Consider the following 71,679-nt stretch of genomic DNA (forward strand, 5'->3'; position numbering starts at 1 on the left):
AACCTCCCACCTTTTTATTATAAAAAAGAGATGGGAATGTAATGGTCTGTCCTGAGCCTTTAAGAGACAAGCCCCACTCACTCACTCCTCCATCCGCTGAGGCAGGCAGATCTTCCTTTCTGCTTGCAGGCTGAGTCTTTCCTTTTCCATCTCTCTCTCAAAGAGGTAGCTTCTGTCTCGCTTCCTTCTCCCCATTTCTCCCCTTCGCCCCCTCTCTGGTTCTCTCTCTCTCTCTCTCTCTCTCTCTCTCTCTCTCTCTGTGTGTGTGTCTACCTCTCTCTCTCTTCTCTTCCCACTTCTCCCTCTTCCCTTCCCTTTTATAACACACTAAATAAATATCCAACCTCACTCTGCATGACATGCCTGTCCATGTCTCTGTCTCTCACATGCTATGTGGCTCCCTGCCTTGAACCTGGCTGCCTTCGTGGCCTGCCATGGTCTTGGGACCTGCTGCCTGCTACCACTCGGGGGCATACAATGTGGCCTCATGGCCTATTGCCCATAGCCGCCAGTCAGGGACCTGCAGCGTTTCTGCCACTGCTCTACTCAGTGAACCTGCATCATTTTATATAAACTATAACTATAAGCACATGCTACCACATCGAGTTTTTTTCTCATGTGTCCTAGGATTCAAACCTAGTGGTCCTCATGCTTGCATGGTAAGTGCTTAACCAACTAAAGAAACTCCCTAGCTTCTCTCAGGCATTTGAAGTGTAGAGTAGTACAAGCCATCTCCAGAAATACTATGATCATGTACCCACGAAACATTGTCCCCTGCCCCCAACCTCTGACATCAACCACCCTACTTCCTGTGTCTCTAGCCACCTCTGATGAGTGGACTCAGACAGGATCTGTCTTTCTGTGATTTTCTGTTTTAGGTAGACTTTCTCTGCCCTGCCAGCCACCTTCCAAATAATCATACAGAGACTTATTAATTACAAATGCTCAACCAATAGCTTAGGCTTATAACTAACTAGCTCTTTTTATTGTTTTTATTGAGCTCTAAATTTTTCTCTGCTCCCCTCCCTTGATCTCCCCTCCCCTTCAATCCTCTCCCATGGTCACCATGCTCCCAATTTACTCAGGAGATCTTGTCTTTTTCTATTTCCCATGTAGATTAGATCCATGTATGTCTCTCTTAGGGTCCTCATTGTTGTCTAGGTTTCTGGGATTGTGATTCGTAGGCTAGTTTTCTTTGCTTTATGTTTAAAAACCACTTACGAGTGAGTATATATGGTAATTGTTTTTCTGGGTCTGGGTTACCTCACTCAAAATGATGCTTTCTAGCTCCATCCATTTGCCTGCAAATTTCAAGATGTCATTATTTTTTCCAGTGGAGTAGTCCATTGTGTAAATGTATCACATCTTCTTTACCCATTATTTGATAGAGGGACATTTAGATTGTTTCCAGGTTCTGGCTATGACAAATAATGCTGCTATGAATGTGGTTGAGCACATGTCCTTGTGGTATGATTGAGCATCCTTTGGGTATATACCCAAAACTGGTATTTCTCGGTCTTGAGTTAGGTTGTTTCCTAATTTTCTGAGAAATCGCCACACTGACATCCAAACCGACTAAACAAGTTTACACTCCCATCAGCAATGGAGGAATGTTCCCCTTACCCCACATCCTCTCCAGCCTAAGCTGTCATCAGTGTTTTTGATCTTGGCCAGTCTTATACTAACTAGCTCTTACAATTTAAATTAACCCACATTTTTTTTTAAATCAATGTTTAACCACATGACTTGGTACCCTTTTTCAGCAGGGCATGCTTGTGTCCTGCTTCCTCTGAGTCTGGTTGGTGACTTTGCCCTTCCTCCCAGCATTCTCTCAGTCTGCTCTCCTGTCTAGCCTCTTCCAGCCTAGCTATTGGCCAGTTGGCTCTTTATTAAACCAATGAGAAGAACACATCTTCACAGTGTACAGGACTGTTCCACAGCATTGTTTCTCGTGGCATAGTGTTGTCGAGGCTCACTCATGTTGTACTACTTTTCAGAATCCCACTGTCAAAGTTGGACGATGTTCTGCTGCCACGAGCCACCTTTCGTTTGTCCTTTCACCCATCGTGGGACAGTTGGATCGCTTTCAAGTTTTAGTGTTTGCAAATGCAAATAATGATGCTTTGAGTACAAATCTGTAGATATCTCTTCAACACCCTGCATTTAACTATTTTGAATATATGCAGTAACTAAAGTTTAATTGCTAGATTATGTGGTAATTATTTATTTTTAATTTTGGGGGGACCATTTTCATAGTGACTATAACATTTCACACTTTCACTAGGAGTTCACAAGAGTTCTAGCTTCTCCACGTCCTTGCCAACACTTGTCATTTTCTGGTCTGTTTAAGTGGGTGTGAGTGGTATCTTATGGTTGTGATTTTCATTTCCCATATAATTTATGGCACTGAGAATTGTATCATGTGTTCAGTAGTCATTTATATAATCTTTTGCTTGTTCAAGTTCTTGGCCTGTTTTTAACTGGGTTGTTTGTTCTGTTGAGTTCATGCTAAGTCTTTTGTGAAAGAAGTTAAAGAAAAGGTACTATGGGTAAAAAATGTTATATACTTTTATTATTATTGCAACTTTATAAAAATGTATTTGCTTGTTTTTTTCTGTGTATGTATGTTTGACTGCATGAGTTAATGTGCAGCAAGAGCCCTTGTAGGTCAGACAAGGGAGTTGGATTCCTGGAATTGGAATTACAGGAGGTCGTGAGCTGCCATGTGAGTACTGGGAACTAAACCTCTGGAAGAGCCTGGGTTATCTCTCCAGCCCACTCTCCAACCTAATAACTATGAAGCCCATGTGCATTCTCTGGGTCATTCCAGGAAATATTTCACTCATTAAATTCCGATGATCTGTCTGTAATTTTCCACATTAACACCCTATAACAGGAGTGTGCACACTCACGCACACACTGGTTGTGTTTTCTCTGTACTCTTCTGTTGTCATCCACATGTCTGCTCTCGCCTTCTACCTGCTGCTTAAAATAAACAAGGACCAATTTTAGTCAGTTTAAATGTTAAATGCTAAAAAGTGAATAATTTATGGAATGTTCGCTTGATGGTTATTAAAAATGTTTAAAAGTAAGTCATGACAGGGGAATGCCTTTAATTAAGAAAAAAAAGTCAAGTGGTCACATATGAACAAGGAACCCCTGAAGACAGAAGGCTTTTTTGCTTGTTTGTTTGTTTGTTTTTATTTTTTGTGTTTTGGTTTTTTGAGACAGGGTTTCTCTGTAGCTTTGAAGTCTGTCCTGGAACTCACTCTGTAGACCAGGCTGGTCTCAAAATTCACAGAGATTCTTTTGGTCTCTGTCTCTCAAGTGCTGAGATTAAAGGTATACACCATCACCCAGTCTGAAGATAGCAGTGTTAAATACTTTTTACAATAATGCAAGATATTGGCCAATTTGATTCCCAGAACCCACACAAAGATGAAAAGAGAAATGACACACAACATTGTCCTCTGACCTCTACATAGGTCCTATGGCAAGGGCACCCATACTCAGATCATGTTCATAAGTACAATATTAATAAATACAATTTTTAAATTATGTAAAGAAAGCGAATCTTGATTCTGATAGAACTTTAAAGAGCAATAAAGTTACACCATGGATATGTATCTCAATCCTGGGAAATATAAATTTAAAATAATAAGAACTTGCAAAAGAGAATTAGAACATGAAAGGAGCTCTTTATGGAGTGGGAGAGAGGTAAATACAGAAGAAGGTTGGAGGACGGTGTCTTAGTTAGGGTTTTATCGCTGTGAAGAAACACCATGACAAGAGCAACTTTTATAAAGGAAAACATTTCATCAAGGCTGACTTTCTGTTTCAAAGGTTTAGTCTATTATCATCACAGTGGGAAGCATGGAAGCACACAGGCAGACATAGTGCTGGAGAGGTAGCTAAGAGTTCTACATATGGATCAGAAAACAGCAGGAAGAGAGAGCAAGACTGGACCTGGCTTGAGCATCTGAAACCTTAGAGACCACCCCCAGTGACATATTTCCTCTATAGGACACACATACTCCAATGAGACCACACATCCTAATCCTTTCAAATAATGCCATTTCTTATGAGTCTATGGGGATCATTTTCATTCAGACCACCACAGAGGGTATCTTAGTTTGAGATTCTGTTGCTATTGAAGAGAAACCATGAGCATGGTAACTCTTATAAAGGAAAACATTTAAATGGGTGGCTTACAGTTCAGAGGCTCAGTTTATTATTGTTATGCTGGGATACAGTTGGACTTTCTTTGGACCACCATGGTGTAGGAGTTCCTTCTGTTTGTGTGTTGCTTTCATTGGTTAATGAATAAAGAAACTGTCTTGGCCTGATTGATAGGGTGGAACTTAGGTAGCCTGAGAAAATAGAACTGAATGCTGGGAGGAAGAAGGGCAGAGTCAGAGAAGCCATGGATTCTTCGCCGGAGATGGACGCTGGTTAGAATCTCTGGCAAGGCACTGCCACGTGGTGATATACAGATTAATGGAGATGGGTTAAATTAATATGTAAGAGTTAGCCAATGTGAAGTTAGAGCTAATGGCCAAGCAGTGTTTTAATTAATACAGTTTCTGTGTGGTTATTTCAGGTGTAAGCTAGTCCGGCAGCCAGGACAAACAAGGGGCCTGCTCCTTACAACACCACCAGCTTCCAAATAATGACTCAGAGACTTGTTAATTATGAAAGTTTGGTCTTAGTTTAAGCTTGTTCCCAATTCTTAACTTAAATTAGCCCATTTATATTAATCTGTGTTGTATCACATGGCTCATTACCTCTCCTCCATACTGTACATCTGACTTGCTCTGCATCTCATTGATGAATCTCACATGCCTCAGATTCTTCCCAGAGTTTCTCTCTCTCTCCCTGAAGTCTTGCCTACCCTCTTTTGCCTAGCTATTAGCCATTCAGCTCTTTATTAAACCAATCAGAATGTACCTTGACAGAGACACATCTTCACAGTGTACAAAGAGATTATCCCACAATAGTGGGACATAGTGGTCTGCAGGCAAATATGGTGCTGGAGAGTTAGCTAAGAGTTCTGCATCTTGTACAGACAACAGGAAGTGAACTGAGATACGGGGTGAGGCTTAAGCATATATGAGAACTCAGAGCCCGCCTCCACAGTGACATACTCCAATAAGGCCACACCTCCGAATAGTGTCACTTCCTTTGAGGAGCATTTTTTTAAAATCACCACAGAGGATAAAGGAAAATATTAGGATATAAGTGATCTGATTGAGGAAATGGGAAAAGGGGGGTTCTTTAAGGAAAGGGAGGGAGGAAACACTAAAGGAGGGAGGGAGAGAAAATAACAATAAGGATGTCTGAAAAGTCTTCACCCCTTATCAAGAAAACTTCTCTTCACTCTTTTTTTGTTTTTGTCTTGTTTTGTTTAGTTTTTTTTAGACAGTTTTTTTTTTTGTAGCTTTGGTTATACTGGAACTCACTTTGTAGGCCAGGCAGGTCTCAGACTCAGAGATCTACCTACCTCTTTTTCCTGAGCACTGGGATTAAAGGCATGTGCCACCACAGCTCACCTGAAAACTTATCTTTGCAATAGATGGAGACCATTACAGAAAACCACAACCAACAAAAATGTAGAATTATGGAGTCCAGTCCCAACAGATACATCTATAAAACACCCCACACCCAGTGCTCAGAGAATATTGAAGAAAAGGGGCAAAAAGATTGTAAGAGTCAGATTATTAGGGAGTTGACTACGATATTGTGTCTCTTAGTAATATTAGAAGCTATACTCATAGAGGCACATCAACATGACTGCCTGTCTTCTTTACTGTTCTATCGCTGTGAAAAGACACCACAACCAAGGCAATTCATAAAAGGAAACACTTAATTGGGAGCTTGTTTAGAATTTCAGAAGGTTAATCCATTATCATCATGACAAAAAGCAGCCAGGCATAATGCTGGAGCAGTAGCTGAGAGCTTTGTATCCTGATTCACAGGCAGCAGCAGAGAGAGTAACACTGGACTTGGCATGAACTTTTGAAAGGTCAAAATCCACCCCCAGTGACACTCCTCCTCCAACAAGGCCATGTCACTTAATCCTTCTAATCTTTCTCAAACAACTCACCATCTGGGGACTGAGTAAGTAAATAGATGAGCCTGTGCAGTCATTATCATTCAAACTACTACATTCCATTCTTTGGCCCACATAAACTTGTAGCTATACAGAATGCAAAATGTATTTAGTTCAGCTTCAAAAGTTCCCATAGTCATTCACAATCTCAACACTATTTAAAAGCCCAAAGTCTCTTTTGAGACTTAAGGTAATCTCTTAATTGTAACACCAAAATAAAAAAGATAGACCAAAGACTGGACAATGGTGGCACACATCTTTAATCCCAACACTCAGGAGGCAGAGGCAAATAGATCTCTGAGTTCAAGGCCAGACTGATCTATGGAGTGAATTTCAGGACAGCCAGAGCTACACAGTGTTATTCCATTGGGACACTTTAAGAACTAACCACGCCCATCCCAGCCACTTTTGACCCCTCCTCCCGCCGCCATCTTCTCTCTCTCTCTCTCTCTCTCTCTCTCTCTCTCTCGTGTGTGTGGGTGCGTGCGCACGCGTGTGTGTATGTGTGTGTGTGTGTCTTTGTTTTATGTTTGTCTATATCTCCCTTTTTAAAGTAATAAATGTCTAGCTTTATGTATAGCCTTATGTCCATTTACTCTGCTGTTCACCGCATCCAGCCGCTTGACTCTGCTGCTCGCCCAGGGACCCTGACTCCCCCCCCCCCCCCCCCCCCCCCCCCGCATGGCACTTCCACTTGCTCCGCAAGCTGCCCGGGACATTCTATCATCATTATCTTTTTAAAAGAACAATACACAGAGTATCTTGAGTTAAAAAAAAAAAGTAGACCATATATTTTCAACATACAATGGCACATAATATACATTACCATTCCAAAAGACAGGAAGGGGAATGTAGTGAAGAAACACTAGACCAAAGCAGAAACAAAACCCAAGAGGACAAACTCCAAACTCTGCATCTCCAGTTCCAATGTCAAAGCTCTCTCCAGAACTCTGTCTCCTTCCAGCAGTTTTGTTTTCTGCAATACCATAATCTCTCTGTCTCTTTCTCTTTTTCTGCTTTGTCTCTCTATTTCTCTCTCTGCTTCCCTTCGGAATCTAGCTTCAGCTGCTTTTCTTAACCATGGGGGATTAGTCTATAACTTCTTTCCTGTATCTTTCTTGATAAAACCAGAACCACCTGGTTGAAGCAGCCAAATTCTTCTGCTTGCTGGGGCTGGAACCTGGTCTCCTCCCTGACTTTCATTTGCATAAGCTTTCTATTGTCGCTGATTTCCTTTGCTGCTTAAGCTTCCCTTTAATTCATTTTCACAAGTTGGAAGCTCAGTTGGGTGGGGTCTTGCCCTGAGGCTACCACTCCCTTTGTTCTGTTTAGCATTAGACTTTTCTTTAAATCTTGTGTTTCCTAGTGCACAGAATTTGGCTCCAACACTTCCCAGGTGCTCTTTGTTGATTTTTTTTGACAGGGTCTCACTAGGTAGAACTCACTGTGTAGACCAGGCTGGCCTTGAACTCACAGAGATCTGCTGGGAATAAAGGCTTCATGCCAGAACTGTTTGGTTTTTGTCCTTTTTGAGGCAGGATCTTACTATTCCTGGTGCTCCTTTTTCCCTCAAACTGTACATTTTGTATTCTTTTACCCCTGATTGTTCTTTTTCATTGTAGCTCTGCATAAGAGTGACCATTAATACTGCATGACACAGTCAATACTAAGCTATCTTGAAATCTTCTCTGCCAAAGCCATTAATCCAAAACTCTTCCATTTTGCCTCAGGCAGATTTTTAGGACTAGGGCAAAAAAAAAAAAGCAACCACATTCTTTGCCCAAATCTCTCAAGAACGATCTTTAGGCCAGCCATATTCTTCCTTCCTCTCTGAAATCTCTTGAGCTGACCCCTCACATTCTACATTGCTCTCAGCAACACTGTCTACCATGATCTTATTAGGATGTCCCATTAGGTCACACTTAAAGCACCCAACCACTTTTCTAGCCCAAAGTCCCAAAATCTTCTGTGTTCCTCCAAATCACACTGTGATCAGGCCTGTCACATCAATACCCTACTCCTGCTACTACTTCTGTTTGGGTTACTGTTCTATGGCTGTGAAGAGACACCCTGACCAAGGCAACTCTTATAAAAAGAAGCACTTAATTGGGGGCTTGCTTACAGTTTCAGAAGGTGAGTCCATTATCATCATTGTGGGAAGCAGACAGGCAAGACACTGGATCAGTAGCTGAGCACTTTACATCCTGATCCACAGGCAGCAGCAGAAAGAGTGACAAAAAGAGTCCCCCACACATAGACCTACATGCATATCCACAGCCAAATCATCAAAGAAACATACACTAAAATATACCTGGTGTAATATCTGTTCTGTCTCTTTAAGAGACAAGCCATGCCCACTCCCTCCCCCATCTGCTGAGGCAGGGTGATCTTCAGCTTCCAGCCTGAGTCTCTCTTTTTTCCATCTCCCTCTCAAAGAGGCAGCTTCTGCCTCTCCCCACTTTCCCCCTTCACTGCTTCTGTCTCTCTCTCTCTTCTCTCTTCTCTCTCTCTCTCTCTCTCTCTCTTTCTGCCTCTCTGTTCTTCTCCCCTTCTCCCTTCCCTTCCATAACCATTAAATAAATATTCAACCTCACTCTGCATGGCCTTCCTATCCATCTGTCTCTCGTCTGCCACCACATGGCTTGCTGCCGGGGACCAGCCACCTTGGGAGACCTGCCACATGGTCTCATGTGCTGTCCCTGCCTGGGACTGGCTGCTCTCAGAGCCTGTGGCCGGCTGCCACTCGGGGACCTGCAGCGTTTCTGCCACTGCAGCTACTCGGGGATCTGCAGAATTTTTAATAATCCATTACACCAGGAAAGGTATTCTCTGCTGGGTGATCCTTCCTGCCTTTTACTAATTTACAGTTAGAATAAAATGATTTCAATCTACCCATTCTTTTCATGCTTCCTTTTTAAGAGTACAGTATGTATTTTGGGGGACAAGCTATTAAGAGAAAAAAAATCCAAAGGAACAAATACACTGGCATGGAACTTGAGCACCACTGAGCAATAATTAGAGGTCTCTGGGAGGGGCACATGGGTACCTATATTTTCTAGATGGATAACCAAGGGAGGAAAAAAAGGAGGAAGTAAAGGAAGAAAAAGATACAAACACCCTAGGAGTAGTCTTAAAATAATTTCATTTGACCTTCTGTGGAGAAATGAAGACATAGCTATTGTTAAGAAAAAAATCTTAAAATGAGCCACTCCACCGGTGCAAAGAAATCCAATCAGACCAGATTAGCCAAATTAAAATGTTCATGTTTAATAAACGTTGCACTCTTGGGTAGCCAGGAGAGCACAACAGGAGAGCACAGCAAGGGAGAGAGAGACAGAGTGGAGGATCCATGCAAACCCAAAAACCACATGTTCTTTTCAGTGTAAGCCTAAATAACCTGGGGGAATGGTCCTGACCCTCCCCGGGGAGGGGTCACTGCTTGGCAGGCTGGAAGTTGAAGTCCAAGCCAGGGCAGCTGCCAGGCCATTGACTTCCAATCATCCCAGACTTTTTGGATATAGGTGCTAGAGGGCTGGGGTGATGCCCCCAGCTTAATAGCTATGATGTGGGATTCCCCTCTGTATGCTGTGAATACGATTGGTTAATTAATAAAGAAAATTGCTTTGGCCTGTTGATAGGGCAGAACTTAGCGAGGCAGGGAAAATTAAACTGAATGCTGGGAGAAAGAAGGGCAGAGTCAGAGAGAAGCCATGTAGCCCTGCCAGAACTTTAGCCAATAAGCCACAGCCACATAGTGATACACAAACTAATAGAAATGGGTTAAATTAATATGTAAGAGTTAGCCAAGGGCTGGAGAGATAGCTCAGTGGTTAAGAGCACTGACTGCTTTTCTGAGTTCCTGAGTTCAATTCCTAGCAACCACATGGTGGCTCACAACCATCTGTAATGAGATCTGGTTCCCTCTTCTGGCATGCAGACATAATGTAGGCAGAACACTGTATACATAGCAATAAAATAAATCTTTAAAAACAAGCAAACAACAACAACAACAAAAAAGACTTAGCCAATGAAAAGCTAAAGCTAATGGGTCAAACAATAATTTGAATAATATAGTTTCTGCGTGATTATTTCGGGGCTGAGCAGCCGGAAACAAACCAATGACCTCCTTACAACATAACTAAAAGTGTCCTATTTTATTAAAAAGCAAAAATTATGTGACTAAGCCAGACAGTGCTGGCATACACCTTTGATCCCAGCACTCAGGAGGCAAACTAACAGGTGGATCTCTGTTAGTTTGAGGCCAGCCTGGTCTACAGAGCAAGTTCCAGGGCAGCAAGGGCTACACAGAGCAACGCTATCTTGAAAAATAAAAACAAAACAAACAAAGAAAAAATTAGGTTGCTGAAAACAGTATAAATTTTCTCTCTCTTAATTCAGGAGGCTGAAGTTCAGAGGATAGGTCTTATGGGCTAAAGAAAATCAAATATTGATGTATGCATTCTCTCTCGAGGTTCTGGGGTAACATGTGTGCCTGCTCATTCCAGGTCTAGGGACCACGGGCACTCCCTCACTTGGTCCCCCTTCAGCAATGCACTGCTGTCACCTCTGCTTCTGCTGTCACTGTGCCTTCTCAGATTCTGACTCTTTGCCTCCTTGTCATAAGAACCCCCGTGACCCCGCTTTCCATGGGAGAGTGCCCCCCCCCACTCCTCTGCACTCCTTGCCAAGGGTGCTATGGGCCTAGGAGAGCTGGCTCTGCCCCTCGTCCTAGGGGGTGGCCCCAATAGCCCCAACCGACCAGCTCAGCTACCACTCAGACCCACATCTTGGGCCTTGGGTTGGCCCACTCTAACGTTTGCCCCATCTATGACCTACAGGAGTGCATGAAGGGACTGGTCCTGAGGAACAATAACCATAGGCTTGGATTACAGCAGGATATTCGAGAGGAATTTTGGTGAGGGTCCAGTGGTGATGGTGTGCCAAAGGACTTGAACCAGACCAATGACTCATTGCGATGAATCTTTCTCAGGTGGGGCTGACTGGACAAAAGGGTATACTGCGTGACACACTGAAGCTCTTGATGCTAGGATGAATAAGGAAGTGTTGGAAAGATGGAGGAGCAAGGCGATTATTTTTTTGATTGTTTTTCTGTTTTTAATTAATTTTGGGGGGGGCCATGCTGCAGGGATGAGGGGCAGATATGAAGGAACTGAGAAGTGAGTGGCATTGGGGTGCATAATATGAAATTCCCCAAGAATCAATAAAAAAATCACGCTAAAAGCAACAACAACAAAACTCGTGATTAGACTGTGTCTACTAGATAACCCAGGTTCATCTCTCCTGCTTGCTGTCTTTAATTCAGTTGCATCCACAAGACTTCCTTTGGTGGGAAAAGGAAGACAGCTAAAAAAGTCCTATTTTTTAAAAAGCAAAAATTAGGTGACTAAGCCAGGAAGTGGTGGTGCACACCTTTTGCCGCATAATGAGCTGCTATACGCACAGCTATGGGGCTAGGTCATCACTCAACTCATCACTGTAAAAAAACAGGATGTTTAATTCTACTCCCCTCATGCGCATGATAAACAGAACCTCACCGAGTTTTTCAACAGTCCTGTGGAAGACACGCCAGATTCCTTCTGAAGTGGAAGATGCCCAGCCTTGGTGTAATTTGAGGTTCTGCCCCATGTGAGAGAGCTGGGATCAAACCCAGGTCCACAGCCTGGACCCGAGCCAAAGCCTGCCTGCTCACTGCCTTGCCTCCATTCTTCTTGCTATTCTGTCGCACTTCCTTTTTCCTGTCTAGCTCTGTTGCCCTGAACAACTTCAGCTGCTGTCTCCTAACCTGCCACGTGCTTCTGACGACAACGTGACTACAGCTTGGTCAGGAGATCGCTGTTTTCCTGCTTCAGCTTGCATGTTTGGGGCCTATTGTTCCAGGTGAAAAAGTAGAGGAAAGACAGATGTAAGTAAAAATTACAGGGTGATCTAAACGATACAAGCTGTTTGAGACAGGTGAATGGGGAAGTCAGACGGAGCAGGGAGTTCTAAATCCTAGAAACCAGGTGTCATTTTCTTTGTCCCTTGGTTTAAAAAAAATCGAAACTCCAAGAAAGAACCAAAGGCAATAAATCTGAGTTATTAATTTTTGCTTCCTTATGCCTTACAAGTACTTGTGCAACAGTTGGGGACTGGATAGAAAGGAGCTGATGGATTGGGGCAAGCAGTGTCTGCAACCAACAAGGGGTTAAGTTCTATTGCTTTCATTTTGTAGGTCTCTATCCTACCTAGCAACTGATGATACCAGATACCTTTCCCAGTTCTTATTGGAGAAGGCCTTTCAAATTGCTAATAACCAAATTTCCCCATGAACAGGTAGAGTACAGGTTCTCAAAAGATTCACCAGGGTCCTGTCACCGCTTGAGGTAAAAGAATCTGGAAAGAAAAGGACGTAAGTTGGGGTTAACGATGCTACTCTTCCCTCTTCTTACAGTACTCTGGGTGCAGCATAGCCATATCCATAAGTATCCCAAGCGCTCTTTACTACCAAATCCCGAGCTGACGCACAATGGCTAATTCCTAAACTTGTGCAAACTACAGAAAGGCCAGGGGCAAATCTGCAGGCCTACTACACCCAAGACTTGAAGGGAGATGGACCAGCTGACCTGTCGCCCAGTGTGTGTGTGTGTTAGTGTGTATATATATGTGAGTGTGTGTGTGTAATGTGTGTGTGTGTTTGTGTGTGTGCAAGCCTTTCTAGAAAATTCTGTAACTTCCTCACTTTCCCTCTGGGAGCTGTCTCCTTACTTTTCTGCTATACCCTTGCTTTTCCCTTCCTGTTTTCTAACAGTGAATCTCGTAGGTCTGTGGGTGGAAGTTCCAGAGATGTTAAACAATCCAATGGGTCCATTATCCAGGTCAATAGATGGTTTTCCTTCTCCACTCCAAGGGTTACCTATAAGAGAAGATCTAAGAAAAACAAAGCAAATTCTGAGCTTGTTTACTGGGTGTAGAAAATACTCATTGATAGAAAGGAAGGAAGGAAGAAAGGAAGGAAGGAAGGAAGAAAGGAAGGGAGGAAGGAAGGAAGGAAGGGGAAGGGAAGGAAGGAAGGAAGAGGAAGGGAAGGAAAGGAAGGAAAGAAAGAAAAAAGAAAGAAGGGAGGAAGGGGGAGAGAGCGAGATTGGTAGTACTCACACAGCAGTCAGAGCACAGATCTCTCGTCTTCAGTCCAGGCCTTTGCTGTGATACCACTAGATTTATGAGTAGTTGGATAATCTGTGGGAAAATACAGGGGGGGGGGTCGCTGTGTGCTTCACTGTTGCCTTTTGGCTGACTCCTTAGATGCCTTGCTGCTCTGTTGCTTACAGCGCCTGTCGTCTTTTTGCAGATTATTCTGGATTGGTTCTCCTGGTAGGAGGCACCACAGAAGAGAGACCAGCGCACAGGAAAAGAGAGATGGGGTGTGCCTAGCTGGCCCCTTCCCGTCTTTCTGAGTCTCTGGTTGTAGTTATAGCTCTCTACAATGTCCATTGTTTTGTTTTCCTTTTTCTGAAAACTCCTCTTCTTTACAGATTTCTGGGTTTCAGTAACGCTTATTTGCTGTTCATTTCCCTTCGATCTTAGGGGTGAAAGTGTTTTTTTTTGTTGTTGTTGTTTTTTATAGTTGCTTCATTACTGTCTCTCCATGGTACCTATCTGGTGAAGGCTGTTTCCTGCTGGTGACGCTCGCTAAATGAGCTTTGAGGACAATGACAGGGAAGGGATTTCGGGTTTATGGAAAATGGCTTAAGGTCTACTTAATATTTGCGCCCAGTGTTACCCATAAACAGATACTTTTACACCGTAGATGGATGGAGGATATGGGGAAGAGAAACCCGAATGCTCAAGACATAACTCCCGGAAGTGTTAAGATAATTCCCATATTACTCCCAGCATGTCGCTTCTTAAGCTGCGTAGCCCACCAGTGACTGCCCCTGCTCCTTCCTTTCATAGCTCCTGTTCACCATTCTCTAACTCTCTTTCCCCAGAATCTTCCCCGAACTGCTCCCCTGAAAGGCAGGAAGAGGCAGCTCCATTTTCCCTTTGTTTCTGTGACTCTATCTATTCCCAGCAGGCACTGAAACGCTTCCTGAAAGGCCTCATGTTTCAAAGTAACGTTCCTAAAGCACTGAACCCACCTGCTGGAGTTACAGTGAGCTTGGATAGTGGTAATGAGTTTGAAACTGATCTACCATAGTCGCAGAATTTATGTAAAAATGGGTGTTTTGTGCTTTTCCAGGTTTTCTTGCCCTTCATTTCAGCGGGTGTGAATCTGAGCTGATGAGGTGTGCCACTGTAATCACACTGGGGGCATCAGGCATGAGAAGGCCGCTGCCTAACCATATGTAGTATGTGTGTTTCATCTTGATATAATCACAGTTAGTCTCTTTTTGTTGTTGTTGTTGGTGGTGGTGGTGTTTTTAGTTTTTCGAGACAGGGTTTCTCTGTGTGTCTCTGGCTGTCCTGGAACTCACTCTGTAGACCAGGCTGGCCTCAGACTCACAAAGATTCGTCTGACTCTGCCTCCTGAGTGCTGGGATTAAATGTGTGTGCCACCACCAGCCGGCACAGTTAGTCTCTTGATGTTATTAATAATTTAATAGGTGTGTTAGCTCATTCCATCAATCTACTTTATGAGCAATGCTTCAGAGACTGGGACGGATCACAGACAACAGTAGTGCTACGGTTAGAAGACAACATTTATAGACTATCTGTTCAGAAATCTTGAGTTCAAAGAAGTAACATGAGAAAATATGGACATTTGCTAAAAACTTCATTAGACTTCAGACTGCTTCCATGGAGCTCTTGCCCAGGTCCACGCAGAAGAAATTTCTCCAAGGTAGTATTTCACTTCCTTAAGGTTCTCTTCTTCATGGGTGACACTGAATATATCTAAATCTGAAAAACTCAACTGATTTATAGATTTTTATTTTAACTAGGCAGAACAACTGTCTATTCTTGCTTGACCACAACCCTCTCGCCCGAGAGGATTGCTGAAGATTGGAGGGAAAAGGTCTAGATTAAAGATCAAATATATATAAATCTTTAAATGCTTTGATTTTATGAAGTTTAATTTGAGACAGATGACAAAAGGTGTTATTTCTAACATCTAAGTTTATATTAGAGAAAAATATTTTTTAAAGACAATACTTTTTTTAAGAGTATATGTATGAAATCACATTTTATTACAACTTCAATGAATCATTTTAAAGAATAAGATTTGCCAGGTGCATGCCTTTAATCCCAGTACTCAGGAGGCAGATCTCTGTGAGTTCAAGGCCAGCCTGGTTTCCAGAGCAAGTTCCAGGACAGCCAGGGCTATACAGAGAGGCCCTGTCTCAAAAAAACATTAATAACCCAGGCAGTAGTGGCATAGGTTTTTAATTCCAATAATTCTGAGACAGAGGCAGGCGGATCTCTGGTTCAAGGCCACCCTGATTTACAGAGTTCCAGGACAGTCAAGGCTATACAGAAAAATCAAATAAATAAATAGTAAAAGGAAAAACCAATAATAATGATATTGAGATTCTTCTGGGAAATACAAGACGTGTGGTCATTATTGTACCAGGGTGTATGAAAGGGGAGAAAAAGCCTTTCAGTTCACTCATTCATTCATTCTGCGAAGCATGACAGTGGTCTCTGCAGTGCGATTCTAATTGATCTTAATAATAAATACCCAGAGTCAGATATCGGGGGTGAAAGCTGAAAGATCAGAGAAGCCGAACAGCCTGCCAGTTCTTTTTTTTTAAAGTTATAAAATGATTGGCTCATTAGCTCAGGCTTCTTATTAACTCTTATAACTTATATTAACCCATTATTCTTATCTATGTTAGCCACATGGCTCAGTACCTTTTTCAGCAGGACAGGTCACATCTTCCTTCTCCTGTGTCTGGGCAGGACTGGAGGAAGAGCTTCCTTCTTCCCAGAATTCTCCTGTTCTCATTGCCCCACCTCTACTTCCTCTCTGGTTGTCTTGCTTATACTTCCTTCCTGCCTGCCAGTTCTTAACTCTATGAAATCCTCAGATCGAATGGGTTATCCTGTCTCTACAAGTCCTCAGATTGAGCGCCTTCTCTATAAAACCTCAGATTGAATTCTGAGCTCCTGTCTCCTCCTACTTTATATTCCTCTCTCTACCCGATCATAACACTTCCTGACTCTACCTCCTTGGGACTAAAGGTGTGAACTACCAGGGCTTGGCTCTGTTTTTCTTTTAGACTGATTCAATTTCATGTAGCCCAGGGGTAACCCTGAATTCACAGAGATCTATCTGCCTCTGTATCCCGAGCACTGGGATTAAAGGTATGTGCTATCACTGCCTGGCCTCTATGTCTAACTACTGTGGCTAGCTCCGCACTCTGATCTTCAGGCAAGCTTTATATGTTAAAGCACAAACAAAATACCACCACATTGCTGTTCCTCCAATATGTAAAGCATGCACCCTCAAGGATTTGGGCTTAGCTGTCTGGAAAGGCCTTTGCCAATGGACTCCTCCTTCACTAAATGCTTAACTCTGGTCAATATTATCTGATCATAGAAGCCTTTTCTGATCCCTTTAACATATTGGCCCTCTCCACACCATCTCCTTTCTCTACTTTAGTTCTCTTTATACAATTTATTACCACTTGGCCTCATATTATATATTTGTTGATTGGGAATATTCCTTCCAGTAATTATCTCAGAGGACTGGGACTTTGATATATTCATTATTGTACCCCTAGGACCTAGGACTATGTTTATCAGAAATTCAGAAAAGAATAATACATGAAACAAGATCTTGGTAACCTTTGAAGGAGTAGTGTACTGGCTGGTTTTGTGTATCAACTTGACACAAGCTGGAGTCATCAGAGAGGAAGGGGCCTCAGCAGAGGAAGTGCCTTGATGAGATCCAGCTGTGGTGGGTGGCACCATTGCAGGGCAGGTGGTCCTGGGTTCTATTAGAAGGTGAACTGAGCAAGCCGTGGAGAGCAAGCCAGGAAGCAGCACTCCTCCATGGCCTCTGCATTAGCTGCCTCCTGAGCTCCTATCCTGCCTTCCTTCAGTGTGAGCAGCAGTGCTGACATGTAAGTCAAATAAACTCTTTCCTCCCCAATTTGCTTTTAGGTCATGGTATTTCATTGAAGCAGTAAAAAACCCTACCTACAGAGTAGCTGTTATGGTTTCCATGGGTGTTCCTCACAGGCTTGTGTGTTTGAACACTTGCTTTCAAGATGGCGGCGCTGTTAGGATATTGTGGGGCTATAGGATATGTGACTTAGTTTGCAGGCTTAAGGCTATGGGGGCAAAGGTTGAGTTATTGGTTGGCCCTGCTTCTATCCTAAGCCCAATATTTCCTGACTGTGTAATGTGAGGATCGTGTTCTGCAAGGTCCTCCCTCCCTAACCAAGTTAAACCCAGCTTCCATGCCTCCTCCATTTAATGTACTCTGTCCCCTTTACCCGTTATACAAATAAATCCTTCCTGCTATAGGCTGTCTCTGTCAAATCAAGTATCATGTCACAGCAACGAGAAAAGTAATGCACACAGAATATGGGCTCCAGAGGTGGAGTCATTGTAATGGGAAACCTGGCTGTGCAGTTTGCAGGACTTTGGAAGTGATGTGGAAGAGCAATACGAAAAGGTTTGGAGCTGTAGGCAAGCACAGACTTAGAATGCTGTAAAGAGAGCCTCGTGGGACATTCTGGCAGGAGTGTGGAAGACCAGATGTTGAGATGAAGGAATATTCCCTCATCTGAGAGACAAAGAATATTTGCTCATGAGTTTCAAATGGCAGCAAGGATTTTTTTTTTCTTTCAGAAATTGAACTAGAGGATATTTGTGTTATATTCTGACAAAGAATCTATGTTCTTCCTGTGTCCTGCGAGTCAAAATGAGGCTGAATTAAAAAGTAATATACCAATTTGTTTGGTGAAGAAAATTGCTAGCCAGAGCAGCATGCAGACAATAGCAGTTACTGTCCCATGCTTTTAGCCACAGGACAGTGATAGACAGCAGAAACTAGGAAAGAAATGTTTCAAAAGTGTGTGGTTTGATAAGGAAAGGAACATGCGTTCAGTCGTTGTCAAAGCAACTGCAGAAAGAGCTGGGATAATTAATAAAGATATTAGTACAATTAAAGGAAAAGCTCGCATTCTGTATGAGGCCATTAGAAATGGTAAGATTTCTTGAAGGCAAGATCTCACTCATCAAAGACTCCACCTAACCTACCCAAATAGGACCACTTAGGAGAGTGTTTTCTCAGGGTCAGCTATGCAGGTGCTCAGAAGCCCCCAGAGCTATGTTGAAAGGCAGGCATCTCAAGCTGGCGGCAGAACTTGGCAGAGCAGCCACATGGTGCTGGCTTTGCAAGCATGCACAATACACTAGTTATCAGGTTAAAAAGGCTTGTATCGAGGTCTAGAAAACCACTGAGGTAAGGCGTTGTGTAGAAGGGTAGGATTCCTGCATGGAGTTCCCGAGTGGACTCTGCATGGACAGTGAAGGTGAAGCCTAGGATGCAATGAAGATCCCAAGATGTTGAAGGACTGCCCACAGTCCTACATCTGCTGAAGAACACTGTAAGCACTCTGGGCAAGGCAGCCTGCCGGGAGCAGAGCTGTAGAGGTTGGACTCCCCAAACCCACTGGAACACAAACGACATTGCCACATTCCTGAGGTACTAGACACGGAGCTGAAAACTACTTCTGTCCCTTCCCACAATGCCTGAAACCCCAAGGCTAGCTACCGGGAATCACAACCGTATTTGCCTTATAAGGCATTGGGTTGCTTGGACCACACAACAGATGACCTTTGTTGACTTGGCTAAATCTACTAGCTAGCCTTGCTTCGGTCCTATTTTCCCCGGCTATACTTTTGTTCCTCCCCTTCAGAAGGGCCATGTTTACTCTGTGCCAGTATATTTTGAAAGTATATTTGATTTTTGTTTTGCAGATGTTCACAGTTAAAAGACTGTCTGATCTTGGGAAAATCTTTTTGGACTTTGGATTTTTCTTAAAAGATGTTTTTATTTGCATTTCTGGATTTCTCTTAAAAGATGTATTTATTTGCATTCTATAAGTGAATGTTTGTCTTCATGTATGTATATGTATCAAATGTGTGCTGTGCTCATGTGAGGCCAGAAAGGGGCATCGAATCTCCTGGAACTACAATTACAGTTTTGAGCTGTCTGTGACACTGGGGACCAAACTTGGATCCTCAGGAAGAGCAGCAAGTGCTCTTAACCACTGAGCCATCTCTCCAGCCCCAAGATGTTGGACTTTTTGATCAATGTTGGAACTCTTAGGACTTCGGGGGCTTTCGCAGTAGTAAAATGCATCTTACATTATGAAATGCCATGAGCCTCTGGGGCCAAAGTGGAATGCTGTAGTTTGAATGTGAAATGTACTTCCAGACTTGTATATTTAAGAACTAGGTGCTCAGTTGATGGCATCTCTCAAGAGGCTGTGCAGCACTTTGGACACGGAGCCTAGATAACAGATGTAGGGCCTCATGGTTAGGACTTAAGGGCTATAGTCCACCACACTTCTAGCCTGAGCCCTCTGCTTCCAGACCCTTTCAGAGGTGAGGGAACTATACCATAAAATCTGGCAAATCCAGACCGGAGTGAGCCCAGCCACCTTGCCTTCCCGACTGTACCCCTTTATACCATGAGCCAAAATAAGTCCTTTTCCCCTTATGTTTCTATCACTTATTTTTCCAGAAGGACAAGACAAGTAATTAAGATTGTGGCTAAGAAGCCAGACTGTCATATTTATCATTTTTAGACTCATCATAAGATCCTGTCATGTGACAGTTGCTAGGACAGAGGACTATTGGTTCCCGCTAAATGTAGAGCCATCAACATTGCTACACGCTTTGAGAAGAGTCCAAAGGCTGTTTTAACTAAAAACACAACCATCTTCTTCTCTCCTCGCTCCCACAAAACCCGGAATCCTAAAGAGTAGTTATCAGGAATCATCTTTTCCTTACTAAGACATTAGGTTTCTTGAACAGGCAACAATAAAACAGTCTTTGTTGACTTGATTATCCCACCAGAGGAAGATGTGGCATGTGGGCCTTAGGGACTGGAAAAATCAGAGCCTGAAACATGTTTGACACAAGGGGGCAGGAGAGAGCACTGATACTCTAGGGTCTAGAAGGCTGTAACATCTTGTACTGGGGAAGTGCCTCTCTCTTAAGCAGAGTTGGGTAGTCATAGGTAGAGAAGCTCCCTATATGAGATCAGATTTTGATTCCTGGTTCTTTCATCATAGTTTCTAAGGCTGTCCTTACTTAGTTTAGGTAATTTTGAGCAATGTACTTGATCTCTTTGCACTTTTCATCTGTGAAATGGGAATTATGGGACCTACCTTGAAGGGTTTATTGGGAGGGCTGGATAGGTAGCCCCGTAGATAGATATCCCATAAATGCAACTCTCTGTGAATGAATGCCTGAAAACAAATGTTCAATTGCTTTGTAATCCTGTAACTTTCCTTAGAGATTTGTCAAAATGGCCCGACTACAACTCTACCAAGTTAAAGGGACAAAACTCAGGACGGTAAAGTAGCCAGCATGTTGGTGTGAGAGCTGCTTGCACATTTGGATGGGATCTCCAGAAATGCCTAGCAGAAGCAAGCAAGCAGCAAATGCCCCTTGAGAAACAGTTTGACTGGCCCAACTAGACAAGGGGCCAAATTCTAGATCATAGATTTCAGCTCAAGTGACTAATGGTGATGATTCATGGAAAGGGAAGAACCAAACCTGATTTCATAATTACTGGAGCAAAGAAGGGGTCAGAGCAAATGGTGCGGAATTGACATTTGTGCAGAACAACGTTAGTCTTTCCAAATGACTCGACCTTAATAGTATATCTTTGATCATCTGAGCGACATATTCTGGTAAGATGGAAATTGTCACAGACCTGACATGCTATGAAGGAGAGCATAACATGGACTTTTCCTCATTTTCCCTGTTCTGAATTACTAATTTCACATCTGGTGCGGGAGAATTATCTGTATTCTGTCAATCATGTATTTTAATAAAACGCTGATTGGCCAGGCAGGAAGTATAGGCGGGTCAATCAGACAGGAAGTAGAGGCGGGGCAATGAGAATAGGATAAGGCTAGGGAGGAGAAAGCTCCCTCAGTCACTCCTGTGCAGACCACCGAAGAGACAGCATGTAACTTGCCCAGCTGAGAAACGTACGGAGCCATGGGCTAACGTAGATAAGGATAATGGGGTAACAAAAGTTGTAAGAACTAATAAGTAGCCTGACCTAGTGGGCCAATCAGTTTATAACCTTATGGAGTCCTGTGATTGATTTTCGTTGGGAGTTGCCAGTTGTGGGGTACCGGGCAGGACAGAAACCCCGACAGGCCGGCCCCCTCATGCTCCACACATCTGTCAGCCGACATTCCTATATAGTGAAGTATCATTTTAGAAGTCCAGCTAGGGGCCAGGCATGACTTGTATCTGTAGAGGTACCAGCGGGATCCCAGGGAGAATGAGAAGATGGTTGTGGCGTCCTTGGCCAGCATGCATGCTCTGCCAACTCCCACTACCCTCTCTCCCCCTGGCCTATTGTTAACCTCTTGTTAACCCTGAAATCTCTTCCAAGATGTCGCTTTCCCTGTCAAAACGTCCCCGAGAGCCCACATTGACATGATAGCCCCTATGGTGTTACTTTGAAACCATCTTGCTTGTCTCCACCATGCCCTGAACTTCTTGGACAACCTGAGGTGTTCAGGGTGGGTGGGGAGGATTGTTTCATTTTGATTTACTTTTAATTCTTAGTGATAATCACAATTTTCATATTGGTATTTAAACAGAAGAAAAAGTTGAAAAATAATAAGAAAGGCGATAAGAGGAGTGGTTCAGTAAGGCAAGAAAAAGCGCTGGGCTTTCTAAAGTGTTTTCCCCAGGAGGCCTGACTCCTAAGAGCTGTTCCAGCTCTGTCTAATCCGGGAGGAGGGGTGCACATCCCTGTGTGTGCAGAGATAAGGGAGTAGGTTGAGAGTCCTCAGTTATCAACCCAGAGGCTTTATTGGTAGTGCAAGTGAGTTGGGTTGCCAGAGTCGTCTCTCCCTCAGAGGTTCTGAAGGTTTCTTCAGGCATTACCCACTTAGCCCCAGTCCAGCGAAAGGTCTTTGGTTCTTCACCCAAGACCAGAGCATCACACTGTATACACAACTTGCTGACAAGTTGAGATTACCTGTAAAATTTCATCCTTGGTCACAGGGCTGAAGTCTTTTCCAGGTCGTTATTCCTAGGGATTCAATAATGGTGTTGGATAATACAGTGGGATGGATGCATTGAGTATGGGGAGAGGATGCTGGTATGGGGTGTCAGTGGCATGTAGTTAATATATTCTGTTGTCTGTGACTCTCACACTTCTTTGCTTCCTCATCAGGGACTCATTCCCTGAGATATTTTCATCTGGCTGTTTCGCATCCTGGCCCTGGAGTCCCTGAATTTATCTCTGTTGGGTATGTGGACTCACACCCTATCACTACATACGACAGTGTCACCCGGCAGAAGGAGCCAAGGGCTCCATGGATGGCAGAGAACCTGGCACCTGATCACTGGGAGAGGTACACTCAGCTGCTGAGGAGCTGGCAGCAGACATTCAAGGAGGAGCTGAGGGGCCTACAGAGGCACTACAACCACTCAGGTATGATGGCAACAGACAAGCACCCTCCCTCACTGACTGCTTCCCAGGAGAAAGGCCCCAGGCTGCCTCAGGTCAATGTGGCACACATTGCTCACACCCTCTGTAGTCTCTGGCAAAACCCAGAAAATCAGGTGGCTGGGTTTCAGTGGCCACCATCTCCCTGTGGCTCTTCCACACTATCCTTCTATGAAAATCCTTTAGCCCTTGTCCCCATATTCCTATCCCACAATTTTCTCTCTTATCGTTCTAAATTTTCCCATCTTGGGTCTTATTTTCTGATGGTTGGGCTTCCTGATTTGCTTATTTCTGCACAGAAACGTACTATATGAATTGTCCCAGAGATATTTCTGGCTCCTGCATATCTCTTGCTCCTACACTGCACTCAGAATAGCTGGGGAATTTATCAATGAATCATTCCAAAGATAGGCTAATTCCCCAAGGCAGGCGTCATCGTGACCCTTTGGCATGCAGTAAGTACCCCATTAATGTCTATTAGTATGTGGGTCTGCAAAACAGGAACATTCTGGAACCCAAATACACAGGCCTGTGTGGTGGCATCTTCCAGAGCAAAGAGTGCTTCCAATCATGCTCCAGTTGCACCATCTGAGCAGCCTCCCCCACCCCCATCTCTGCTTTCACCTGTGATTCCACAGCTTGTGTGTATTTCAGGACTTCACACTCACCAGAGAATGATTGGCTGTGAGTTGCTGAAAGATGGCAGCACCACAGGGTTTCTCCAGTATGCAGATGACGGACAAGATTTCATCGTCTTCAATAAAGACACCCTCTCCTGAGTGGCTGTAGGTAATGTAGCTCAAATCACCAAACGGTCATGGGAGGCCAGCCTGCATGAGTTGCAATACCAAAAGGACTGGCTGGAAAAGGAACGCATTCCCTGGCTCAAGAGGTTCTCGGAGTATGGAAAAGATACCCTAGAAAGGACAGGTAAAGAGAAGAGAGAACCTCGCTCTCACATCCCTAGAAAAACTGGCTTTGTGTCTAACTTCCTCTTCTGCAGGTGCTGTTCACCCTGTGCTGAAATCCATCTCTTGGCTGGACTGTTCTGACCTATAAACCCCTAAGAGAATTCTCATTAGTTGGTATTTTTAGCAGCGTCTTGACAAGCCTTAGCAGTTCCGCTTGTCTTGACAGAATGTAGTGCCTCCAAGGGCACCTCTACCAAAAAAAGTCCTCCGTCTCCTGCCAGGGAGAAGTTGGGAAAACTTTTGGGAGTGGGACAGTTGTTACAAATTATTTAAGAAGCAGGGTTCACTGGGGTGAGAATGAAAAGATGGCTTGTGAGGAAGGGCTTAGGAAGACTGGCTTTTTCTTACCAGGAGATTAACAGGACGATTCTTCTGGGTACACAGCTCGTCTCTTGCCATAAATACACGAGCCTTTTGGTCAACTTCAACAGAACGCAGAATGTTTCGTGTTCAATGGGATGATTCAAATGTTTCAGGAAATCCCTGAACACTGTTGACCTTGTCTAGCCGGAGGGACAAGCCCAGGGTGTAGAGGAGGGGTCTGGACCACAGTTGTAACCGTGTGCTGTGTGTCTAAACGCAGGCTTTGGAGACAAATGATTCGAGCCTCATGGTGGCTTTCCTCCCAACTTGTAGAATAACTATCCGAGCTATGCTCAATGGTTGCAGTTAACAAACCCACTTCTGACAGACTCGAGCAGATCCTATTAGAAAACAGGAATCAGAATAGCATGGAGACCTAAGAGACCAAAACCATATTTGAAAGTTTTTCTCCACAGGAGGGGTGGGAGCAGGGGCTGAAGGCACCAGCACAAATGTCACATCGTCATGGCTTCTCCATTCTGCAAGACAGACTACTGTCTCTGAGTACTTGTTACCTAAATAAATAAATCTCAAGAAAACTGTGACTGGCCTGAGTTGGATCATTTGTGACCTCTTTACCCAATCACTGTGACCATCAGAAAAAGCTTCAAAGATTTGCACTGGGCAACAAAGTTCTGGCAGTGACTAATGGCACAGTCAATATGGCCTAATTGAGGAGATTCAACCAGGGATCCTTCACAAGGGGTCTAGTGGGGATCCCAGCAAGGGGTGGTGAAGATTCTGGAGAGGTACAGTATGGGAACACCATTGCCCCAGTACGATCTGAAGGCAGAAAGAGGAGACATCGCTAGCAGAGCCCATCAGGAGTTGGTGTGTGGAAAGGGGATCCTTAAGGTCAGAGGTGTGGCCATGGGCAGGACTGCAGCAGGGTAAGATCAGTACTTCCTCAGCTGCTGCTCTCTGCCTGAGGCAGTCCTGCTGGAAACTAGGGGCAGAACAGTTCCAGAGAGAGTGTGAAGGCCTAGGCAGACCACAGAGGGTCAGAGGGGACATCCAGGGGCCGCAAAGAGACCTGGCTGGTGCACACTGAGTGATGGTTGAAGAGGAGGAATTAAGATGAACGTTTCGTCGGAGCCCATGTTATAGAGGGGTGCAGTTATGTCCCAAACCGTGCTGTTATTTGGCAGGAGGAGTCTCTCCTGTCAGGAACAAGTGAAGCTTCTAGAAGGTAGGCCAGCAAAGTCACAATTTTGAGTAAAATAGGGTAATAGTGCCCACTTTAAAGAAATTAGTGAGAATAATATGGATGAAAACACATGCTAAGCTTTTGAGCTCTGCTCACATATTAAATATCACTGTCGCCTAACTGAAAATGTCTCATAGCCTAGATCTGGTTCAAATCTATGGCCAGTCTTGGCCACCCTTAACCACTAAGATGTTTTAGGCTGAGTCCCTTCAGATAGGAAAAGGGGAAATAGTTTAGTTTCCGATGTGGGGGTGTCTGCGACATAGCTGCGTCAGTTTTTCCCGTCACTGGAACAGAATGCTTGGAACAAATAACTTAAAGGTAGGAAAGATTTTTTTAAAACTTTATTTAACTTTATTTCATGCGCATTGATATAATGATGTCAGATTCTCCAGAACTGGAGTTACAGACAGCTGTGAGCTGCCATATGGGTGCTGGGAATTGAACCTGAGTCCTCTGGAGGAGCAGTCTGTGCTCTTAACCACTGAGCCATCTCACCAGCCCCAGGAAAGATTTTTTTTTTAAAAAAAAAAAAAAGTAGGAAAGATTGTTCACAATTTCAGAGGTTTGAGTCCATCCTGATGGGAAGGGTGTGGCAAGGCAGCTTACGTCAGAGTGGACAGGAAGCAGAAGGAGGGAGAAGAGCCAAGGCAAGATAGAGCTGCAGTGCGAATTCTAAGTGGTCTTAATACTAAAAACCAGGAGTCAGATATGGGGGAATGAAAGCTGAACGATCAGAGAAGCAGAGCAACCAGCCAATCCTCAGACCGAATGGAGTATCTTATTTCCTCAGACTGAACGCTCAGAGCTCCTGTCTCCTCCCGCCTTATATTCCTCTCTCTGCCCAGACTCCTGTCTCCACCTCCCTAGTGCTGGGATCACCTTTGTGTGAGCTCTGTTTCTCTTTTAGACTGGTTCAATCTTGTATAGCCCAAATGGCCTTGAACTCACAGTGTCTTGCCTCCTGAGTGCTGCAATTAAAGGTGTGTGCCACCACTGCCTGGCCTCTATGGCTAACTAGTGTGGCTAGCCCCGCACTCTGATCTTCGGGCAAGCTTTATTTGTTCCAGCACAAAATATCACCACGTACAGCCTCAGGGATTCCCCCACAGGGACCTACTTCCTTTAGCTAGACCCCGCCTCTTAGTGTTTCCAGAATCTGGCAAGATAACACCAACATCTAGAAAGCATGGATTTAACACATGAGCCTGTGAGGGACATTTTATGTTCAAAGCACACCAGTAGCTTTTGTCCCAAGTTTCCTGGTCTGCTGCTTGTCCTTGCATCCCTGGGCAAAAAGAAGGAAAACAAAGAGTTGCTAAGAATTGAGGTTTAGAGGTCACTAGCTAATTTTGTTGGTTCTGCTTGGTTCAAAACCTCTGGATCAACTAAGAGGAACCTGGGTTGTGTGGGAAGAATGTGGAAAGTTTGACTTAAGTGTATGTGGTTCCCATGCCCTAACTCGAGTCACAGAGGTATCTCAGCCTTTGGTAAGAACCCAGTCTTGGGAGGTAGATTCATTTCTTGCAAGCATAGTAAAATAAATAAACAAGCAAATAAAATTAATTAATTAAATTCTCTTGGCAGTATTTTATTTTGTATGTTGGAAAGTCTTTTCCTACTACTAAACCCCATGCCTCAGGTAGGTCTGAGAGGAAGACTCAATGTCAGGTAATAAGGCGGAGAGGAGGAGGCAAGTCTCACAGACGGGCGGAAAGGTCCTCCGGACAGCGTGCTTGGTTTTGATATGGCTCCATGACCAGGTCGAGCTGGAAATGTTAAGATAACACCATATGGAAAATGAATGAATGAAGTCATGAGGAAGCAAGCTCACCAGTGGATAACCCTGGGCTGGTACACACCTGTAATCCTAACATTCGGAAAGTTGAGGTAGGAAGATTATGAGTTCAGTCATCTTTGGGCATAGAGTTGATGTCCCCTCCCTCTCTCCCTCTCTTGCCATCGTGAGAGCCCTTCTGTGATATTAATTTCTGTAGCTTCTCTGAGGGCACCTGAACTATGACATGTATCGAATTGAGCCTTTCAGAGTAACAATCTGATAGCACGGTGCAGTTCAGAGCCCCATGGACCTGTGTTAGCTGTGTGTTTTTATTGTCACCAAGCACAGAATTGGGATCTGTGAGGTTCTACTCTCCAATCTCTTGGTGAATCACTTATCAAGACAATCATTTACACATGTTGTGACTTACTTCTTGTTACACAGGGTATTTCAATGCTGCACAGTTGACAACTCCAATACTCTCTTCAAACACTTGGTGCTATGTGCCTTTCCTCCCCTCAGGGACAAAATGAGGTTCACCTCCATGTGTTCCCTAGCCTATTCCATAGAAGGAAGTCTACAAAATACACATTTGCTGTTGATGAATCTGGGTTCTGGTTCATTCTGTTTGAGATAGTTCTTGCTGCAAAGAAAATTAATGGGAGAACGTGGCTTTGTTTGAATACTGTATGTTCCATACTCTTATCCTCCCACCCCATCTCACTTTCCTGTGGCTGCTTCTCTCTAGAACCTCCAGTGGTAAGAACAAGTCGAAAGGAAATGTTTCCGGGGATTACAACTCTCTTCTGCAAAGCTCATGGCTTCTACCCACCAGAAATTTTCATGACGTGAATGAAAAATGGGGAAGAAATTGCCCAAGAAGTGGATCACGGAGGCGTGCTTCCCAGTGGGGATGGAACCTATCAAACGTGGGTGTCGGTTGATCTGGATCCTCAGAGCAAAGATGTTTATTCTTGTCATGTGGAGCACTGGGGCCGCCAAATGGTTTTTGAGGCTCCTCGGGGTAAGTATGGGGGCGATGGCTGTCTGGGGAGTGAGCCTGAGGAAAGAGATTGAAGCTGTAACGCATGCCAGGAAGGGAGAATGGGTCACCGCCTCACCAGGTGGGCGCAATAATCTCTCTCTCTTTCTCTCTCTCTCTCTCTCAGCAGAGGCAGGTGAGTCTCTGAGTTCGAGGCCAGGCTGGTCTATAGAGAGAGTTCCAGGGCAGTCAGGACTACACGTAGAAACCCTGACTTGGGACTAAATAAGTAAATAAATAGAAGATAGCATAGGCACATAGCCCGCTCATCACCAGATGATGAGGGAGAAGAGAAGATGGCGGAGCTTCCTGGTGATCACAGTGATGCAGTTAATGCGGATGGGAAAAGCAACTTGGAAGGTTTTCTCATTTGCTTACAGAACCAGAAAGCATTCTTCTAGTAGTGAGCACAGTCTCTGGGACCATAATCCTCACCATTGTCCTGGAGAAAAGGTCTCAAGGTGAGTGGCGTGAAGGGCTCTAGGGGGCTGCATGCGGTCCCCTTGCTGCAGCTTCCAAGATTTTGTCTACTGTGTCTGCCACATCGGTTCCATTTAGAAACTGGTCGACCCTCACGTTGGGATCACCGGAGGGCCTGGGACAATTTCCCCCTCTATGGAGAAAATATCTGTTAATTGTCCCACTTTTCACAACCATTCTTCTATCTGAATGATAAGAAAGTCCTTCTCCTTCAAAATTCACTTCTCAGACGTGAAATGTTTACAAGTAGATGCCTTTGGAAAATAGGGCTTGAGATAAGGAACGGGGAAAGAGAAGCAGGAGACAAGCTTTTGATGGTACAGACGACAAACCCATTCCTTACATGCGCACTAAATGTCTGGTGTGCTTTAAGCTCCAATCTGTCTGGTGGGGGAAAAGCAAAATGGGAAAGACAGAATGACCCCATGTCACAGAGCTGATGGCATAGTCTTGAAAGGTCATTTTCTATGTCTGATTTACTAGTTACTCAAGCTGATCACAGCAAATATCAGTGGAACCTGGAGAAGGCTCAGAAGCCGGGTGGGCAGGAGCTTGCCTTTTCTTGACAGCCGTGGACTTGAGCCCAATCCAAGGGATACTGTACATGTGTGGTACTAGGTACTCATAGGACCAATCCATTTGTTGTTGGTTCGTTCTTACTCTTTGTTCTTTTGGCCATTTGGGGGCCCACCACCCAATTCTCAAATAAATCACACACAGAGACTTATTTTTTCCTATGAATGCCCGGCCTTAGTTTGGCTTGTTTTTCTTAACTTATCCAGTCTACCTTTTGCCTCTGGGCTTTTACCTTTCTCTATTTCTGTATTTCTTTCTTTACTTCTTTCTCCATGACTTGCTGTGTAGCTAGGAGGCTAGCCCCTGGATCTTCCTCTCCTCTTTTTCATTTCTTGATCTTTTCCTCCCAAATTTCTTCTTCTATTTATTCTCTCTGCCTGTCAGCCTGGCCTACCCTTTCTCCTGCCTAATTATTGGCTGTTCAGCTCTTTATTAGACCAAACAGGTCTTTTAGACAGACAAAGTAACAGAGCTTCACAGAATTGAACAAATACAACGTAAAGAATGCAACACATCTTTGCATCATTAAACAAATGTTCCACAGCATGAACAAATGTAACACACCTTAAAATAATATTCTACAATATCTATTTGCTAGAAAACCAACTAAGATAGCTGGTGGATGAGTAATGTTTCATTATAAATAGAGTACAATCTGAATCCTAAACCAATTAATAGATTCATCTCAAGAAGAAAGCTCCTGCTTTTTTTATCTTCTGGAGTTTGTAAATTTTGAGTTAAAATTTGTCAAGTTCTAAGAGAATCTTGAGAAAGGCTAAAACTGTCAGTGGTTGCTTCTAGGTTTTGCAGAATATTGTGTAAGTTTTGAGCTGTGAGGAAAAACACATGTAACTGATTAAAAATCTGTCTTCCTTTCAGAGCAAAAAGAAGCAGTCTACCATCCCACACCAGTCAATGAGTGCAGTTCTCCCTCCGAGGAGCCAGGATCTCTGCTCTCAGGCCCCAACACGTCTGTTGTCGGAAGCCTCGGCCATACTCCTGGCACAACGGGGGATTTAGAGAATTGAGCGTTCGTGACAACAAGACAGGAGCCACCAATTTTTCTTTGTTCTTTGGGTCCTGAAGAGCTGTCAACTTTCAGGCTCTGTGGGGACTGACTCCGTCATCGCCATCGACTTTGAATACACTCGGTCTCACGATCCAGTACTTCCCAACATCCTGTTTCTCCATGATGATTTACAAGTAGATTACAGAGTCTCAGAGATGCAAGGAACTTCCTCACTGTAGCAGGAGATGTCTTCCTATAATGCCACAGACTTGAGCATCCAGCCTCCCCTTGACACCATGTGTGGATTCCCCCATTCCACCACAAAACAGCCTTTCTTGTTCATCTTCTCTCATGAGAATGTTTACCATGTAAGAACCTTGACTATCATGGCTTTGACTGTGAATCTCTAAGTAAGGTTGGACCAACCCATGAGAACAACTGGCAAGTTTCTAAACAGCCTGAGAATGGACTAGTCATTAAACACCTATCATGTCCCAAAAGGAAACAGAAGCATTGTCCATGTTCAAGGCGGCTCTGCCAGAGAGCTTGGAATATTGGAAATGTGTCTAGCTAGAGCTATGGCAAAGATTTCACTTTTTATTGCTTCTGTGAGAAATTAGAACAATAATTTATAAAGCTGAATGTGATGGGACTCTTATAAGCCCAGTTCTAGGAAGCTGAGGCAGATGGATTTTAAGTCTGGTCTAGCTTAAGCTACACAGTGAAACTCTATCTTAAACAAACAAAAACAGAAGCAAAAGCCCTCAACAGAACGAAACCAGTAATTACCAGAGGTATTATCTCCTCCAGTGGAACTACAGAGAACTCCAGTCACTTGTAATATTTGAATGTGAAAATAATAGTATTTGGTTGGGGATGGCTCAGTGGATAAAGATGCCTGTCACCTAGCCTGAGGTCCTGAAATCAGTGATCAGGTCAAGAGAAAAAACTGACTCCTGAAAGTTATCCTCTGACCTCTGCATGAGTGCCATAGCAGAAAATATACCAAATAAATAAATGTAAAAAAAAATCTTATAAATATGATGGTATGTTTATGTCTTAAAAAGAGCCTCCCTGTTGTGTTGTCCCGTCCCTTCCCATGTGTTGTCCCCTTCCCTCCCCATCCCCCCAAACCCCCCACGCTTTGGTGTTGGAGACTGAATTAGAACAGAAAAAGACAGAAATTAGTATTGAACTTTTGGGGAATGAGGGTGTTACCCAGTGGTAGAGAGCTTGCTTAGCGTGTGTGAGGTCCTAGGGTCAATCTTCAGCACTGCAAACACACACACACACACACACACACACACACACACACCAACAACCAACAAAAACTAAAACTTTAGATTTTTTTTGTAAATTGTTTAAAATTATATTGTTTCTTAATACTCTTAGACTTGTGATTTAATGAATTCATGTTTACTGATTACAAATGTTCAGGAGCCAAGGTCTACCAACAAGGTGGCAGCATAATCTAAGTGTGACGACAGCATTCACTCCTCCTTCAGCTATGCTTCGGCTCCGAGTTGTCTTTGCTGAATATTTTAGATCAAGAACACTGCATGAAGAACCTGTTTGACTGGTTTTGTTTTAGACTCCACTACGTTTATTATCTGTTTTCTTTTTAGCACGTCCAGACCAAGGTTTGTCCAGAAAAATGGCAAATGGAGCAGGTAAGAAGGGAAGCAGTCTGGAGGAGCCGACTGGAGTCTGGGGGCTAGACTGCTGGGTTAGCATTCAGAAGGTTCAGTTCCCAGGCCAGCACAAAACTGGGCGTGACACCACATGCCTGTAATCCCAACACCTGGGAGGTGGAGGCAGAAGGACCAGGGGTTCAAAGTCATCCTCAGCTACATAGGGACTTTGAGACCAGATTGAGATACTTGTGATCCTGTAAAAATAATAAAGACAAAATAAAAGCAGTATGGTGACGGGTTTCTCGATGCCCTCCTTAACCTCTTGTTCCAACAATGTCCATGTTCCGACCCCTCCCTTATCTCTGAGGAACTGTTGCCTTTTTCCTCTGCTCGCTGTTTTTGGGTGGAGAGAAGAGTGGTTTTGCTTTGTGTCATCAGGTCCCTTAGTTGGTCATTTTTCTGGCAGGGTTCCATGAGGTCGTCATCTTCCGACCCCCCCCCAGTCGGAGGCTTTGTCCTCATCTGTGCAGGTCAAGTCTACCCATGAGGGAATCAGATGGATGCATAAGAAGGAATGTCAAATGCCAATGTGTTCACTTGCTGCCAGGAGTGGAACTGCCAAATGGGTCAGGGACTAGTTTCCACAGGGCAGCTCATTATCTAGTGGGAGGGTTCCCATGAGAACAAGTACATCACAGAGAGGGGTCTGCTGACCCCAGACAGGCCGGCCCAGGGGCATATTTTTTTATCTCCTATTTTTTCATGACAGTATAATAATTAATTAATTAATGTTCTTTTGGGAGGAGTTTGTCTCAATCTGCAAACAGTGGACAGCAAAGCCAGAAGGGATCTCAGGTTGTCTGTCTCCAAAATCTGAGTCTCCCCTACTCACTTGACAGCCTTGCCGTTCTTCGATGGCGACCTCCACAGGCCCTTCCAAGGCACCTCTCCTCAGAAGCTTGCCACATTTAACCTTACCTCTGTATAAATCTCCGCATCTCCTCCTTCACTTTGGGCTCCTTTTCTTCACAGTCCTTCTAGCTTGTAATGACCCCCAAACTCACAGGACATGTAACAGATCCCCAAACCTAGTTGCTTAAAGCAGCAATTATTTCAGGATCTTTCATGACTTCTGTAGGTCAGGGATTGGACAGCATTTGTGTAGGCAATGCTGGCTTCTATCCTTTTGCGGAACTGTAGACAATCGGAGGCTAGAAGCAAAACGGTGAAGAACTAAAGAAGCTGTGAGCACAACATAGGGTGTCTGTCTTCAAGCCAAGCCAAGCGTCACCCCCTTTGGGGTGTGACGATGACTCTATGCTGGCTCTCTGTGTGGGTTAGTTTGAGCTTCCTCACAACATGGTGGCCTTGGAGCAATCAGGTTCTGTAGGTGGTAGCGAACCCCCCTCAGCTGGTGTCACTTTTGCCATATTCTTTAGTTGGCCAGGAAAGCCACTAGAACCTGCTCAGTTTCAAGGAGAAGAGACATAGATCCTGACACTCAGTAGGGCGATTGTCAAAGCAACATGATGAAGAGTATTTGTAGATAGGAGTCACTCTGTACCTAACAGGCTTTGCTGTAGGAAGCCTGAGGTTTCTGGTGTCTCCATCTTTGCCTCTCAACATGAAGGTCAAGTTCTACTGGAGGGGAAATCGTGATGCCTGTCAGTGGATTAAATGAGCTGGGACCCTAGGGTTCCTAGGTGCCCTGGGTATAAGGTTTCCAGAAAGAGTGTAGGTGCCCTGTATCAAGGGAACATCTTGAGGCTTTCGTTGTGGCCTCCTTTGTCGAGTTCCTCTCTTCTTCCCACAGCTGGCAGTACCGAGGGAAAATGCTACACATGGGTAGCTTCTCATGTAGAAAGAGAAGCTGTCTGTAGACGCCCCTAAAAGTTTGTCGTAGATCTTGTTTGATTAAAAGCACAAAATTTTGCCCAGTTTTTCAGTGTCTGTCTTGTGAACAAGTAGAGCCACCACTAACCCATATAGGACAGCTGTGGTCAAGACCCTCCAAATGTCTTAGTAAGGTTTATTATTACCATGATGAAAGGCCATGACCGTAAGCAACTTGGGGAGGAAAGAATTTGTTTGACTTACACTTCCACATCGTAGTTCATCACTGAAGGAAGTCAGGACAGGAACTCAAACAGGGAAGGAAGGAACTCGGTGACAGGAGCTGATGCAGAGGCTATGGAGGAGTGCTGCTTACTGGCTTGCTCATCACGACTTGTTCCTTCCTTTTCTTCCTTCCTTTCTTCCTTCCTCCCTTCCTTTCTTTTTTGTTTTCTTTTCAAGACAGGGTTTCTCTGTGTAGCTCTGGCTGTCCTGGAACTCTCTCTATAGATCAGGATGGCCTCAAACTCAAATATTTACCTCCCTCTGACTCTCCCAAGTGTTGGGATTAAAAGTGTATCCCACTATGTCCAGGCTATTAGCCTGCTTTCTTATAGGACCCAGGACCAGCAGCCCAGGGATGGCACTACACACCATGGACTGGGCCCTCCCCCATCAATCCCCAGTTAAGAAAATTTCTTACAGCAGAATTTCATGGAGACATCTTCTCTATTGAGGTTCCCTCCCTTCAGGTGATTCTAGCTGTGTCCAGTTGACATAAAACTAGCCAGACCAGGTCATGTGGCTTGGCCTGTCCAGTGCAGAGTGAACTTTGACCTCATTTGCCCTTTTGTTGGGGATCTCTGTGCAGGCAACACTTTACACAGCAACTTGCCATACCATTAGAAACCAAGAAGACCCACCATGGAAGTAATCAGATTCATTTGGAAGGGAGGAAGGAATTAAAAGGTCAGTCCACCCAACAGGGTAGACGTAAATGGCCTCCCTTAGTTCATCCAGGCAAAACTATTCCAATCATTTTACATAATCACCATGTTTATCTGTAACGATCTATTTTTAAAATCTTTATATAACATTTCACGATGGGCTTCCATGATGCCTTGTATGTAGTAGAAGCTCAGTGAATACCTCTTGAGTGAGTCAGTACAGTATTTTGATTATCTGGTCCTCATGTACTGGTGCAAAAGCACAGTGTCATCTTTCAGCTGAAGTCAGACAGGAGAAATAGCCTGAGTCACTGCAGGCGCCTGGGGGTTACAGCCCACAGCTTTGCCTGAATTCTTGACGGAGTTCAGCAGCATTAAGTTGTTTAAAAGTTACTTTCATTAGTTTGTATATGAGTAGGGGTAGGGGCAGGGCACGGGCATGCCAGGGTGCACATGTGGAAGGCTGAAGTCCACTTGTAGAAGTTGGTTTGGTCCCTTTACCATCTAGATCAAACTCAGGTTGTTAAGCTTGTTAGCAAGTGCCTTTACCTAGTGAATTGTCTCTCCAACCCAACATTCTTTGTTTAATAAGCTTTAATATAACGCACACATACACACACACTCCATCTCCAGATTGTATAATGTAGTCTAGGCTTGCTCATCTCACCTCAACTTCGGGGCTGGTCTTACAAGCCTTCCTACTACAGCCATGATCTTATCTAGATTTTGCCCTGTTTATGAGATTAGATTCCAAAGATTCTACCAACTTCTATCCTCCCCCACTGTAAATGTGTATTAAGGACAGACAGAATTCAGTAACTCAGTGCTTCTTACATGAGACACTGTCTTTTCTCCTTTTTTCCTTTCTCTTTCTTTCTTCCTCTTCCTTTCTTCCTGCCTGTCTTCTTCCCTCCCTCCTTCCTTCCTTTCTTTCCTTCTTTCTGTTTTTCTGAGACAGGGTTAGTCCAGTATGCCTCAAACTTGCAATATCCTTAGGTATCTGCTACCATGCCCATTAAGGAATAAGGTTTGCACTCTCATTTTCTCTGACACAGGGTCTCATGTAGCCCAGGCTAGCCTCAAACTCAATATGAGGCAAAGTTGAGCTCCTACTCTTCTGAAGGCACTGTTCTTGAAAGCTGTAGGAGGTGCTTGACCAGACTCAGAAGGACAAATATTACATACTTTCTTTCATATGCAAAATCTAGTTATAAACACAAATATAAAGGGCAGGACAGTGGAAGGGGAACTATGAGGGACAGGAAGAGAGCTAAAGGGAGGAGGGAAGAGTGGCAACAAGAGAGGGTACAGTCCTGCATTTCTCTTGTAAGTAGAGTCTAGATTTGTGAGTTACCTGAGATGGAACTGCAAGGGCTCTATTGAACTGTCCGCCCAGGCAGAACATTTCATCAATACTCCCTCTCCTTTCCCCTCTACCCTGTGCATTGCTGGGGACTGGATTTAGGACCTCAAGCGTGCCGGACAAGCGCTCTGCCCCTGAGCTATACCGCCCCAACAGATCTTTTCAATTCTCATCAATGCGGTCTGGGAGGAAGTATGGGAAAGGGCTCCTCCGGAGGCTTGGTCCTCTTTGCTTTATTCCTCTCCTCCTTCCTCCCACTCAGAGTTAACAGAACCCAGCAGGGGCTTCTGCCTGTGTCCCTTGTGGGGGATGGGTGTGAAAGAATGTTTGGGGCCAGAAGGTTCTGAGTCTTGGCACTGAAGGACTGAGTGACAGAGCGGCAGCTGGAAGGCTGCGCTGGCCTGGAGCCCCTGGCAGGGAGAGTCTGGGTCTGAGGCAAGTGCGGCGGCAGAAGCCAGACCTCAGAAGCAAAGGAGGTGTGAGAAAGAGCAAGGAAGAAGAAACACGGTTTCAGAGAGCAAGCTTGCTTACAGCAGATACAGTCGAGGAGTGGGGTCTACGGGATGAGAGCAAAAGCCACCGGAATGGGAAAAGAAAGGTTTCCCAAGAGGAAATAAGGCACGCAGATCCAAGCCGGATCAGTCTTTGTTCTTTTTCCTTCTTGGGTATCAGGGCGGAAGCAACCGTTACAGGAACTGAGTAAAAGCTCATGGTTGTTTCTTGTTTCTCTTATTTTCCTCTGAGCAACACGACAGTAGAATAAATAGAGAATTCCAGGAACACTCTGAGAAGAAAAATGCCCTAAGAAGTGTCAATTCTGGGAAATTTTAAGGAGTTGTAATAATAAAACGCAGTCGTTTGGAGTCGCATCCGCTGCTGTGCTTTAAAATACCTAAGCACACGCTTGGTTCATTACTCACAAGACAGCCATGGATACATAATTTGTGTATTACCCACAACAGGAAGTTGTCACACCAGGCAGGGCCCCAGAGGCTGAGTACATGGGTTGCCTATCACTCTAATCACTACTTAAAATGAAAACTAATAGAATTAGTCATTGGTCCCTGTGGATCCCCAAAGGGGAAAAGCAGACTGTTTTAATCCAGTTTGGGTCTTTCCAAACGAAACTGAAATCAAACATCAAAAATTTGTGAATTAGCTGTTTAGCTAGGCAAGGTCATGTACACTATTAATTCCATCTCTTGGGAAGCAGAGGCAGGTGGATCTCTGTGAATTCAAGGTCAGCCTGGTCTAGAGTGTGAGTTCCAGGAAGGTGGGTTTCTACCAGAAGGAGTTGTCAGCTTTTCTCTGGCACTGTGCATGTTATAATATTGTTAATCCCAAAGACTGGAGGAGAAAGACCACCAACGCCACACCATCATGGCCAAAGTATTTAAAGAAAGCAATTAATTGAAGTATGATTTGTTTTTCGTGTATACAGGCTGCTTCTCCCTAAAAGGTAGGTTTTAGGAGATCAGACTTGGACATGAGGAAGACAAGGTTTTTTTTTTAAATTTTATTGATTTTTATTGAGCTCTACATTTTTTCCTGCCCCCCCCCCCGCCACTGCCTTGCCTCTCCTCTCCCCTCAACCCTCTTCCAAGGTTCCTATGCTTCCAATTTACTGAGGAGATCTTGTCTTTTTTCTGCTTCCCATGTAGACTAGATCCATGCATGTCTCTCTTAGGGTTCTCATTGTTGTCTAGGTTCTCTGGAATTGTGATTTGCAGGCTGGTTTTCATTGCTTTATGTTTAAAAATCACTTATGAGTTTTTAAACGTGAAATTTTACTTTCTGAGTCAGGATTACTTCACTCAAAATGATGTTTTCTAGCTCCATCCATTTGCCTGCAAAATTCAAGATGTTGTTATTTTTTTCTGCTGTGTAGTACTCCATTGTGCAAATGTACCACATTTTCCTTATCCATTCTTCAGTCAAGGGGCATTTAGGTTGTTTCCAGGTTCTGGCTATGACAGACAAAGCTGCTATGAACATAGTTGAGCACATGTCCTTGCGGCACAATTGAGCATCCTTTGAATATATACTCAAAAGTGGTATTACTGGGTCTTGAGGAAGGCTGTTTCCTAATTTTCTGAGAAATTGCCACACTGACATCCAAAGGGGTTGTACCAGCTTGCATTCCCACCAGCAATGCAGAAGTGTTCCCTTTACACCACAACCTCTCCAGCATAAGTTGTCATCAGTGTTTTTGATCTTGGCCATTCTTACAGGTGTAAGATGGAATCTCAGAGTTGTTTTGATTTGCATTTCTCTGATGGCTAAGGATGTTGAACATTTCCTTAAGTGTCTTTCAGCCATTTTAGATTTCTCTGTTGAGAGTTCTCTGTTTAGGTCTGTATTCCATTTTTTTTTTTATTGGATTGTTTGTTCTTTTGATGACCAATTTCTTAATTTCTTTGTATATTTTGGAGATCAGACCTCTGTCTGATGTGGGGTTGGTGAAGATCTTTTCCCATTCTGTAGGCTGTTGTTTTGTCTTGTTGACCGTGTCCTTTGCTTTATAGAAGCTTTTCAATTTCAGGAGGTCCCATTTATTAATTATTTCTCTCACTGTCTGTGCTACTGGGGTTATATTTAGGAAGTGGTCTCCTGTGCCAATGCGTTCAAGTGTACTTCCCACTTTCTCTTCTATGAGATTTAGTGTGGCTGGCTTTATGTTGAGGTCTTTGATCTATTTGGACTTGAGTTTTGTGCATGGTGATAGATATGGATCTATTTTCATTCTTGTACATGTTGATATCCAGTTATGTCGGCACTATTTATTAAACATGCTTTCTTTTTCCCATTTGATATTTTTTGCTTCTTTGTCAAAAATCAGGTGTTCCAAAATTGTGTGGATTAATATCCGGGTCTTCGATTCAGTTCCATTGGTCCTTCTGTCTGTTTTTATGCCAACACCAGACTGTTTTCAGTACTTTAGCTCTGTAGTAGAGCTTGAAGTCAGGGATTGTGATGGCTCCAGAAGTTCCTCTATTGTACAGAATTGTTTTGGCTATGCTGGGTTTTTTGCTTTTCCATATGAAGTTGAGTACTGTTCTTTTGAGGTCTATGAAGAATTTTGCTGGGATTTTGATGGGCATTGCATTGAATCTGTAGATTGCTTTTGGTAAATTGCCATTTTTACTATGTTAATTCTACCTACCCAAGAGCATGAGAGATCTTTCCACTTTCTGGTGTCTTTTTCAATTTTTTTCTTCAACGATTTAAAGTTCTTGTCATACAAGTCTTCCACTTGTTAGGTTAGAGTTACTCTGAGATATTTTATGCTATTTGTGGCTATTGTAAAGGTTGATATTTCTCTGATTTCTTTCTCAGTCCATTTATCATCTGTTTTCAGGAGAACTACTGATTTTTTTGAGTTACTCTTGTATCCTGCTACATTACTGAAAGTATTCATGAGTTATAGAAGTTCCTTGGTAGAATTTTTGGGGTCACTTATGTAAACTATCATACCACTAGCAAATAGTGAGAGTTAGACTTCTTCATTTCCAGTTTGTATCCCCTTGATCTCTTTTTGTTGGGAAGACAAGGTTTTTATAGCTCATGGTAGGGACTTTCCAAATGGGTGGTTTGGTAGGCAAAATAGGTGGGGCTACAGAAGCAGAGCAAAACAAGGTGGTCATAACAACAGGTAGTCATAATCTTTTTAAAACAAAGAAAGGGCTACAAGATGGTCATTATAACTTTTTAGAACAAAGATATGGTTGCTGTTTCCTGGAACAAAAAGTACAGAACAATTTGTAGCTAAGGTTACAGATGGGACATAGCCCAATCCTTGAGAAACAGAGATTTAATCACAAATAGGGATGAGCCTAGTTAGTCTTTATTATAAGATGCCTTTCAAGCTTAAGGTGGAGGCAGGCTGATTCATTAAAGCCACAAAGTTTGTTTACTCTAAGTTCTTAATGTGCCACAATTATTGATATTCTGATGGCCTTCATTAGTTCTCAGCCATTCATAAAATGCAAGTTCCTTGAAGCCTGAGACACCAGTGTGTGGGACAAGAAAGGTACTCTACACTCATGAGTATTGACAATGAGTTGCTGGAAAGCCTACCAGGAGCCAGATAACGTGGTGTGTACCAAAATCCCGGCTCTCAAGTCAAACGGGATCAAAGAGTTTATCCTAAGTCAAAATATGAGTAACTATGACCGATAACCAAGGATTCAGGTAAATTTGTTCCCCTCTTGAGGTGGTAGGACGAATTTCTTATAGTCACATGATGAAAGACTCTCAGAAATCAAGATACTTATCAAATGCATTGGAAAGTGCCAAAAAGCTGTAGGTTTCTGCTACCCGATGACATTCTTAGTCCGTGGGTTGATGGAAACTATTGGTCTGCTAAGAATACATTCCGGGTCACCAGACGGATCCTGACCACATCTCAGGCTCTTGGAACCGTGCCTGCAGAAACCCGGAATGTTCCTCAACCTTTGGCTTGGCCTGCATCACCATCTAGTAATGAGTTGGAAGTATCATACAGCACTTGGCAACCAACTTCCTGTAATAAATTCAACAGCAACTTAAAAAAAAAAAAAAAGAATACATTCCGGGGCCAGCAAGATGGTCCAGTGGGTAAAGGTACTTCCTACCAAGTCTGATGCCATGGGTTAGAGCCCCAGGACCCATGTGGTAGAAGGAGAAAAACTGACCCTTGCAAGTTGTCTTCTAACCTTCCACACATGCTTGGTGGCCTGTGTGCCCCCCAACACGCACACACATAAACAAACATACAAATAAAATAAATAAAAAGTAGTTTGGTTTTGCTTTTGTTTTTTAAGAAAAAGGTAGTCAAAAAGCATTATCTGATAATTCATAAAAAGCATTCATTAGATACCTAGAGATGGGGGCACCAGTTGACTATTCAGAGGACTGTGGTGGTTTGAATGAGGAATATACAGAGACCCACATATTTGATCAGGAGATACCATTGTCTCCTTTCCCTGGTTTATTCTCAACAAGGTCACAGGTTACTGCGGTTTGAATGCTGTTTGTCTCCTAAAAGGCTAGGGTATTTGGAGCATAGTACCCAGGCCGGTGGCCTGCTCTGTGTAGCTCCAGCTGTCCTGGAATTCACTCTATAGACCAGGCTGACCTCAACCTCACAGAGACTGGCCTGCTTCTGCCTCCAGAGTGCCGGGATTAAAGGTGTGCGCCACCACCTACGGGCACATTTCTACCATGGTAATGTTTAAAAAACACAAGCTCGTAAGGCTTTAGTGACTGTGAAATGAAAGGGCCCGTGTTTAATGAGGCTGTGAACGAATGAGAAAGCAGTAGTGGGGAGAACTGAGAGCCACTTCCTCCCTGCAGCAGCTGGACTGGGCTTCTAGGACTGCAAGCTGCTGTGCTGCATGCTCTTGAGGTCGTGAGTTTTGTTTCTTTAGCTTCCTTTTGCCTCCCTGACTTGCCTGGTTCTCAGCAGTAACTCTCTTGCAAATGCTTTGCAACTCTTGCCTGACTCTTAGCTACTCTGCATCAGTGTTTATGTTATTAACATGAGCCCTAGGCATGCTGGTTGAATCCCACCTCTCTCTCTAAGTGCTGGGGTGATCTTAAGTGATATAGTTTCTCTGCATCTCAGCTCCATAAACCAGTGTTTCTTGGTACTAATGGGGAGCTCAAGGGGCATGGGCAGGTGACAGAGCACGCACAGGGCATGACACTTGCTATGTGTTTTCCTTCATGTCTAGTTGTCTCACATGGTTATAGCTGCCTGTTGCCCAGTGCTTATTCTGCACGAGGCACTTCCCACACATATGGCCACTTCTTTATGGCCACTTTGTCAGCAGATGTCATTGTCACAGCCCGCTGAAGTTGCATTGCTTTTCGTTTGCTTGTTCTTGAGGCAGAGGATCTCTGTGTAGCAGCCCTGTAGACCAAGATAGCCTCAGAATCACTAAGATTCCCTGTCTCTGCCTCCTGAGTGCTGTGATTAAAGGTGTGCGCCACCATGTCCAGCTTCCCCCCTCCCTCCTTTTTTTGTGAAGTTGCATTTCTTGACAAACTCCCATGTTTCTGTGGTTTAGATGGATGGTACTTGTCTCTTAAAAGGTTCATGTAATAGGAATGTGGTCCCCAGGATGGCAGTTTCAAGAGGGTTAGGTCAAACAGGAGTATGTCCTCAGAAGGGTCTAAGGCATGTCTTACTGCTGGAGTCCTGACTACAGTCTCTGTGGCCTCCTGTCTGGCCATATAATTTCTTTCTCCTGCACATGTCCCCATAATGACATCATAAGATCCTTACAGAGCCAGGCCCTATCAGCAGCATGACCTTGAATGTCTAGAACATTTTTTCCCCAGCCACCTGTGGTGGTGCACACTTTGGATACCAACCCCGAGGAAGCAGAGGCAGGCAGATCTCTGTGAGTTTGAGTCCAGACTGGTCTACATAGCAAGCGATTGAGTTCCAGGCCATCTAGGGCTACACGGTGAGACCTTGTATATATACATACATACATACATACATTCATACACACACACATACATACCCACACACATACATCTTGCTTTAGGTATTGTATGATAGCAAGACCCTGTGTGTGTGTGCATGTGTGTGTGCACGTATGTGTGTGTAGCTTGCATTAGGCACTGTCTGATAGTACTGACAAGTGGATTAATACACTCAATAAGTGGCAGAGCATGAACCAAATTCAACTTTTTCTCCACAGACAACTAACTGCACTTTTTCCAGAACAAAACCCAGTAGGCACTCAAATGATGCTTGACCAAAATAATGAGTTTCTCACCCACTCAAAACTATGACCTACAGAGAGGTCTTGGGAACAAAATAATTCAAATATCTTTTCAGTGCATCAGAAAATTAATAATTTTTTCTTGCAAATTTGTTATAATTTTTTTGTTCAGTCTATGATGCTGGGACTTAAGTGCTGAATAAGGCTTAAAGGGTCAAATGAAGCTCCTGCACATTTCCCAGAAATGTCAGCGAAGCTCTCGGGTAAGAGCCATTGCTTGTCAGTTCTTGGCAGATAGGGCTAATGATGCCTAAAGGGAAAATGGAAAGCTTGTCACCTTGCAAAGGAGCTGCCCTGGGGTGGGTCCAGGAATATGTGGGTATGGAGAGCTGAGAACCTGCCAGACATCACCTGGTTTAAGTCTCTCATTCAACAGACAAGAAAGTTAAGGCTTGAAGAGAAGAAAATCATTTGCCAAAAGAAAAGTTGAAACTGGTGACAAACTTCATAGCCCGATATGAATACTTCCAGCATCATGGTCACTAGGGAAACAGCGCCTATCACTACACACTTATGCAACAAGTAGGAAGACAGTAGTGGCTACCACTGCACATCTATAAAAACAACTCAAACCAAAAAAAAAGTGATGCTAACAAATACTGGAAAGAATGTGGAGGAATCTGCCCTATCCCTTGATGAGATATAGAAATGTAGCAAGGTCCAGCCACTCTGTGCAGCTGTGGCTACGTAGTGAGTTCAAGGCCAGTCAGGGCTAAGTGAGACCCCTTTCTAGAAACAGTGAACGGGGTAAAATCATTTGTTTGGGAAGTGTTTACAGCTGTTTCCACTGTTCACAGATGAAAAACCCAGGTGGTTACTACCTGGCTCTTGCCACTCTGTTGCCTTTCATGATTTGAAGATGTCTGCACCCAGGGTGATTGTCCTCTACCCCATAGGTCCCAAAGCTCTCAGTGTTAGGTAGAAGGAAGAAGCTGCAGAGGATCTGAGCTTTAAGTCCTGTTTACTCAGAGGTTGCCTTTGTCTTATCTAGTGGGTCTTCCTTCCTTCCTTCTTTTTTTTTTTCCTTTTTTTTTTCTGTTTTTGACAGGGCTTTTCTGTGTAGCTTTAGAGCCTGTCCTGGAATTCTCTCTTTAGACCAGGCTGCTCTTGAGCTCACAGAGATCCTCCTGCCTCTCTCTCCCGAGTGCTGGGATTAAGGCATGCGCCCACCCAGCTACTTAGCATAATCTAAAAGGAGGAAAGGCTCCTAATTTCAGTGGCTTTGCTCCCCATTTGGCTGGACCCCTTACTTTGGGCCTGGAGGAGAGAAAGAGGTCACAACAGAAGGAACTGGAGCAGAGCCTGCTCATTTCATGGCAGGCAGGAAGAAGGGAGCATAAACAGGCGACAAGGTACATCATTCTAGAACAGGACCCAGTGATCTGCTTCCTTTAAGTAGGCACAACTCCTCTTTCTTTCTTTTCTTCTTTTTCTTTCTTTCTTTTTTTTTGTGTTGTTGTTTTGGTTTGGTTTTTTGTTTGTTTGTTTGTTTGTTTTTCAAATCAGGGTTTCTCTATAGCTTTGGAGCCTGTCCTGAACTAGCTCTGGTAGACCAGGCTGGCCTCGAACTCACAGAGATCCTCCTGCTTCCCGAGTGCTGGGATTAAAGGTGTGTGCCACCACCACCTGGCACAACTCCTATTTCTTTAATCACCCAAACAACACCAGTGAATTCATACTGATTGTGTCAAGAGTCATCAGGGTTCAGTCTCTTTGGCCCATCAGTTGGCAGGACCAGATCCCTAGCTTCTGATCCTCTGGGGAATATTTAATACTCAAAATACAGCAATAATATACTAAGGGGAAAAGTGCACAGTAAATACGTTTTAAAAGTAAGGTTTTGAGCCAGGTGGTGGTGGCGCATGCTTTTGGTGCCAGTATTTAGGAAGCAAAAGCAGGTGGATCTCTGTGAGTTTGAGGCCAGCCTGGTCTTCAGAGTGAGTTCTGGGGACAGCCAGCACTGCACAGAGAAATCCTGTCTCAAAAAACAAAACAAAAGGTCTTGGAAAACCTATGAGGCGGTGAGCTCCAATGTGATATCCAATGGCAGATAACTCGGGAGCATGTATGGTGTATGCACGTGTGGACATGCTTGCCTGTGCCTATGCATACTAAGCCAGAGGCCAACTTCAGGTATCTTCCTTTTTTGCTCTCCGTCTAATTTTTTGAGAGAGGTTCTCTCTCTGAACCTGGAGATTGCTAAATTAGCTGACTAGCTAGCTTGACAGACACACCCCCGATCTGCCTGTCTTTGCCCCCTCAGTGCTGGGGTTACAGGCACCCGTCACCAAGCCTGACTTTTAAGTCAGTTCTGGGCATCCAAACTCAGGTCCTCAAGCTTGCGGAGCAAGCTCTTCACCCTGGGAGCCGTCTCTCCCGCCCAAAGTGTCTAAACAGAGAGCCTATCCACACCGCCTTCTGCTCCCGGAGCCAGGCGCCAGGCGCATGGCGATGGCGGCATTGCGTCCTTCGCTGGTTACATGGGGTCTTTCCAGCAGAGCTGGAAGCTGGATTGGAATGCTGCCTGCTCACCTCGCTGCTCCCTGACCTCAGAGACAAGGATCCCTGATGACACTCTTGCCGGAAGCAAGTTTTTTGAGCTGAGAAGCACCAAACTCAGTATTTCACGCGTCTGTTTACAAGCTTGTCTTTTCTTAATCTCAATTTTCCCAGATCCAGGGCTCTGAGACAAGGATCTGTGCTTGCGATTCTTGTCAATACAACCTGATTCCCGTAAACAACCTCCAGAAATGCTCTGGATTTTAACTGATACAGGACTGCAAGAGAGTAGTCGGTAGAATTAATGTGCTAATGAGGTACTAACACAGCTTTGCTCAGGATTAACACATTCAGGAGCCAACCAATTAACTGCCCTTCCTAATAACTCCCAGGCATTTTCTGTGTTCAGAACGTGGTGAAGCTGCTGGCCTATGTGAATCTCAGCTCTCCAGCGCCTTTTGTTGTTCTTTTTGCAAGGCCTGATGAGCAAGGGGAGTGGAATAAAAGAATGGCCTTGAAGACTGCTCATGACAAATCCCAGGTTGAGCCGTGGTTATGGTTAGACTAGCCATGCAATTGTGTGTGGGCTTAGGTCACCTTCACACGTTCATACCCACGGGGGTCAGGGCAGAAGCTGTGTCCTCTGGGTTGTAATTGTTCTATTTTGCCTACTGTTCTGGAGCTGAACTTCTCTAATTAACATCTGTCAGTCAAGCAAACTGAGTTCCTGCCAAAGTGAAGAGAATCTAAGCCTGTCTGGATCTGCACGTCACACAGTTGGGTCAGCCCCAGATGCCTGCAAAGAAAGGCCTTCAGAGATTTCACACCACACAAATACTTCCGTTCTCTCTGCATACGCCGAGAGCCCTTCCGAAGTCTCTGAAGTATCGCTCCTCTTCTGGTTTTCTGTCTATCAAGATGTTTCAAAAACCAGATCGGGTCAGGCAGTGGTGCGTGATTTTAATCCCAGCACTGCAGAGGCTGAGAGAAGAGGGATCTTTGTGAGTTCAAGGCCAACCTGCTCTGCATACTGAGATTAAGCCAGCTAGGGTTGCAGTGGTGAGACCCCGTCTCAAAACAACAAAAACAAAACATACAAAGCAAGGGAAGGTGTTGGGAAACGTTTAATGTTTGCACCTCTATATACTGCTCCTCCCCCCTCTCTCCTAGAGAGGTTCCTACAGTGGAGAACAGCTATTCTTTTGTCTCCTGAATCATTAACTGAACCCTCATGTGCTGATTGTGATTCTGTGCAAACCGCCTGGATCACTAGGTGCTGAGAGGACAGAGGAGGAGCAAGTCTCCCTGGAATGCCAGGGCTGATCAAATCATTTCACTGTTCTGCCTGTCTGTCAAAAGAAAAAAAATCCAGTTTTATAATATATTCCCTCTTCTAGACAGTTATGAGAAAATGAAATGTTTTATAAATACCCCAACCCTTTCCTCTATCATCTCTCTGTCCATCCGTCCTGCTGAATATCCATCCATCTGTCTATCCATCCACCTACCCACCCACCCACCCACCCACCTTCAAGAGCCCCTTCAGCACTCCAGTGCCTCTTGTGGACCAATGTACCGAGTCCTGAAGACACACCCCCGAGACAAGACTTGCCTTCCGGTCTCAGGGAAGTCTTGGTGTAGAAGGACACAGCCCTGTGATCAGACTTTGAAATAGCAAGCCACTGTAGCAGAAAAATGTGTGCAAAACACAGGGCTCAAATCCTATGTTCCCAAGAGCTGAAGCTGGTGGCGAGTTAATTCACAGAACAGGCTTCGCCGCTTTAATTCCTCTTGGGGATATTTGGAAGGAAATTTTCAAACAGCAAAGCCCAGAATCCAGTGTGATATGTTTAATCTTTGAATCCGCCGGGGTAATAGTTTGGTCCTTGCCTTTTTCCACCTTCCTCCTTTATCTTCAGGTTCCTGACCTTCTCAAAGGTGAGCCGCTGGTTGCTCCCTTTGTTTAGCCCAGCGTGCATTTTCCCTTTCCAGCCACAGCCCTGCTCCTGACAGGCAATGTTTCAGGACCCCAGAGAGCCTGGGCTGGCAGAACACACGGGCGTGTGGGAGTGTAGAGAGCAGTCTTTCAGGGAAAATGAAGAACAAGAGGGACAAATGGCAGGTTTGGAGAGCAGGGAAGGAAAGAGAGAATGGAGAGAGAGAGAAAAAGAAGTCAGGCAGAGACTGCAAGAGGGCAGCTCCAGCCCTTATTCCCTCTCTTCAAACCATGGTGCTGGGCAATTTCTGTAACTAGGAATCGGGTTTCCCAAAGGGCTGGCTGTGACAGTCTTTCCAAATACGGGGCGGGCGAGCTGGAGCAGAATTGCCGGAATACCAGAGGACCTGGCTCATCCACGCGGCCAAGTCTCACAGGCCGATTTCCCTTGGCTGTGATGAGCCAAGGGTGGGGCAGGGGTGGGAGGAGGTGGTATAGAAAACCCAGCATCCATCATGTGTTGCTTTTGAAAATTATTATTTTGGAGTGCAGGCTGTTTCCTGTCTTTAAAGCCTATTATCTAGTTCCCGTCCAGGTGGAGCCTGAGCTGCCTGCTAATTTAATCCCCTGGGTTTCCCCTCTGCCTTCAAGATCTCGAGACATTCAGGCTTCATAAAGAGGGCACCTTTGTGTCTTCTCCCCCGAAGGCGCCCATCTACCCTGGCAGCAAAGGAGATGCTATTCTGGGAAACAGCAGCTGAAGAGGGAGGGTTGTTAATTGTTTGTCAAATCCTTCCACTCTAGTTAGATCTCATGCAGAAAAGAGAGAAGCCATAGCCTCTCCTTCATTCTGGCCTTCCTCTCCCATACGCAAGAGGGAAAAGAAAAGGGGCTCTTGGTTCTTCAGGCACAGACAGACAGACAGACAGACAGATAGACACACACACTTAAAAAAATAAGCCCACTCATTTAATAAAACACGTCAACAAACAAAATAGTTTTAAAATCATTCATGGTGCTGGAGAGATGGCTCAGCAGCTAAGAGCTGGTACTGCTTTGGACCTGAGTTTGGTTCACAACACCAATGGCAGGTGGCTCATAACTGCCTGTAACTGCAGCTCCAGTAGATCTGCCATCCTCTTCTGGATCCCGCAGGCACCTGCTGTCATGTGTTATGGGCGTTCCCACTCCCCCTCGTACACATGCTTAAAAGAAATCTTCAAAAACCACTTATAAGACTCCAACAACAACAACAAAAACAAACAAACAAACAGAGCAAAACAAAACCAGCCAAACAAAATAAATACTCATGGTAAACCGGGCGGTAGTGACACACACCTTTAATCCCAGCACTCGGGGAAAGAGGCAGGCAGATCTCTGTGAGTTCGAGGGCAGCCTGATCTATAAGACCTAGCTAGTTCCAGGACAGACTCCAAAGCTACAGAGAAACCCTGTCTTTAAAAGAAAGAAAGAAAGGAAGGAAGAAAGAAAGAAAGAAAGAAAGAAAGAAAGAAAGAAAGAAAGAAAGAAAGATCCTCACGGTGATGGAAAAAGAGATACTACCAGGACTTTCTGAAAAATCACATTTGTTCGTACTGCGACCAAATTGACTAAGCACACCCAGGCTACACCACCACTCCATTGACACGCTTGACAATGATCCCACCCAGGGCCCACTCACTGGAGCACTCATACAGCACACATTTACTCCATCAGGGCAGGGACAGACGCAAAAACAAGCAGAAAGTGACACAGACTGAGCAATAACCCTTAGGACTCTGACCTCAGGAGTCCTTTGGGACTCTGAGACTTTCTAAGTATTAGGTCAGCAGGTGGAGGGGACAGGAACTGGAATATGATCTGGTTTCTTTGAAGAGAAGCTCTGCACGTCATTACTGACCAGTTCTTTTCTCCCTTGACCAGTTCTCACGTGAACTCTCTCCTTCCCCCCCCCCCCACCTCTACAGGGTCTTGTCTCTCTATGAGGTACAGTTTTGCCTCCAGTTCCCACTTACCCGCTTATCCTGATGTGCCTCGACACTTGGCTCCTCCCACTTACCCTGGTGAGCCTGGACACTTGGCTCCTCCCACTTACCCTGGTGAGCCTGGACACTTGGCTCCTCCCACTTATCCTGGTGTGCCTTGACACTTGGCTCCTCCCACTTTTCCTCCTACTTGGAAACTTAGAAAAGCTCTCTTGCTATTTGACAGGAACAGAGAAAGAACTCTGTCTCCTGTGAATGGATACCGTGGCTGTGAGGACTTTATAGAAGTGATAGTGGTCCAGGGACGAGATGATAGCTTCGCCTGTGTGACAATCATCTGCCCTCAGAAGAGCCCAGGGTGCCTAGTCGGACTGCTGATTCACACAGGCACCCTCGGTTAGACAGCAGGGCTGAAACTTCCGTTTATACTAGGGGAATGTCTGTATAAATAAATACTTACTCAGAATTTGCTTAGTCAAAACGATCATGACATGGTTGGAGGCTTGGGGTTTCTTGAATGAACGTTCATGTTCGAGCTGAGATCAGCTGTGTTGATCTAAAAGGATGTGACTGGTGAATTAGAACAGGTCTTATTGGTTACAGCAGTTAAGAGTGGGGTGAGGCAGGCTTTCTTATTGGCTAAACAATAAGGTGATGCTACTCACTGGTGGTTTCAGCGTGTCACTAACCCACAGTCGTGTTGGATGGAACCAGCAGACACTCTGTTACTTTTTCAGTAGTAAAACGACACGTTTGTAAACAGGGAGGTGGGGTGCAGACAATGTGGGATACCATCTTCCAGCATTCAACAGTGTTCAGGGGGAATACATGTGTCTACAGAACAGGTGAGTGTCTAATAGGCGAGTTAAATAAGTTGCAAAGGTGTATAGTTGTTGTCACTAGATGGTGGTTTTAAGTAACAAATAACTGTTTGGGGGAGAGAGACAGGCGACAGACAGACAGAAAGAGAGGCAGGGAGAGACAAACAGAAAGGGCAGGGGAGGGAGGGAGGGACAAGCCAGTATATTATAAACATCAATGGGCACTGAAGGCTTCCTGAAAGAAATGATGTGTAGATATAAGGTAACAGCTGAGAGGTTATTTTGTTGAGGAAATGAGATGGACACATACATTTATTTGCTTATTTGTTTGTTTGTTTGTTTATTTACCTTCATGTTAGCGGTCATAACAGGGATTTAGGTATACTAAATATGCACTCTACCACTGAACTACATGCCCAGTGCTTTAAGATATACTTTTGAGATTAGAGGTGTGTATGTGCGCATATGGGCACAGCTGGAAGCCAGAGCTTGACTTCTGGTGTCTTCCTCTATTGCTGCCCACCTTCTATCTTAAGATGGTATACAGGTATCAGGTGTGGAGCTTACTACTTTAGCTAGTTGCTTTAGCCAGCAAGCCCTTGGGATCCACTTGACTCTGTCCCCAGCTCTAGGGTTACAAAAGCATGCTGCCATATACAGTTCTATGGGGCTGCTGGGGATCCAAACTCAGGTCCTTGTGCAGCAAGCACTTTACCTATTGAGGCATTTCTGCCTCCCAGTTTGTAGGCCAGGCTGGCCTTGAACCCACAGAGATCCACCTGCCTCTGCCTCCCGAGTGGAGTGTGTCATCCCCGCCCAGCAAGATATTCTTTTTTGAAACAGGGTCTCACACTATAGTCCAAGTTACCCAGGCTGACCTTGAGTTCATATCCATCTTTCTGCTTTGGCTAAGAGTTATTTAGCTGAGGGTATTTAGTTGGAACACAGAGTGTTTGTGGTCTCAGAAGAGTAGATTTGAAGAACCCTAAGCTGTTAGATCTGATCCAGAGCCAATCAGCTTGGCTACTCTTCTCACTGTCTAGACTGTAAAACCACCTAGGGTGTTTTGGAAAACTGTGACACAGAACTCCCTCCCCACAGAGCCTCTGATTTAAAGGACCTGGTAAGGTCTGGGTGCCTGGATGTCGAAGGGCTCTTCAGGGGATGCTAACGTGCAGCTATGTTTTGAAGGTTACTAGCCACTTTCACAAGACTAGGAGCTCCTCCCCGCTCCCTATGCCCAGACTCAGTCTGTGAGAACTGCCATGGTATTCAGAGGGCTTCAGCCTATCCACAGTCCTGGCAGTTTGTTTTGGACACTGTATTGCATAGGATTTGGGAGACCAGGCCAGAAAGCTGGAATCCCACAATAGTCAAGGGAAGACATTTATGGTGGGTCCATCCCGCACCCCCCACCCCCAGGAAAGAATATGGCACATTAAAAGTAAATGTACCTGTACCTTCCAGGTGGACATCAAGACTAAAGAAAAAGGCCACTCCAGCAACCCAGGAGGATGATGCTGTCCAGGTGAGCACCCTCAGAAATTTATTTGTATGTTTGCATATTATTTTGTTTTGTTGTTTGCTTTGAAAACAAATTCTTCTGTAGCTCAGGCTGGCCTAGAACTGATTCCCTATGTAACCAAGGATGACCCTGAACCTTTTTTTTTTTTTAAAAAAATGATTTGATTTTTATTTTATGTACATCATTTTTTTGCCTGCATGTGCATCTGTCAGATTCCCTGGAGCTGGAGTTACAGACAGTTGTGAGTCGCCAGGTGGGTGCTGGGAAATGAACCCAAGTCTCTGGAAGAGCAGCAAGTGCTTTTAACTGCTGAGTCATCTCTCCATCCACCAGCCCTTAAAGTCTTAATGCCCCTGCCTCCTCCTTCAGAATATTTTAATTACAGGTATGTGCAGCCACACTCTGTTAGTATGTTTGCATTTTGAATTAAAATACTGTTGGGTTGGTTTATGTGGTACTATGTCCAGGTAAGTGCTTTTCCAGCATTGTGGTTTCTTCTTACCCTCTTCGCCCAGTGAACTGTTTCTATAGTGCTGTAAATATGGCATTTATTTATTTTTTCCCTTTAACACTGCAACTGTTTTGTGTTTCACTTTCTTTCTGTTTTATCTTCCTTGTTCTTTCTCTCTTCTCCAGTTAAAGACATCTGTTAGTTATCCCCAATATGCTCAGGCATATTTATATGGCTATGCTTAACTACCTCCTTATTATCCCTAGAAATACAACTAGAGCCATGTATATAAACAATTATAATATAATGATATAGTAACAATATATAAATGTAATATATAATGCAATTATATAATGATATATTAATTGGCTGAAACTATTTTTTAACCCAATATAACAAAAATTTTGTCATTTCTATACATAACTATCATAAAAGTATTTTATTATGATTTCCATTGTGATTTGGGGGAGGATTTTGTTTGTCTGAGACCAGATCTTTCTACACAGTCTTGGGTAGCCTTAAACGTTCGCTGACCCTCCTTCCTCAGCTTACCCCAGCATTTGCTCTGAGATTACAGGTGTGCACTACTATGCTCTGCCATCACAATGTAAATGGGGCATTTTACATTTTCTTTTCGATACTAACTTCCTGAAGCCTGCTGTGGAATTTATATCTGTCACACATATCGCTTTAAGCTTCAAAAATATGACACAGTAAATGGATTCTGAGGGGGGAACATTTCCTGTTTTGATTTTTAAGTTGATTAAAGTCAATAAAACTAAATGTTTAATATCTTCGGTTGTACTAGCCACATCTCACAGTCACTGTGTCCCCACTTTGTGGCGGTAGAAGCCTCCTGATCACAAGTGCTTGATCCCTTGGAGATGGATTCTCAAGAGTCCATTCCTTGGCTCAGGATTGCAGGAAATCCTGACAATAATTACGAAAGCACAAATGCAAGTCAGCTGACATTGACTAAGGCTAGGTTCTGGTGAAATAAAAAGAATAACCATAGCAACAGGTAAGACTTCGTAAGTGCTTATATGTACCACGACCTATACTAAACAACCCAAGTTATCTTTATTGGTGCTGTTTTACACAGCAGACTGAGGCACAAAACTAGGATGAGCTTTCCCATTTCACTAGAGATGAAATAACTTTTTGAAGGTCACACAGAAAATAAGATCCAGGCAGTACAGGCCAGAACATCACACACTCAAGATGAATCCCTACCATCCCAACTTACAACTCGACAACTTTGGGAAATTGACTTCACTTCTTGGAGTCTCTGTTTACTCATCTACAATGCCTGTAAGCTGACCATCATGATGCTCCGTGAACCTCATTACTAGAGATTCTACATGTGTGACCCTCTGGATGTACCACCATGGCCACCCTAATTGTTACAGTGTTGGAATGTCCTGACAGTTGATGGGACATCTTTCCCAGCTCTTTCACCTTCCTGCCATCCTATCTGTCCCACAGGTGCCTTCTGTAACCTGACATTGAAAGGGCTTAGCCTGTTCTGATGGTTAGTGTCTGTGCCCCATCAGTCAGTCTATATTTTCACTATCCCTGTCTTGCTTGGATGAGCACAAGCTGGGAGGGGTGCTAGGCATAAAGAAAGAGAGTGATAAGGGTAGCAACAAAGGCAGGAGTATAAAGTATACTGTGGTTAATACTGGGATAGTTAAGCTCAGATGGGTCAGAAAGCCTTCTCAGGCCCCTTAGCAGCCTGTGTATATTGGGGAGCATCCCAGATCACCACTGCATCACCAGAGTTCTTTTTGTCTCGTGTGTGTGTGTGTGTGTGTGTGTGTGTGTGTGTGTGTGTGTGTGCAGGTGTGCTCAGCTGTGCATGTTTATATGGAGGCCAGAGTCACTCATCTTCCTCAATCACACTCTACCTAATTTATTTCTTATTCTTTTCTTTGACAGTGTCGTACACAGATTCAAAGTATTTAGATCGCATTTAACATCCATTACCCCCTTCCAACTCCTCTTCCCAGCTTTATCATCATATCTTCCTCCTCCTCTTCAATTCACTGAGCACTGAGCATATTACATGAGGGTAGGACCACCCACAGGAGCATGGGCAACCTACCAGGGGTGATAGTTCCCTCCTTTAGCAGCCAGCACTTGACAAAAGTTCTTCAGCTTGGGGTAGAGCCTCATGAGCTTCCCCCTCTTCATACTGGAGTTTCATCTTACTTTTTGAGATAGGGTCTCTCATTAAATTTGGAGCTTGACATTTTGGACAGACTGGCTAGCCAGTGAGTTCCTGGAGCCATCTGTTTCTGCTACCCAGCCCAGGGATACAGGCATGCACCATTAGGCTTGACCTTCTATGGGATGCTGGGGATCCAAACTCTGGGTGCTGTGCATATACATCAAGCCTCTGACTCTCTGAGCCATTACCACAGCCCTGTCTCTTTACTTCCCCCCACCCCCACCCTTTCTAATTCATTCAATCTAGTTCATGCCTTCTCAATAATTCTTTGCCTAAACATTCACAGAGGTTTTATGCTTAGTCACCTGTTATACCGATTGTTCTAGAATCCATCCTGGGGTTCTCTTGTTATGCCGAAATCTTTAGTCAGTCCCTGAGGCCTCCCTGTTGAGGCATCCAGGATTTACTATCCTCACCTTGGCAACCTGACAAAGGAGATGCTTGCTGTACCCCATCCTTGCGTTGCTGCGCAGAGTCTGGATGCTACCTTACAGCTTTGAGCACCTCTTCAAATATGCTTTCCTTACTCAAACATTCATCTATGTCCCTTCCTTCTATAGTCACTTCTGTTACTCCAAATTCAAGTTAGGGGGTAGCATGTTCTAATAACTAAGGTGTTTCGATAGTGTACATATATAAGCCCAGTGCTAGTCTGAGGGTTTTTTGTTTTTTATTTTGGTTTTTTGTTTGTTTTGTTTTATTTTGCTTGGTTTGGTTTCTTGAGACCACGTTTCTCCGTGAAACAGTCCTAACTATCCTGGAACTAGCTCTTGTAGATCAGGCTGGCTTCAAACTCATGGAGATCCACCTGCCTCTGCCTCCCAAGTGCTGGGATTAAAAGCATGTGCCACCACCGCCAGTCCATTCTTTGACTTTTTTAATAAAATCAAAATAATGCTCGGTGGGCACGGCAGCACACACCTTTAGTTCAGGCACTGGGGAGGCAGAGGTAGGCGAATCTCCAAGCTCGAGGCTAGTTCCAGAACAGTCAGAGCTACACAGAGAAATTCAATCTCAAAAACATCAAAAATAAATAAATATATAAATCTTAAAAAGAAATGCTGGTAAAAGAAACAAAGCTTTGAAAGACCCAGGTCCTGTACCTCCCCATGGTCATGAACCAACTCATTGAGTCTACTCAGGAAGGAGCATCTATCTGTTGGCATGTACGGTTAAGCAAGCTGTATTAGACAGGAGCACGGACTATGACTGTACACAATAGTGGTATATTATTTACATTTTAACAAATAAGTCTTGCTTGAAGACCAGAGGCAAAGCTAAAGCCACTAGAGGTCAGGTAATGATGACACATACCTTTAATCCCAGGATTTGGGAGACAGAGGCAAATAGATCTCTGTGAGTTCAAGACCACCCTGGGCTATACAAGATCAATGCAGAAACAAATCCCGGTGGTGGTGATTAATCCCAGTACTAGGGAGTCATATACCTTTAATCCCAGAACTAGAGAGAATATGAAATGAGAGGAGAGAGGTTTAGTCTGCTTAGTCTGCCATCACCCAGCCTAGGTAGAGGTAAGGCTTCTCTAGTGGCTTGGCTACTTTGCTTTTCTGATCTTCAGGCAAGATTTATTTATTAAAATACAAATAATCTGCCGCTATAGAACACTTATCTAAGTACCACCTATTATGTGGCATCAATAAAGGTATCCATAAGATGCACTGCTTTGATACACTCTCCATGCCCTCCTGAATAGGTCATTTGTAATGTAGCAGGTTCTATCAGAACCTCACTGAGCTGCTCTCCTTAGGAAACCTGAAGCGTGCAAAGTCTTTGCTGCTAAGGGTGAGTGGCCAAAGGTAGATGCTGACTCGGATTCCAATATTCAATAAATATTGGCAAAAAAGCAAAAAAGAAAGACAGAAAAGATTTTCCAAGGAAGAAAATGGAGAAGAACCTTGTATTATTAATGAACATATGTTGCTGTAGCTCGGTGTCATAATTATTTTCTCTCCTCTATGTAAGCTGGAAATTCCTAGGAAGGAGGGCTTCACTTGTAACAGTACTAGTGAGTGGTCAAGAGGAAGGTGACCAGGTCATCACAGGTGAGGGCACCCGATTGTGAACTGCCTATGGTCAGGCCTTCCTCTCACTCGTATTTACATAAACATATTGATTGGCAAAACCCTATTGTAGGATCAGGCCAAGTTTTCATGCAGACTTCATGAAAGCTGTGCTGAAGTTTACTGTGACTAAGAGTTGTCATTATCTTCTGTATAATAAAATAGGTGTATATGTGATTTCTCCTTTTTGGAATAGAAGCTTAAAGACCATGAGATGATTTACAAAGTCATCAGGCACCAATACAATCCTGTGGCCCTTTTGTCAGGGTACTAAGACTCAGGGGATGGAGTACGCGGTTGACCGGGACCCTTCCCATGTTATTAGCTTGCCATAAAACAAATTTACAACATCATTATGCGAACCCAGGACTTCTCTGTTTGTAGTTTCAGAACTTACTAGATTTTCCCAAGGGTGGATTAGTCAGTAACTGTGCTAAAAAAAGAAAAACAAGAACAACCAAGCCCTAAACCAACCAAACAAGCAAACACTGCGGAGAAGTAGGTAGTACCTTCCATTTATTCCACTTAATAATATGACAACTGAGGATTTGGGGAAGGGAGTGGAAGATGACAGCTTTAGGTGAGAACCAGTGACTTTGTGCCTGAATACTGTTCCTTGATAAGCCAGAAGCTTCCCCTTCGGTTTGTGGTCAAATGCTAAGAGTGTGACGCTAATGGGAAAGGAACTGACTCCAAAATAGTATATCAAAACTTCGTACTGTTTGTTGTTCAGGGTTGTCCCTGTCTTGGATTGCCAGAGCTACCATTCCGGTCAAGAAACGGTGTGAGCTGTTGGAGACTGCTCATGAAAAAAGCCGAACTTTATTATTTTCAGCACTCTAAACGCATGACAGTTCGGTTCGGTTCTAGTGAATTCCAGCTCACAATTCGGATACCCTAACGACAGACAGTTCTGTGGACCTCACTTGCCTACACCGTTGCCTTGGAACCCAAATCCCATGGCACTTGTTCAATGGACCCTTCGCGATCGCCCCCTTTAAGAGCTTGCTCCGCGGGACTAACGTTTGAACCGGCCCTGACGCCCCTCCTCCGTCTCCGATTGGCTGGGGGGCGGCGCACGAGCCGCATCGGCCCGCCCAGAACGGTTGGCAGCGCTTTGTGATTGGCGTTCGAGAAGTCTATATAAGGCGCGGTGTGGGTTTGCTCCGCTCAGTTTAGCGAGCAGCCGTGATCAGGTCAGTAGTCTCAGGTGAAGAGGCGGAGGAGATTACGCGTTACCGGGTCTTTTCTCCACCGAGCTTTCAGCCGGCGAGGGTGCACCCCAGAGGCGAACCTATTCAGGGTTTCTGCCTCCAGCTCCTCTCGCCGTTTCGGAACGTGAACCGGCGTTCACCTCATCGTCTAAGCGCCACTCTCGAGAAGCGGAGGCAGGATGGAGTTCAAGCTGGAGGCTCACCGCATCGTCAGCATCTCCCTCGGCAAGATCTACAACTCGCGGGTCCAGCGCGGCGGCATCAAGCTGCACAAGAACCTCTTGGTGTCGTTGGTGCTGCGCAGCGCCCGCCAGGTCTACCTGAGTGACCCATGCCCTGGCCTCTACCTGGCCGGCCCTACGGGTACTCCGGCGGTGCCACCGCCTCAGCAGCCCGGAGAGCCGGTGGCCGGGCCACCCTCGGGCTGGGGAGAACCGCCTCCCCCTGCCGGCCGCGCCGCCTGGCCGGAGCCCGAGCCGCAGCCTCAGCGCCCCATGGTGTGCCACACACCGGGAGCGGGAAGCTCAGAGCCGGTGACTTCAGTGGCCGGAGCAGGGGACGCTCTCCGCGGCGGAGAGACGGACTCGGCGGCAGCTGCTTGGAGCCGCGTGGAGCGTCCGCGCGCGGCGGCTTCTGGAAGCGGCTCAGACACGTGCCCCGAGGGGCCCCGGGCAGTCCGCCGTTCGTGCGGCTGTCCCCCGGCCCGGGAGGAGCAGCCTGTCGGGGACGGTTCCCCCGCGCCACCCGCCCCGTGTCCCAGGAAGCGCGGCGCAGCGGGAGTGGGTGGTGGCCGCGCTGGTTGCCCGGCGCCTGGCTCGACCCCTCTCAAGAAGCCGCGCCGGAACTCGGAGGAGCAGCCGAGCACCACCGATGAGGACACCGACGAGGAGATGGAGACCGGGAACGTGGCAAACCTCATCAGCATCTTCGGGTCTAGCTTCTCGGGACTCCTACGGAAAAGCCCTGCGGGCGGCCGGGAGGAAGAGGAGGCGGAGGAGAGCGGCCCGGAAGCCGCCGAACCCGGGCAGATCTGCTGCGACAAGCCGGTGCTGAGAGACATGAGCCCCTGGAGCACAGCCATCGTGGCCTTCTGAGTTCCCGGGGCCCGAGCGGCTGGAGCTTGAGCAGCGGGCGTCCCCGAAGTGCGGCCGTGGCCTTTTCCCGGCCTCGAGGGCGAGCCGAGACCGTTGGCGCTGGGCGCGAAGGGGAGACTGGTTGCTGCCGGGCAGCACATCGCCCCGAACGGGGCAGCCCGGCTGGGCCGTGGCTCTCGAGTCTCACGTAGAGACCTAGAGTTGGAGGCTTATCGGAAGAGGACGATCGATCGTTAACTTTTGTGTCTGTGTGTGTCCGTGTGTAAGTTTGTCTTGTGTTGAGACTGTTTGTTCTGTGGTTCTGGAATGCACCACCCCTTCCCCGGGGCTTGAGACTTTTGGGGGCGCAGACCGGGACTTTCCTCCGCCAGCAGCACAGAAAAGGAAGCTGCTGAAAGGCTCGAGGCAGGGGAGTTCCCCGCTCGATCTTGGGGGAGAGAGGGACTTTACACACTCTCATGAAAGCTAGAACCTCATCAGGCGCGGAGTGGCGTTTCCTCACAGGATTTCCTCAGACTAGAGGGAGTTCGTCTGGAGTAGAGACTTGTATTATTTTTCTCCCTCCCCACCTTTCTCTAGCACAGAAGAAGCGCTTCTACCCTGTGATTACTCTGGGACAGCAGAACATTAAGGGACCTTCAATTCCCCAAAGGGGAAAAAAAGCTTGGTGAACTTCACAGAAGAGTTCAAGCTTGGAAATACGGAGTTTATAGAGAAAAGATATATTTTTAAAAGCTCTAGCTCAGAACTTACTACACAGTGCTTTTAAAAAGTGTTTAATGAAACAAAGTTTACAGACGAGCTCTAAGTGGAAGGACCTTATGGTTTTGTAGATATGGTGACTCCAGTCTTTGTTGTATAAAGGTTGGGGGAGCTGATAAGGGTTTTGTACAGTATTTTCTCCTCCTCTGTATTGATTTTTGTATAAAAATGTAACTTTACGTGTCTAACACGTATTAAATATTTTGAAGCAACTCCCTTGCCTGCTTGTATGTAATCACCTGTCTGGGTTTTCAACAAAGTGGGGGGAGGGGTGGCCAGACTGGGAAATGAAAGTGTGGTTCTTAGTATCAGTCATTGACTGACTAGGGACATTGTTGGTTATTTGATTAAGTATCAGGAGAGACACATATGAGGTTTTTTTTTTTTTCCGGGGGGGGTGTCTTTTTTTTTTCACACATATCCTCATCTCAAGAGGACTGCTGATAGATACCGATGTCAAAGACTGGCAGGTTCTTGAAACCTGTCCTTACAACTGCCTTTCCTATAGTCATCTCAGGCCAGTTGGTTTTTCTGTAGTCTGATCAATGGAATCTTTAATATTAAATAATTTCAAGCACCAAGTTGTGAAGCCTTTCCTATCCTCAAATGTTTCCACCAAAACTTTTGTTTCCGTCTCCTGTTAATTTATAGACCGTGGATTTTTTTTTTCAGATTAATGGGGGAGGGTTGGTGGATAACAGCTTACTTCAGAAGTCTAGTAGGGCCAAATATGAGAAGCCAATGAGATTGACTTGTCTAAATGTTCAGACCCATTTCTGTGTTCCACTAGATGTCAAAATTGAAATTTTACTGCCCCCCAATTTAGTTGTAGAAAGTAATTGCATTGGTGAAAGTGAAATTATGTGTATCAAACCGGAGGAGGAAGGAGGCCAAGGAGGGTTGAGTAAAGTTAATTCTCATTTAGCATAACTTCCTGATTTGTGCTTGTCACCTACCTGATGACATAAGTGTTTTGGTCATGATAAACAGATGACAGCCAAGTCAATTTAAAGAGACCGTTTTGCCTAATGCAAAATGTTCAGTATTTAAGAGGTAGTGATCTCTTAGGAGCAAGTCAATTAGAGACTGTGTTTTAAAATATAATTACTAGTTCTTTAAAAGACAGCACCAGTTTTTAACTAAATAGAGTGCTTAAGAGAACAAGGGAAACTGAGGAGAGACAAAGCTGTATAGGCTTTAGACAGGAGCATGATTGGATGCCCTGGCCCTAGCTTGTTCTAATTATATAAACTCATAGCTGAGGAGGCCATTGTTTTGCTCTTTCTGTAAGACTAGCTTCTTTAAGCAAGGGAGCTGTGAACTTTCTATTCCATCACCATAATAATATAGACATAGAATGAAACATGCTTTAATCGGGGTGTTATTAAATTGCCTTGTTTTTCTTTTAGACATTAGCTACTTAAGCTTTATTATAACTACTAAGGTTCCATTAAGTGGATCTTAAAATGAAGGTGTCCAGGGCCTTAGTTCTGCCAACATTTCCTGTTACTAGAATCCAGTTATGCTCCAACAGCTGTCTCGATGTGCTTTTATATTTGAAAGGGTAATACTTGGTGTAAAGAGAGCTGTATGTTTGCTTGAGGTGTGACTAAGGTCCCTCTTCACCCTTGGTTTCATACAAAGATGAACCACGGGACTGTGTGTCTGCTTAATTTAGAGCCTATACACCAGGAGGAGTTTATACAGCATCCCTTTGTTGCACAAATCCTGTTACCCAGGATGCTTAGATTTTCATACCTTACTCCTGCCACTTTCCTCTCAGGCCTTGGTGTTGCTTCAGCTCTGTATTTTTTTTTTCCAAGTCTAAAAGGATAATTGTACTTGCCTCATAAAGTTGTAAAAATTACTGAGTTGATGTTCTTGGAAAGTGCTTCATACCTCTGAGGCCAAGTGCCACATGCAGGCAATTCCAGTCCTTGGGAAGCTGAGGCAGGAGGTTCTCCAGTTGGAAGCTAGCCAAGGCTACACATTGAGACCCTGGCTCAGACTCCTGCCTCCTACTTGGGAAGCACTCAACTGTTGCCACAGAAGTGAATTGTGTGTGTAAACCAGCTGCTGTGCTAGGAGGATTGTGTCCATTGGGCAGAGAGGAGAAGGAGGTTGCTATTTTTAAATGATCCTATCAGCAAATATGGGTCCTTTCATTCCCCTTTTCCTCTGGACCCTTGGCAGGCAGGAAGCTTAGTTCCACCAGCAGAGTTTGTTGCTGTGTCTGTCTCACACCAACCCTGTGACTTTCTCGGATTTTATCAGCTCTATTTTCAGGAAGGAATAAACACGAGTAAAAAATCGCAGAGAACAACGTCTAGTTGACATTCAAATGCTTTCAGTGATGGGTAAAGGAATAATAAAAAAAAAAATAGACCATGGAGCTATGTTTAGCTCTAGTTGCTGGCATAGACTGTTTCTTAAGCCATGCTTGTTTCTAGGCCTGGACATCTTGATGCTCAGGTAGGATTATCAGAACTAGGTGAGATACAGTGTGAGTAGAAACTGTTTTGAATTATCTAGCCTTCTTGGAGGGGGACTACTTTGAGCGGGTCTCCAGTCCCTTCATTAAATTAACCATTGTAGCATTGGACTCCAAGCCTGTTTGATGGTCATTCTACCACTGGACTGGACTCCCAAGTTGAAAACTTTTAACACTATGCAAAAGCCAGATGTTTCAAGGAGTTTTGGAACAGGCTTGATGGCACATGCATTTAATTCCAGCTTTCACGAGGCAGAGGCAGGCATATCTCTGTGAGCCGGAGGCCTGCTATACATGTCAAGTTCCAGGACAGCGCCAGAGATACATAGAGGAGAGTCAAACAAACAAACAAACAAAAACCCCCCAAAACTTGGTTCTTTCTCTCTGTGGCTTCTAGCATCGTTTCCCTTCCTTTCTGATGGTAGGTTAGGTTTAGAATGGGGAGTTGTAGGGAATGTACCTTTTAACTTCTTTGGCAGAATACTCAGAATAAAACATGCTAGTATTGGGAATGAAGTTAATGACAGAACTGTCCCCATTTTATCCTTGGGTTAACCTGAGTCTCTTCAACTTACTTGGTGTGAAGATATAGCTTAGAACCAGTGTGCTATGGTCTAAAGTCTCATACTGCGGCATAGTTTTGATAGAAATTTATTTCTTTATAGTTATTTTTTTAGTAGAGTTAGTTCAGTTCACTGAATATCCAAGGGACTTCTGGTCTTTTGCCCTAAATATTTTATTCTTGTCCTGTGTTTGTGAAATTTTCATTCTCCCAGACTCCCTTTTATCCCAGCAGTTCCTAAAAGAAGGTGAGATGAAAAGAAATGCTGGACCAACCTTCCCTGACTATGAAAGGAGCCTCTACTGTGAAGTGCAGTGCTCCGGTGGGGAGTGAGGTTGTCTTCCCAGGAACCCTGGCACTCTGTCCAGTAATGAGCAGTTTGTCTCGCAGCCTTTGAATCATTGTTCAAATTAAAAGTTCTACCCAGTGGAAAGCTTTGGGAGGAAAAACAGAAGCAGAGTTGGTTAGGAACCACTTCAATCTTAACTCATGCCCTTGGACATTTTCAGTAATACGTTTTTTCTTTTTTCTTTTCTCTTCGAGGCAGGGTTTCTCTTTGTCACCCTGACTGTCCTGCTCACTTTGTGGACCAGACTAGCCTCGAATTCACAAAGATTCACCCTGCCTCTGCTTCCTGAGTCCTTGGATCAAAGTTGTGCGCCACCACCACCCGGCTAGTAATAAGAGTACAATAGAGAAAGAATATGGCCGGGTGGTGGTGATATACACACCTTTAATCCAGCACTCTGGGAGGCAGAGGCAGGTGGATCTCTGTGAGTTTGAGGCCAGCCTGGTTTATAAAGCAAGTTCTAGGACAGCTAAGGGCTACACAAAGAAACCCTGGCTCGAAAAATCAAAATAAGTAGATAAATAAAATAAAAAGTGTAAGATGCACACATATAGTTGGATGCCTCCTTTTGACTTGGTTTGTACCCGTGTGTGCCATCACCCCTCCCCACTAGTGAGAATGAAGATTTAAAAATAAAAAGGCTCTTTAGCAATTTCTCTGTCCCAGAGGGATAGAGCCCAAATCATCTTTGCTGGACTGTATCCTGGGGTTTGTCTCAGGCCTTTGGAATTCTGCAGGCAGAGAAGGGGAAGCCTCTGGGGACTGCATTCCGAAAAAGGCCTCTCTCTCCTCTGTAGACCCACAACAGTCTCCACCGCTGAATGCTGCCCACTTAGGGGCGAGTACCGACTGTCATCTGTGGAGGCTGTAGAAAGGACTGGCCATCACTAGCACAACCCTGAGCATCTCTAACAGGTGACTCAGATGCAGAGTAGGCCTGTGGTACTTGTAGATAAACCTAGACTTACTAAAGCATTTTCTATGGTATGTTCTGAGACCTGGTCTCCAGGTCTGTGTCATAAGCCACAACCCTAACTTACAGAGGGAATGTGAGAATTAGCTGTCTGACTTTAACCAAGTTTTAACCCTGGCTCCAGCTCTCTGCTTTCTTTCTATCAACTGGACCTCTGCCAACTTGCCCAGTCCCCTAAGGCAAGGCTCCTTTCAGTTTCTCGAGTACTCAGGGATGTGCTAAAAGTCCTGTTCCCAACTGCTTATTCTTCCATCCTCCCCCCACTCCCAGACACTGCCTGGCAGGCCATCAGCTGGGAGCTTGCTTGTTCTGGGGTAACAAAGGGGAAACAAAAGACAAACCAAATCAAGCAATTTAAACCATTCTCTTCAACTCAGCTAACCTGGGTTCTGTGGACTCCAAACACTAAGGTGGACCTTCTATGCCTCAGGCTGCTTTTCCTTTTGAGTCCCTCCTTGCATCCTGGAGAACTGTTGCTGCTAACTGCCAGCATCACCTTCACAGCACAGACCCTGGAGTCCATGCGGCAGGTGGCTCTGCTCCTGTTTAATCTCTGCTCTTCCTAGGCCACCCCACTCTCCTGTGAGGGGCACACACTCTTTGTTTGCGAAAGAGTCTGGCCGCTCAGGGAAGAGCTGCTATGAACGGGAAAGTGACAGCCCATGAGAAAGGAGCAAAGATTAATATTTCTTGACTAGCAACTTGCAAAGAGTCCTCCAAAACTCTGGACGCTGGAGACCAAGCCACAGCTGTGCTGGCTGGAAGTTGTCATCCTTTCTCTGTGCCTCACTAGATCCCCAATCCCTGCATAATAGCCGGGGTGGGTAGGGGAGTCTACGCACTGGAAACAGGAGCTGCAGCTGAAAGCCAGCTTGGCTGGTGGCCAGATGCAGGAAAGGAGAGGCAAAGCCAGGGGAACCCACACGTGGGCTCCACAGCCTCTCCCCCAGCCTTTTCTGCGACTGCATGTGTTGTTTCATGGAACAGATAATGAATCACAGAACCATTTGGATGAAGAAATCCAAAAGGCTGCCTTGCCCTGTCTCCCGCTCTAGTCTTTGATTGATCAACAGAGGCTTTTTGCCGGGAGAGTGGCTAGAAGTGAGAGAGGAGAGCCAGCCTTTATTCGTATCATGCACCAAGGGTCCTACCAGCAGGAAGAGGCTTGTGAATCCAGGGTTATGGGGAGCGGGCAGTCACGGTGAGGAATTACCACTGAGTCAAGTTCTCTGCGAGAGGTCTGCTGTGGGCCAAGTGAATTTAGGGCAAGCACACCCCGCCCACCTCCTTCTCCCTGGCTTTTCTTAAGCTGTACCTCTTTTCTTCAGACAGTTTCCAAGTTTTATTTTTGGTTTGGAAAAGGGTGAAAATTCCTTGACATCTGCATTCGGCAGCTCCCTTCCCCCACAATGTGACCTACTTTAGAGACTAGAGTGACTTTTATTTTTACGGCCATGGGAGAAATCTTTCTAAGAGCAAGGAAGCTGAAGTTGAGGGACTTGGGACAGTGTCTGGGGGAAGGTTATTGTCCTGTATCTTCTGTGGGTGTCCCCTAGCTCTATCTCCAGACTCTTAAAGGGTGCTTTCTTAGTGGGGCTGTGAGAACAGCTGTAAGGGAGACCATGTGGGTGACTGGTGTGGGCTGGCCCAGCTGTCTGCCTCACAGCCTCCAGGTCACCTCAGCAGCAGGCATCTGGCCTCCCAAGGTGGCACTTGCTGATGCTCTTGGGGTTCCTGAATGTCAACATGAACAAAGAGGAGAAAATTGCTTCTCAGGCAGGACAGAATAAATGAGGTCACCAGCAAGCAGGTTGTACATCTTGAGTAGTCTAGTGAGACCTCAAGTAAAAGATTTCAAAGTCACCCCCCACCTGGTGCCATGAGACCCTTCTCAGGAAGGGACTAGGAACCCGAAACTGGAAAATGTGACTCAACTCAGGAAGTCACTCACTTCTCTTGGTTTCTATTTGTGTGTGTGTGTGTGTGTGTGCTTTATAATTGTGATCGAAAGATAAAGCGTTTGTGAGGCAAAGTTAAAAATGTACTTATGAAGGCGCACACCTTTAATCCCAGCACTTGAAAGGCAGAGGCAGGTGGATCTCTGAGTTTGAGGCCAGCCTGGCCTACAGCGTGAGTGCCAGGACAACCAGAGCTATACAGAGAAACCCTGTCTCAAAAAAAAAAAACAACAAAAACAAAAGCTAACTAATAAACAATACAAAGTAAAGTAGATATTAGGCAAATCTCACACAGAATAAAAGGTAAGGAAATTTATTTTAAAAATGTAAAGCAAAAGAAGCAGACATTTCTCCTCATCTCACCATCCAATGTGAATTCCTCAAGTTTAGGTTACTGGAGGCCTAGCTCCCGCTTGCCATTTCTTCCTTCACACGCTGCCCCCAGCCATATGGAATGATTTACAGTTTGAGAAACATTCCTGCAGGCTTCTGGACCTTTCTATATATCTTCCTCAGGGAGATGTGGTCAAGTTTAGATATAGTCCTCGGAGCTATGAGAGTAGAAGTCTTGCTCACTTTGGTGGCGCATGGACTAAAATTGGAATAATTCAGAGAAGATTAGCAGGGCCCCTGCTCAAGGATGACATGCAGGACTGTGGAGTGTTAGCATATTGAAAAAGAAAAGAAACCCCAGGAAGAAGGAAGAGCAGAAAGCTAAGGCCTGGTTGATGAGAGAGTCTTTAGAAGCAGGGGCTGCTGCAGAAGAGGTCACCATCAAAGGGAGCAGGTGAGTCCAACCGGGCTACTCACTGCCATGGGAGGTGAGCCACAGCAAGGCCATGCAAAACAAGAAGATGAGCGAGAGAAATGAGATTAGAGAGAAATGAGTGGAGAGACAGCCGTGGAGGCTCTGGCTATAACTTCCTTCTCCCCTTGAATCGACATGAAAGTAAGCCAGAATTAAGATGGCAGAAAGGAACCGAGGTCAATTGAAAAGGCCTGCCTATGACTGAAGCAGAACCAATGGAGGCAGGAACTGAGGGTGAATGGGGTTTGGAAGTATATATGCACACACACACACCCACACACACACACACATATGCATATATGTATATATCCTCTTAAATATATGTCTTAACAGGAGGAGTAACTGCCTTCTATTCTGCGTTCTGTAAAACATCAGAGACACTAATAGATTACTCCAGGGACCTTGTTAGTTTCAGCCTACAGTCTCCTCTTCACTCCCAGTCGACGAAGACCCTTGCAGTTTGCACTCCAACATACCAGTTGGCAAGGTAACCAACTACTGTAGGATTCTGGAAAATAAAGGGATGGTTTCCCGGAGCCCTAGTGTCACCAGCTACCATGCCTAAAGAGGGAGATTTCTGATGTACCATTCTGTAAGCATCAAGAGTTTAAGATATTGGAATGAAAGTATGTTTCATGAAGAAGGCGGGACTTGGTTTACTCACCTGCAGAAAACACACATATGAACACTTTGTTCGCCCACACGTGAGCACGCACACACTTGCAGTTATTCCCATTTGGAAAGCCTGCTAGGAATGAACTTTTCTCTTCCTTTCCCTCCCCACCAAGTCTGACCTCATCGGTCTTTTTCAGCATTACGAAGGATTAGGTCGAGACTGGAAACAGGTTGAGGCATGTCCAACAAAGAGGCTCCGGATACTGAGAGGAAAGGGAGCCAAGCAGTTTTAGGTCGGTTAAGGCAACTGGAAGGAGAATATGGAGAGGAAAGGAGGAGTAGGAGAGAGCGGCGTGGACGGATGGGGAAGGCAAGAGAGACAGATGTCTGTGATGATTTCAAGAGAAACAAGACTAAAATAAGCTCGGAGTCAGAAAACAGGAGGAATGTGAGAAACAGGAAAAGGTAACGGACTGAACTGCAGAGCAAGCAGGCGAGAGAAAAGTCCCACTCAGGTGGAGAAATAGCCGAGCTCTCCAGAGCATAGGGCAAAAAACGGGAAGAGAAGGAATAGGTCCCCCTTGGTAGTGGGATCACTTTCTGTTAAATTTATGACAGTGGTTCACAAACCATCATCACTATCAGACTTCTGTCCCAGCTTTTAAAAAGCTAAGGTGAGGCGTTAGCTTGTCGGTCTGCACATGCTTAGCCCACCCAGCTACAAAATGAAACCTAGAGCTCAACATTCCTGCAGTCTGTTTGCTTTGTGTTGTCGGTAGCTGAAGCTATTTCTAAAACCAAACAGATCACCTCCTCTCCCAAATCCTACTGTGTGCATCCAGGGCCTTCTCCTGGGTTTTGCCTCCTTCTCCTACTCATATTCCTTCTTAGTACCAGGGTTACAACAAAGCTCCCCTCTCCCTGACATCCACTGGTGAACACATCTGAGCGCTTGTTAAACTTACAGCCTCACCGCTACACTGTAGCTCATTCCCATGCTTGCCTTCCAGTTCCATGGTCACCAACCTTGACTTTAAACACTCAGTCTGTTTTCCCTTCTGCCTCAACACTCCCCTCCGCGACTCTAACTAATAACTAAGGGGTTACTCATCCTGCAAAGTAATTTGGTGATATTATCAGTCTCTGGCATCCCATATCCTCTATGAGTCCTCTGTCTGCTGGGCAGCCTCTCGTCCAACCATCACTTACTACCTAGTCTATGCAGGGACTGGATACAAAGATGAGTAAGGAGCCCCATGTCTAGACAGGAGAAAGGATAGAAAATTGATTATTACAATTCAGGCTAAATATTATAATGATACAGGAATTCTGATGAGAGATGCTTAACCTAGAGAGAGCGCTAAAGGAGGGGGATTATTTTTATACTGGTTTCCAGATGGAATCAGCTAAGTTAGGAATATAGGGAAAATCATTGCAGACTGATAAGAGCTGCATGTACAAAGTCCCAAGGTCAGGAGAGTTGTAGCGGTGTTCTGCACAGTGTACAATGGGAAGCAGAGCATGGACTCACAGGTTAATAAGAACGATCAGACTACCAAAGACTAGGTGTGCCAGACGAGGAGTATGGTTTCATCTTAAAAGACAGGGGGATGCTTGCCTAAAACAGAAGTGGCCCTGGGAGTCAAGGAAGGCTTTGAAGAAACTGTGGGGCCCAGGTGGATACACACCTGGGTTTAACACTACCTGAAACTGGGAGTTAGCATAGGGAGGGAGGAGCGATGGCAAAGGCAGAAAGGGGCAGCTGGAGGCTGGTCAGTAACCCCGGGAGGAAACTGGTGGCTTATATAATCCTAGCACAGGAGGCAGGAGGATCAGATTTGGCACCAGCCTAGGCTAAGTAGTTAGACCTGTGTGGATGTGGGCCTGCCATGCGTGGATGGGGAGGCCAACGGGAGTCCTTCTCTTCCACCAAGTGGGTTTTGGTGAGCAACCGTATTTCTCAGGATTGAAGCCATTTTGAGGGCCTTGAGACTTTATTTTTTTAAAGAAAAAAGAAACCCAGGTAAGAAATTATTGGGACCAAAACCAGCAGGGGAATCTACTGTATCTTGTATTGTTATTCACGGACATGTTTTAGTCCTTACCTCTCCTGAAATGCTACTAAATTACCAAGTCTTTGAAGGTAGCACTGGCAAGAACCCAGTCTTATCAAGGCAGAGGCCTTTCTGTGACAAGATCTGCACTGATGTCAGCAGAAGCAGCGGAAGTGAACGAACTGGGGACTAGTCTAGTAGCAGGAGGCTGCTCGGAGCTAACCGGGAGGAATGTCACTCCCTTCTTCCTGCGCTCCTCTCTAGCACAGAGACCCAAAGGACACAGGCTCTGAGAGGAGGGAGCATGACGGCACTGTATTCTGTCTCCTTAAAACAAAGAGCAGCGGTGATAGCGGCCAAGCCAAGAATTCAGGCTCGGTAATGGTCTATCTTACAACCGGGACCCTGCTAGTGCCCGGGATGGAATTTCACTTGAAAGGCTGACGGAGGCTGGTGGAATTAGCCCTCAGAAGCTGGGTAGGAGGAGGGCTTGAGGAAGGCTCGGTCCTCTCCGGCGGGGAGTAGAATCGAATTAGTTAAGCTGCTTCTCTGGTTGCAGCTTTAGGCTCTCTCCAGTAATTGCTTGTTTACTCGCTTTCCGGATCTCAGAGGCTGTTGGACTCCTGCTGCTCCGGGAGCTGTGGGCTTACCTGACCCCTCCTCTTTCCACCTTTCCTTCTGAAAAGAACCCGCTGGGAAGGAACAAAGACCAGAGTTCAAGTCCTAATGAGGTCTCCAGTGAGGTAGAGGTGGTAGTGTTCATTCAGTGCCAGGCAGGGAGAAGCTCAAATCCCTGAGCCAGACCTTAAATTGGCTGTTGGCCGGGTGCTCAGAATGAGTACCCTGGGGAGGTGGGCAGGCCTGGGGAACTGGGTTTCTGGGAGAGGGGCTCTAAAGTACAAACACCCCTGCTGGGTCCATTTCTCTCATAACCTATAGTCCCTCCCCTAGAGAGAGTATTTGAGCCTGGCGACGTGATAAATCCTTGAAAAGCAGAGTGGATTAAAGTTGTGATAAACACAAGTATGCAAATCACACCCACAAAGAAAACAGAAGACAGGAGAATCTTCCCACCCGACCGTAACTGTAAGGGCTTGTACTGTGGCTCACGAAAGGGGACAGATGTTTGGGCCTTCATTAATGAAGGTCATTATCTGCATTCCTATTGTGAGGGATGATCACGTACTAAAGTCTGCCTCTGGAGCCCAGGATTCTGTGAAACTACTGACCAAGGGGTAAGACCTTGCTAGCCAGAGGTGTGCACTTTTTACCTTTTAATTAAGGCACATTTTCACTTCCTTGCAAATGGTTACAGCCGTAATAAGCTTACCCTTGTGAGACCCCAGGTCTGACAAACAAAGGCAATTTACTATAGACGTGTGAACATGAGCCTAATTGAAGAGTTTCCTATTGCTTCCTTAGGGACTTGAGTTCCTAGAGGACTCTGCCTTGCTCTCTACGCTGATTCTCCCCTTTGACCAGAGCCCAAGGGAGGCCACCAGCGTCTCTAGCAGGGAAATGAAGAGCCTCTCTCCGAAGGCATCTGGGCTTTATCCGCCCTTCCTTCCCTGCACTGCACCCTAATTCCAGCAGTACTCACGGCTCCCTCCAAAGACGTTTCCCTGCTTCCTCCGCCTAGACTAACTGCTGAAACAATTAACCCCAGAAGACACTTCTGTAATTATTTGTTCCCGTGTTTCTTTTCTTGACCTGGCTGTACCCTCCCTACATCTAAACCACATTCATCTAGAAAGAAACCCTCAGAATCTGGCACTGACTTGGGACTGCCTGGCTGTTGTCTGGGGTGGCTCAGGTCCCTGTTTGCTCCTTGGGACTGACTCTCAGTCATTTAATCTTTCTTAGTCTTAACTTTGTCATTTAAAAATAAATCCCGCCAATTCCAGCTCTCACGGTTATGAATTAAAAATAAGACAACAGTAGACGGGCCGAGCAAAAACGCCAGGTGGTGGAGGTGGTAGGGAGGGGTGCTTAAAAGGCTTGAAGGGCAGCCGTGTTTGTCTTAGCTGCTCTGGCTGCCCTCACGGAGCAGTACACACAGAACGTGTTCTCTCACAGTTCTGGGTGCTGGGAGTCCGCCATGAGGATGCTAGATGGATGCACCCTGACAAGCCCTTCATGGCTCACAGACAGTTGGTTGCTTCTGTTCTCCCTTGGCAGAGCACTCTCTGGTAAGGACACAGTTCTGTTAGATTAGGGCCCCACCCTCATGACTTCATTTAATCTTTTATATCCTACAGACTCCAGGTATAATCACGTGGGACGCTAGGTCTTCGACATGAATGGGGGGAGGGGTTAGACAATTCAGTCCACGCGATAGGAAAGGAGATCCATAGGCAGGTAGAACCCTCAGACCAACCCCTCCCCGATCCATTTCACAAGTACAGCCCGTGAATCATGACTTGTAAACAATTCGCAGATGTCTCAATAACTCAAGCATTCACACGGTATATCCTATGGCTTGTGAAGAGTACTCCATCCATTGTTTCACGCTATCTTT

At 45.0% G+C, this 71,679-nt stretch overlaps 2 protein-coding genes and 1 non-coding gene across 3 annotated transcripts; all 3 read left to right on the forward strand.

The window, feature by feature from the left end:
• Nucleotides 1–22,494: 22,494 nt before the first annotated feature.
• LOC125391852 (major histocompatibility complex class I-related protein 1) lies at nucleotides 22,495–30,219 on the forward strand. Its single transcript, XM_048421488.3, is given in 5 exon segments — nucleotides 22,495–22,757; nucleotides 23,427–23,702; nucleotides 27,842–28,117; nucleotides 28,516–28,596; nucleotides 30,071–30,219. Coding segments are annotated over 5 exon segments (897 nt in total). The 5' UTR covers nucleotides 22,495–22,642.
• A 27,220-nt stretch (nucleotides 30,220–57,439) lies between these two features.
• Nucleotides 57,440–59,563, forward strand: Ier5 (immediate early response 5). The gene has a single exon (XM_085688093.2). It carries the CDS (start codon nucleotides 57,675–57,677, stop codon nucleotides 58,587–58,589), a length of 915 nt encoding a protein of 304 aa, XP_085544219.1. The 5' UTR covers nucleotides 57,440–57,674; the 3' UTR covers nucleotides 58,590–59,563.
• A 6,691-nt stretch (nucleotides 59,564–66,254) lies between these two features.
• LOC125391982 (U6 spliceosomal RNA) lies at nucleotides 66,255–66,359 on the forward strand. The gene has a single exon (XR_007229344.1). It is a non-coding gene; the product is annotated as a U6 spliceosomal RNA (small nuclear RNA).
• The last annotated feature ends 5,320 nt before the right edge of the window (nucleotides 66,360–71,679 follow it).

This window comes from Myodes glareolus, chromosome 5 (genome assembly GCF_982192425.1).
Source record: "Myodes glareolus chromosome 5, mMyoGla1.1, whole genome shotgun sequence".
Lineage (NCBI taxonomy): Eukaryota > Metazoa > Chordata > Mammalia > Rodentia > Cricetidae > Myodes > Myodes glareolus.

Coding starts and splice junctions, on each gene's coding strand:
- Ier5 (XM_085688093.2), top strand. CDS start 57,675: ATGGAGTTCAAGCTGGAGGCTCACCGCATCGTCAGCATCTCCCTCGGC.